Genomic DNA, 72,089 nt, shown 5'->3' with positions numbered 1-72,089 from the left:
TTTGTATAACAATCGTCAACTTTATAAAATTTTAAAAAAAAATCAAAAAATAGCCAGTGAATCGGTCCGGGCCGATCCGAGCCGGTCCGGACTAAAACTGTTCTGAGCCGGTCCGGAACTGACAGCTCTACCTACAATAGGTTACTACTAATATTTAGTGCAAATCTCTATCTTCAATTGCGTGTTCATTGTGTATGTCTTACAAAGACCGTGGATAAAACTTAATAAAACTTTTAAAAAAAATATTCTTCATTTCATGCGTTTTAAAGAAAATATAATAACAAAACTAAAAAGTAAATTGTAGTCTGACTCTGTTCGGTGCCTTCATAGACTAAACTTGTAGTCATAACTCCATGTAATCACAAAGTGTAATCTACTTTTATGATAGGATATTTATGCATTTACTATTTGAGAAATAAGTTAAGCAAGCACTAACTGTAGAAAAGCTAGTCGGATTTCACATTAGACACTTTACCATTTTAGGTAAAGAAACTGACAACTATCATTTACTTTTAAGCTATCCTTGAGGAAAACATAATTAAATTGAAAGCTCCACAATTAAGAAGTAGGAATTATTTAATGCAACAGCAATTAATTGGCATTCGAATACATTTCTATCATTAGATAACTATTATAACTAAAAGTATATGTTGTTTTCGACATGCAATCGACCCCAATATGACGGCTTTCAGTATATTAAATTAAATAATTTAACTTTTTCTACAAATAATATAAAAATTATAGATTCAAGTTAATTAAACTCGCAGAAAGAAAAACACTAAAATCCTTTTTAAGAAAATATAAAAAGAAATAAATCATAAAAACTACTTTTTAGTAATGATTTTAAAACCACTTTAGCGGAGATTTTCCTTTTTCCTTTTCTGGAGACGCAGTTTAAATATATTATTAATTGCGAATTCACTGCATCTTTCTAATTCTCCTATATATACGTGTCCTCCGCGTTCCTCTTAGTCACACCAAAATCATGATCAGTCTTTTCTTTCTCGAGCCATCTCTTTCACTCTCAGTGTTCGTATTATCAACATTTTTATGCTTCATTCTCTATGACGCATAGTTATTCAACCTCATGATCTCCTGTTGATCTCTTACTTTTTCAGTTTTATTCTCTAATATATCGTTTAATAAGTTTATTTTTAATTTTCTTCTCAAGAAAAAACGAAAAGAAGTTCATTATTTCAAACGTTCAAAACTTCAAAGTGAAAGTATGTCTCCATTTGGAAATGAGGTAACTCTAATAGCTTGTCGATTTTGTGACCAAATCTACCCAAATGCTACAACCCTTATGCGTCATTTTCTTGACAATGAATGCATAAATATGCCTCAATTTGGAAATGAACCCCAAAATCCAAATGAGGTAAGTTTTACAGTTTGTCAATTTTGTGACCAAATCTGCTCAGATGCTACCGGCCTTATGCGTCATTTTATTTACGATAAATGTGAAATGATGACTGTGTCGAGTGATGGCAGATCTCTAATTCCTAGATTTGAGGCTTATCAAAATGTGATCAATTCCGTTCACCTCACTGTTTCTTTCATAAATAAAACACAACTTTTTTTCATAAACCCTTGTCCTAGATTTCATGGGTTGCCTCCACAGAATGTACCTCAAAACAGGTATGGCTTTGGTCAATTCTTTGGTCTACATTCATCTAATAATCCGTTACTATTTTAGAGGGGTAAATTTTATTAAAGTTTATCCGTCATTTATCCAAAATGTGCATAAATTAATTTATATAATTTAATTAAACATTTGGAATTGTGTTCTTGCTATGTGCAGGGACATTAATCAGATTTACCGGACAAGACCATTTATTAAGCAACTGGAGAAGCCAACTCCTGAAATAATTGTTATTCAAGACGATGATGAAGATGAGGAAATGAAGTTGGATTTGACCTTGAAGTTCTAGAGATTCTCAAAATAGATTTAGATTATTACCTTATGTTGTAATAGTGCTAGTTGATGCTTTTCCTAATTATCTTGGTATTTGCTCAGTTTAATTTATGTGACCTTTAAATTTTGTTGGTTTTAAAAGATATAGTATGTTTTTTCCTTGAAACTTAGTGTGCTTCTTCTTCTTCTTTAATTAATTATTTTGTGCTGTTGTATGTGTTCAAATGACTTAGAATGCAGATCTACAAAATAATTACCAAATACTCCCTCCATTCACTTTTACTTGTTCATTGTTATACTAAAAATACATTTTTATTTTTACTTGTCCATTGTACTAAATCAAGAGAAAGATAATCTTTTTTTCGTGTTTTAACCTTATCATTAACTACCCATTCTTCAAATCATTTTTCAAGACTTTTAAAAATGCTATTATTATTATGAGTAAAATTGTAAAATATATAATACTTTATTTTTATTTTTTTAAAGGGAGTAAGTCAAAAGTAGACAATTAAAAGTGAACGAAGGGAGTAATTATCAAGTAAAAGTTGACCAATTATCATGACGTTTGTTAGGCTCTAATAGACCCTTTTTTTTTTGGAATTTAGTAAATGTATACTCCATATCGGTTCTTTTCAGGAAAATTGTGGTTCAAATATGATTTTAGGTATTGACAACTAAAAGGCCTTTGGGTAGCAGGAAATGAATTAAAGATTTTCCATAGAACTGGATTTAAGAAATATCAATTTTATCATATTGAAGGGGCATTTTCATATATACCCACTTTTGGTGTCACCGTTTACTCGTAAAATGATACAGTTAAATTTATACGTAGTTTATAGACAAGTAAATCGATTTGATCCCAAAAATAATAAATAAATTAAACAAAAATGTAACTAGGGGTGGGCATAATACCAGGCGAACCGAAAAAACTGGCCGAACCGAGAATTTCGATTTTTCGGTTTCGATTTAATCAGTTTTTCAGTCGGTACACAATTTTTAAATTACTAATTTTCGGTTTTTCGGTGTGGTTTACGGTTTTGATGTTTCGGTTTAACCGAAAAACCGAAATTTTGGGTATTAATTATTACCCATTTTAGGCTGAAGCCCAATACCTATTTGAACTTTGAAACCCAATTTAGTTTATCCAAACCCATCGGTTACACTGACTAAATCACTAATACACTATTACACTTAGTCACTTCCCAATTCTCATTTCCCAAACCTAAATAAAGAATTAGATTTAAGGTTCTTCGGTTCGTCGCCGACTTCTGCGACTGCGACTGCGACTGCTGCGACTTCTTCTGAGTTCCTGTGAGTTTTGCGCCTTAAATACTGTGGTTCTGTGAATAGTATACATCATTCATTCAACAATTCCTTCATGACTATTCAAAAAGTTTTTTAAAGTTTGAAAAATCCCAACATTTCGTTGCTTTTAAACATCTGCATACATTAATTTTGACAAACTTCCTAATAGATAATGTTTCAATGGTATTGAAACTTGGGACAATATTAACACCTTGACTTGAAGGGGATTGGTCAGTTAATCTATTTGGAGCTGAGGAAAAGATTGCAAGGTGTGGACGTTCGAACCGTACTTTGCTGGGGAGATAAAGAGTCTGAAGGATTTTGGCTTAAGCAGGTAAACCTTCAATAATGCTTGTATGGGGTTGAACTATAACCAATCATGACTGGTTTTAGAATATAATACATTACTAAATATGTATAAAAGATTCCCAAAGCATTCTATTTAAGGTAAGTTCCATATTTTTGATGAACTTTATCAAGTCGAAAATAAAATATATCAAAATGCATTTTGGTATTTACCTTCGATAATCCCTTTACATCAAATAGGTGCATAGATACCGGCTATGCGTATGCTTTCTTTGTTGCTCCTACACTTTATGATAATAAGCAATATGTGTAGGGGTTTTCAATTATTGGTCAAGTTGACACAAAAGGCAGAGCTCGCAGGCTCCCCGTTAAGGCTGATATTCGAAAAGCATTGTGTTTTCCTGGTGGTTCAAATCTCATGATTTCTCATTTCAACAAGGACAGCTTACATGATTCTGCAGTGTATCTAAATTTGAAATTCCCCTTAAAACCTTCAGGAGAGGATTGCCAATCTCTAGTTCTTCAAGAACAAAGAGAAACTGTGTCTCAGGGAAATGACCATTCCTAGGACAGAAATGAGGCAATTAAAAGCATCGGCTCTAACTACTATGGTAAGTGAAGCTACTACCACTTCTGCTAATTCACAGAACCATATTAAGTGATGTTCCTACAAACCGTAAATACTTGTTGTTCCTATAACTGTTTAAAACCAAAAAATTAAATCGAAAATAACCGAACCGAACTTTGAAAAAATCGCACCGAACTGTAAATACTTTGATTTGATTTGGTTATTAATATTACAAAACTGAAAACCGATAAACCGAACCGTACTTTCATAATAACCGATCGAACCGACCGACCGACGCCCACCCCTAAATGTAACAATTAGCATTGAAATCAAGATAAGACAACTGAAATCATGTTTCAGTGAGCAGAGCTTCCGGAGGCAGCAGTAACAATATTAATAAGCAAGAAGATAAAATATTATTGGGCTTTGAACAGTGTATAAGATAAGTTTGTCAGAAAATGTGTGTCTTTACAATGACTGTTGAGCTCACTATTTATAGTTGTACCTAGGGAACAAGGTCCTAGGATCAAGTCCCTCTTAAATGACAATTATGAGGGTCATTGAAGAATGTGTAATGGTAGGCAATGAATGCCATATTCTCTATAACATATTACGTACTTAATGTTATAGAATATTCTCTATTAAATGCTACCGTGTGACAGATATTTATTTCGCCTTTATGAACATTATTCCTTTAGGGAACAAGCGGGATCGTTGCCTTTGGATTTGATTGTCTCCTGCCTTCGGCTCCACGTGTCGCTTTATTATGCGAACATTTAATATGAACATATTTTACCCTATACAGATAGTCCCACTACTTTTCAATGGCATATCCTTGTGCTACCGGGAAGTTGGTAAAGATACATTTCTTGGCGGGAAACTCTCTTACCCCCTCTTAAAAGTATCTGACGGTTGATTAGACGCACGTCTATCCACATTTAATGCCCCGAACACGCATCATCCCATGATTCAACAACACTTTTGCCCGTTATCGAGGTAATTATGGCCACGATTTTAGCCGCCTATTCTTTTACTTATACGCATCAACCTTCTCCTTTTACACGTCATAATTTTCCAAACTCTCTCAAACTCTATTTACTCAACTCACACTTGTTTTCCACTTCCTCTAATCTTCTTATTCATAGAAAAAATCCTTTCTCTTCTGATAACAATGGCCTCTTCTTCCAGAAATTCCAATGCTTCGAAGAACAAAGAAAGTATTGATGATGTTGCTCCTCCCACGGTGAGCACCATCATTCCCAAAAAGCTTATTACAACTAAGGACTTCGAAGAGAAGTACCCTTCTGCTAAACCCCAAACACGGGTTATTGGCGTGTATCCTTCTTCCATCCATCCTTCTAGCATCCCTGCTGTGAAGGAAGATTGTAGTTGTTAAGATTTAAACATCATCGCTCCTGACAGGCGGAGCGGGTAGGCTTCCACAAGAAGGTTTTTACGTATGTTTTTACGTTTCCCTTTACTTTGGGCCCATTCCCATTGAGCGGGGGGCTTGACTCTGTTATCTTGGAGTTTGTCTTCGATACCAAGTCTGTTTGGCACATGTGAAACCTTTTGTGTGGCGGACTATTGCTTGTCTTTGGCATCTATACCAGGAGATGGGGGAAAAGCTATCACTGGCTCGACTGATGAACCTTTATCCCCCCAAGATTTTCCGCGGGGGAATGATAAATTTCAGCAAATGTAGTCACCATGATTTGCTAACTTTCCTGGATGATGACAACAACAGTGGATTGATGGAGCGATTCATTGCAGTTGCCACCAAAGACATCCTTCTGGCCACGACTCTATATCCTTTCCTCAATTATGGAACTGTACTTGTAAGATCATTGTTTATCTTTTCTTCTAGTTAAAGATTGTCCCATGATGTTATTGATCCTTCTTCTTTCACTATTTCAGCAACTCGTCGGACACCACCTAGGGTTGAAGGCTTGGACCAGTGGGTCCATAAGATTCTGGATGTCGATACGCCTGAGACCCACAAGTGGAAAGAACGGGTCCTTAAATATGGGTGAAAGGCCAAAAATCATGGTATGTTGAAATTATCTTGTTTTTACTTCTCGTATAGGAAAATTAGTTAACCTTTCTTTCCTGTTGAATTCATGTCTTCTGTAGGGCTCTATTACCGTCCTTGAGAAGGACGTTTTAGCTGATTGGGTTGATGCATCAAGGTTGCTGCATGAAGCTTTTACCTTGCAGCAAGGTTGCTGCAGGAGGCTTTTACCCGAACAGGTGTCACCGAGCCTGCTTCTGGTGCAAGTGCTTTTTCTCGGAGTCCCCGGCTAGAGAATAAGTTACAAAAAAGGCGACGGTCCTGCACGGCCGAGGGCAGAAATAAAAAGGCAATGAGCGTCGCGCTCGAGCCAGCCATAGACATTGTGGTGATTGATGATAATAGAGGAGCCAGTGATGAGGGGGCTTCTCTACATAGAAGACGGCGACCTTAATCAGCTCAACAGAATGCTCAATCTGTTGAGCTAGTTACGCCAACCGAGAAAGACGTCCCGGTGCTCTGGGGAATATGATTTGGTGAAAGATGCCAACTCTCGCTTTTGGGTCCCAGTCGCTATTCTCGGTACTATGAGGCTGGGTACCGGGTCTCTCCCGTCTTTGGTTGATGAGCAACCAACAACTAGCTCTGCTTTTGCCGCAACTACTTCTCAACCTACAACACCATCAGCTTCATCTCCTTCTTCACCAACTTTGCCTTCGCCACCAGCAACTGCTACATCATCTCCGCCAGCGGCAGTCATTTGAGAGGAGGATGTCCCTATTCCCCAATCCCTAGTTCATGGGACTTTTGGACATAATTATTCTTCCCCTTCCAAAGATCCTCAGAGAAGGAGGAGTGTTTCCCTCTCAGTTTCTACTGGATGCCATCTGTTGTCCCGGTCGGTGGAACTTGCTAATTATTTTAAGCCTCTAGCTTCAGAAAATGATAATAATAAAATACAATCTCTCTCGGGAGAGTGTTTGTTGAACAATGCCATGCACAACGCAACGACAGTACAATCTTTGTTTCCTTTATTGTTTCTTTTATCCTTATTATGGCAGCGTTTTTAGTTAGTACTTCTGTTTTGCAGGCTAACATCCCTGCTTCTGAGGGCCTTCAGAGGTTGATCCTTGACAAGGAGAAACTCACCTCCCAGCGGGATCAATTGTTGGTCGAGCGGGATCAAATTGTTGCTCGCCTCCTGGTACTGGAAACACAAGCTCCTGAGGCCGCTGAGTTGGAGGCTCGGTTGAAATAAAGCAAGCAAGAGGTAGTCACCCTCGATCAAGAGGCCGCCGCTTAAGGGTAAAATTTGAATAAGCTAAGGCAAAATGGGTCGAGGTCCAGAATGTCGTTCTTGTTGCATCCAATCGTAAGGTTGTCTCTATTGAAAGATTGAATAATTTGGATGTAGCCTTGAACTCCAAAGCCGAAGAAGTTATTATGGCCAAAGAGATGTATTCCCGGTTAGAAGAGAGGCATAAGAGGGTTGTAGAGCATAATAGAGTTTTTCACTACACTATCCGTGACTCGATGTTAGCCTTCAAGCCATTAGGTCAGAGAGAAATAATCTTTCGACCGAGGTTGACCAGTTTAAGGAAGAGCTTCAGCGCCGAGCAGCTTCCCTCATTGTTGAAAAACATACTTTATGTATAGTATAAGGAGAAAAACTTTGAAAAAGGCCAAAGCGGGTGTCATTGATTTTGATGCCGAGATCGCCAAGGCCTATGAGCTGGAGTCAACTGCCTGAAGGGGTCTTCCGGTCCAACCTGATGCTACTGACTCTTTTGGTTCGGGTTTTGGGTTCTCGGGAATTGAAGAAGAACCGAAAGGGATGATATTGAAGACCGGGATCTTGAGCTGGCAGCAGATCCGCCTACTTCTCATGGGGTGCAGAACTTATCTTCCTCTGGATTCCAGGGGTGAAGTAGTTTAACTTTTTGATTTATTTTCTTTTCCATACTTTTGTACTCGTGCTGCTTGGCATGCTTGCTGTAAATAGAAGTATTTTTTCGTTTAAGTATTGCGCTAATTTTTCTCTTTGCGTACTTTTTGTTTAAGTATTGCACAAGTTTTAATTTTTTCATCGAGTTATGTGAGGCTTCGGGTGTATTTTTCCCCGATAGCATTTGGACTCCGGGCATAAGTTCTTCCGAAATCAACCATTTTCCGTGAGGGTTTCATAAGAGAAAGCCCTTTTATGTTTACGGTGCTCTTGAGGAGGACGTCTCTTATTCATTACAATACTAGCATTTGAAGTACTTGTTTAACTTTCAAATAATAAAATTAATTCATCGATAGTACAAGAAACAAGATAAAAATAAAAGAACTTTACTTTATTCCTTCCATTTTCAAAAGTACATAAGCATTCGTTTTGCTAAAGAGAAATTGTCATTACGTGTGGCTAACTTGTACAACTTGTTTCTACGGGGCTGGCCACACAGTCCCCGGTCCCAATGATATAACTTTATTTGCAGATTTCGTAGTCCCGGTCGATATGGCAGTCATTGTTGCCATATTCTCATATCATCCCCCCCCCCTAGTGTTCGAATGTGAAGGGTGCAAATTTGAACACTGGAAGTTTTGCACCTTTGAATATTCTACTAGTGAACGGTTAGATAATCTTTAGTTCGATAGCAAGCTTCACTTCCCCTTAGGAACTTTTGCTATTGAGCAAAATATTATCTAACAATCCCCCAATTGCTTGCACTAGCGAACGGTCGGGTAACCTTTGACCTAATAGCAAACTTTACTTTATGATAGGAACTTTGTTATCAAGCAAAAGATTATCTGACCGCTCTATAGTGGCTCGTTGCTTGCATGCCTTATCATTTAAAGCTCTTATTTCTGTTGAATAAACTTCCTTCATAGTATGCTTTCCTTGCTGCCTCGTTAAAAACTTTGCCAGAAAAGACAAAAATTGGGCAAAGGGAAAAAGAGTGCAGTACATACTTTCGGTATAGGTTGTGCTCATCAGCAATAGTATCTTTTGAGGTGTTCCACATTCCAGTTGCTCGGCAATATTACTCCGCCTTGATTTTCCAATTCGTATGACCCTTTCCCGGTGACATCTGAAACCCAGTAGGGTCCTTCGCACGTTGGACCCAGTTTTCATGCGTTTGGCTCCCGGGTATTCTGAGTTACTTTCCTTTAAATCAAGTCTCCTACTTTGAAATAACGAAGATTGGCTATTCGATTGTAATATCTTTCTATTCTCTATTTTTGGGATGCCATCTTTATATGTGCCAAGTCCCTGCGTTTGTCGAGCAGCTCCAATTTGACCATCAATGCTTCGTTGTTTGTTTCTTCATCCTCCGAGAAATATCTCAGGGTAGATTCTCCTACTTTCACCAGGATCAAAGCTTCTGCACCGTACACAAGAGAGAAAGGAGTCTCCCAGCGCTTGATTTGACCTTTGTTCGAAACACCCACAATGCTTCCAATCTATTTTTGAGATTTTGGATAATCACCTTGTTTGTTAATTCTGCTTGACCGTTTGCACTCGGGTGATAAGGTGACGATGTGATCCTTTTGATTTTCAGGTCTTCAAGGAATTTTATGACCTTTGCACCTATAAATTGTGGACCATTATCGCAGGCTATCTCTTTTGGTATCCTGAATCTGCAAATTATATTTTCCCATAAGAAATCTACCACTCCGTGCTTGCCGATTTTTTGGTAAGAAAATGCTTCAACCCACTTAGAAAAATAGTCAGTTAAAATAAAAAATATCTTACCTTACCGGGGGATGGCGGCAGCGGACCGACTATATCCATTCCCTACTTCATGAATGGTCAGGGCGACAAAATCGAGTGTAGTAGCTTTGCCGGTTGTTATACCAACGGTGCATGGCATTGACACTTATCGCATTTATGTACATAAGCCTTAGCATCTTGTTCCATCCAGGGCCAATAGTATCATGATCTAATTAGATTTAACACTAAGGAATTCGCGCCTTAGTGATTTTTGTTGATCCATTCGTGGACTTCTCTCATACCATAGTTAACTTCAGCAACTCCCAAACATTGGGCCAACGGGCCTGGGAAGGATCTTCTATACAATTGACCTCTCTTGAAGTTGTATCGAGTTACTTTAGTGTGCAACGCCCGATATGCCTTGGGATCTTCGGGCAGTTTTTCATGATCGAGATATTCAATGATCTCATTTCTCTAGTCCCAGACCAAATTAGTCGTGTTTACTTCGTAATAGCTATTTGCGTCCAATATCGAATGCATAAGCTGCACGACCGTACCAGAATCCAATCCCTTCATTTCCGTGGACGATCCCAAATTGGCTAATGCATCTGGCTCCACATTTTCTTCTCTTGGGATGTGAGTAATTGACCATTCCCTGAACCGTATGAGCAGAGCCTAGACTTTCACTACATATTATTGCATGCGTTCCTCTTTGGCTTCGAAGATCACGTAGACCTAATTTACTACCAATTGGGAGACGCATTTGATTTTTATGACATCGGAGTCCAGTTCCCAGGCCAGCTCGAGTCCTGCAATCAAAGCTTCCTACTATGCTTCATTGTTAGTCAGAGGAACAGTTCTTATGGCTTGCCTTAGAGTTTCTCCCGAGGGCGTGATTAACATTACGCCGAGATGAGACCCTTTCACATTGGAAGCTCCGTCCGTGAACAAAGTTCGAACTCCTGATGTCGATTCTGACACCATCACTGCTTCTTTGGTAGCCAAAGTTAATAATCCCTGACTGAAATCGGCCACAAAGTTGGCCAAAATGTGTGACTTAATTGTAGTCCTAGGTTTATACTTTATATCAAATTCACTCATTTCGAAGGCCCACTTGGCCAACCTACCTCAAAGTTTAGGTTTATGAAGAACATTCCACAGGGGAAAAGTGGTCACTGCGTCTATCAAACGACATTGGAAATAAGGCTTAAGCTTTCGAGCAGCGACTACGAGAGCTAAGGCCAATTTTTCCAAATGTGGGTAGAAAGTTTCTGCTCCCATTAAAATTTTACTAACATAATAGACAGGAGATTTCATACCTTCGTCCTCACAGACTAAAATGGCATTTACCTCTACCTCCGAGACTGCTAAGTAGAACAACAATTGTTCGTCTTCCTCCGGTTTTGACATTAATGGAGGACTCGACAAATAACTTTTCAAATCCTTCAAAACCTGTTGACATTCCGAAGTCCATTCTAAGTTGTTCTTCTTTTTGAGTAGTGAAAAGAAATGATTGTATTTTTTTGAAGATCGGAAAATGAATCTGCTTAAAGCGGACAGTCTTCTTGTCAACCATTTGAACCTCTTTCACATTTTATAGATGGTCTGGGATGTCTTCGATGGATTTGATTTTATCGAGGTTGACTTTTATCCCCCTTTGCAATACCAAAAATCCCAAGAACTCACTAGAGTTGACTTTAAATGCACATTTCTCGGGGTTAAGCTTCATGTTGTGCTTTCTTAGGGTGTAAAAGGTTTCTTGCAAGTGTTTAAGATGATCACATACGTTCAAAGACATTACAGCATATCATCTATGTAAAATTCTATAGATTTCCCTATTTGTTTCTCAAACATTTTGTTTGCGAGCCGCTGATAAGTGGCTCCAGCAATTTTTAGCCCAAAAGGCATCACATTATAATAATATATGTCGAAGTTCGTATTGAACGAAGTTTTTTCCTGATCCTCTGAGTTTATCTTGATCTGGTTGTACCCGGAGTAAGCATCGAGAAAACTCATTAACTTGTGTCCGGTTGTCGCATCAATCATTTGATGAATGTTCGGCAATGGGAACGAGTCTTTGGGGCATGCCTTATTTAGATCCTTATAGCCTACACATGCGAAATTTATTATTTTTCTTTGGAACTACTACTACGTTAGCTAGCCAGTCAGGATACTTTACCTCTCGGATTGAACCGGTATCAAGCAAACGAGTTACCTCTTCTTTGACGAATTTGTTTCTGACCTCGGCAATAGGATATTTTTTTGTCTTACCGGAGGGATGTTGGGATTCAGGCTTAGTTTGTGCTTGGCCATGTCATGCCACGACTTCGGGGAGCACAATCGGTGCTCAACCGAGATAACCCGATCAAGCAAGCCTTCTAGATGCTTTCTACTCGAACTTACCCATGAATAAAGTGAAGGTGCATTCCCATTAATTAGACAATAAGATGATCACGTGAACAACACAATCTCATTACCAATAGTTACTTCATTTATAATTTTCAAAAAATACATTACACATTCATAGTTTGAAGTAGAACATGTGATACAATTACATCAATTCTAGTTTGACTTTCCCAACACCAATGTATAACCCACACTATGTCTACAGAGTCTCTAACGGATACAAAAGAGTACTATGAAAGTGCCGACAATAAGGCCCCGACTATACCTCAAAACATAATATACAATTAACAAAAGATACACGATCCTGAAATGTTGTGGGGCTCACCAAGTCAACTGGGAAAAGGGTGTACCTCTATCACTGATCAATGATGCATGTTGTGGAACCACCTGCATCCATTAAAGATGCAGCGCCCCCGGCAAAAGGGACGTTAGTACCTATGGAATAGTACTAGTATATAAGACCAAATACCCTCTCAATAGAATGAGTAAAAATACAAGGAGAAACAATCATAAGAGCAATGGAAGCCCCAAACAATACCAAAGCATCAAATTAGGAGCAAGATAAGTTTTCGAGTAAATTTCAATATTCTAGGTTGCGAGATCTGTAGTACCAATATACCACCGTGTTTTTAGCACGGAGTTTAATCACGGCCCGATCGGCTAGGTTGTCTCACCCAAAGACATCCAACCACAATCATAATCACCACCATGTGTGCGGCATGGGATCTGATCTCGACCCGATCGGCTATGCTGTCTCACCACAATGTCGTGTGGATCGACATCACATTCCGCTAGCAATCCTCTCATCCCAATTAAGGGGAAATAGTCTCAACACATCAATATCATCCCATTTAAGTGGAATATTCTCAACATATAAGTTCAGGGATTTACCCCTCAATCTCTCCTACACCGACACGTGTAGTTTTGGGGTTAGGTTATTTCAACCTACCCTTACTCGGTGACTAACGATACTCCCAAAATGTTTATTACATAAAGGATTTTTAGCTCATTTCATAATCTTTTACACATCTTTTCATTTCATTGGCACTAGTGGCCACAAATGTAATATCATTCTTGGCACGTCGGTCGTATGTCATATTTCATACTCACCCCTTTCACTTTCCAGTATCATCATGGATTATCAACAATAAGTCATTTCTAATCAAGACTTTAAGTACACATATAAGAAATTAAGAGTCTTAAGTACATTGAATTTTCTTCCACAATTTGGCATAATAACTATCATTTGAAATACAACTTGAAGTCATAACATTTTAATACACAACCCATACTTTGAACACATTCTCGAAGGATAACCTCATATGATAAAAGCATTCGGAAAACATTTTGAACGTTTATCTTTCAACACAAAGCTAATTCGGAATAGTCAAATTTATAATGAATATCTCGGAATATGAGATATAAGAACTTGGCTCATCATACTTCAGACTTACGAGAACATCATGAGATTCAATTATAAGAGAGAAGTTCATCCAACATACCTCGCTTTGAGCTTTCCTTAAATTACTACAATGTTTCGAAAATCCTAGCAACTTCGATCTATTTAGAGACATAATAAAATTGAACCATAATTAGAAAGATATTCGTGGTTTCAGCTCATTTAAGCATTTTATCAAGCACTAGGTACTCATTATGATTTCAAGATTCTTCTATGGCGGATTCTTTCATCCCACGGCCCAATGTTTACCCATTGGAGCTCAACAACCTTCCCACAAACCTTGTTGGTGCATGCATGCATAAATAACACTCTCATACCCAAGAATCACACTCCTCGTTACCCATCTTCTACCCCAAATTCGAAATTGAAGACTAGGGTATGGAACCTTACTTCTTGGATGAAGACCTTGTGAGTTTTCCTTGTGAATTCTCCAAGACTTGAGCAAGGATTGATGAAAAACATGCTTAGGGATTCCTCTTCTCTCTCTCTAGAGAACTTTCCTCTCTCTAAAATAGCTGGTGGAACCCTCTAAAATACCCCCACATTAGCCTACCTCGGCACCACGAAACCCCGGGTTCTAGTAAAATTTTACGGGGCCTTACAGGCTACTTCTGGAAGGATACCTGTCATATCCGCATGCGACCATGCAAAACAGTCAATATTAAATTTAAGAAATTTGATAAATCTAGACCTGAGCTCGGGGTTTAGTCTTGTCTCCAAATGGAACTTCATCTCCAAGAACTTTTTGAACAACGTGACTTGCTCAAGTTCTTCCGCTGTGGATTTTGTTGCGTCCGTTTCTTCTGGTCCCTGGAAATATCTTGGTACCTGATAAGATTCTGATGACTCCTCCCCCTGGTTGACTTCGTTCAGCTTGGGACAAGCGTCGATTCATGTAATTGCTATGTTGCATGTTCCTTCCCTTTGCTACTGAAAACCGAGATTGCATTCATATCCCTTGCTGCCGGTTGGTCTCCTCTTATTTGTTTAAATCCCTCAGGAGTTGGGAACTTTAGTAATTGATGATATGTTAATGGCATGACCTTCATCTCGTGCAACCATGGTCTCCCCAAGATAATATTATAGCCTATATCGCAGCCTACTACCTCGAAATGGGTCATTTTCATCACCCATTCGGCATTCGTGGGCAACAAGATCTCTCATTGGGTTGTCACGCTTGCTAGATTGAAACCAACGAGGAGTTTTGTTGTCGGAATGATACTTTCGGTTAGCTTGGCTTGCTCCGGTACTCTCCACTAGGTAATATTGGCCGAACTTCCTGGATCTACCAAAACACATTTAATTTTAAAATCCAAGACATTTAAAGAGATTACCAAAGCATTATTGTAAGGCAACAGTAGTCCATTTGCGTCTTCCTTCGTGAAAGTAATGTTGTCCTCAGTGACTTCCGGAAGTCTCTTACTGTGGGTTACTGATACCTTCGTCTTTTTTGCCGCCAAAAATGTCACACCATAAATTGTATTCCCCCCGAAAATCATATTGATCATCAAATGTGGAGGGTCTTCTCCTACTTTTGAAGGTTCCGCATTAACACAATTGTAGCTGTAATTGTTTTTAGGCTAATCACTTAAGAATTCAGTGAGATGGCCATTTTTCAGCAATGTCATCACCTCATCGCGCAAATGCTGACAGTCTTCAGTCAGGTGACCATTAGTCACATAGTATTCGCACCATAAATTAGGATCCCTTTGACTGGGATCATATCTCATTGGTTTCGAGAACTGTGCTTCCTTAATGTTTCTCATAGCTGACACAACCTCTACTACATTAACATTAAAGTTGTATTTGGAAAGCCTGAGGTAGGAGGAATCTCGGGAACCTGATATCTCCTAGTCTTGCTGTAATGACCCGGCCGGTTATTTTGAGAATTTAAGTCTTGTTCGGCGGCATAAGATCTTGATCAGCTTAGTATTATGTGTATTGACTTGTGTACGTGGTTGAATTCAGTTACCGAACGATTCGGAGTCAAATTGGAAGGAGGATTCAAGTTTTGGAAGGTTAAGCGGTAAGAGTTTACCGAAATTTGACTTTTGTATAAACTACTCCGGAATGGGTTTACTAATTTCGAGATTGGGAACAGTATGAAAGATATTTGAAATCCTTGATAGTCTGGAAAGGGAGCGCGAATCTAGCCACCACTTTCTTTATTTAAAGAAAAAGAAAGAGGGTGCGGGTCAAATCCGCATCTTTGCGCCATAATATAGAGTTCATGTCTCAAGCTTACCTCAGAAATAGAAGCTCTGAAATTGATGTAGAGGTAGAGGATGATACATCAATTACTGATACAACTTGAATTCGGGACCGCTATTCAAAAACTTAGTGAAACACTGGATTTCTTATCTCATGTCTGCTTTTTGTGAAACAATACCAATTGGAGTGGAGGGTTTCTTCAAACAACAAGGGACTGGGTCAACTATTCAATCAAATGATATTGAGTCATTTAGTCAGTTCATAACTATCTCTGTAAAGCAAGGGGTAAAGCTTCTACGAAAGCTTCCCCCTCATGTAGTCATCGGCCTTCCCCAGCCACCCTCGTCGCTTCTGGCGAAGCTGCGAGTTCATGAACAAGTGAATGAAGGAGCCATGTACCTAAAAGAAAATGACCCTCTTTGTTTTGTTTTCTTTCATTATCCCTTCAAAGCCCTTGTATAGGTTGGGCGCTAGTGCTTTACAAATATAATAAAAAGTCAGGCTCTTCTGCTGAGCGAAGTTGCGAGCCTACTTAAATATAGCTTACGCTTACCAAGACTAATCTACAAAAATAGGGCTACAGCAAGCAAAGTAAGCTTTCCCCCTTCATTTGTTGTGGTCGCGCCTCACCGCAGGCACTTAATGAATGAAATGAGTGGAGATCCTCCTTCCCCCTTGCTAATTACCAAGAACTTCATTGCCACTAGTAAATTAGATCATCCGATGAGGAGAATACCACTCTATCAATAACAAGAAAAAGGTAGCAATTCTGTTTCAAATGGTTTGAGCTTGGAAGCAACCTGATATCTATCGATAGGCGAGAACGAATTGCTATTGACTGCTTCCAACATCTTAGAATGGTAATTTTGGACTTAGGCGTGCATTCAAATTTGGATTTGGAGGTCCGTAGGGTAATTTAGAGCATTTCGGCGAAAGTTGGAAAAAGTTGAAGTTTTGAAGGTTGAGAGATTTTGACCAAGAGTTGACTTTGGTGATATCAGGGTTAGAATGTGATTCTGAGAGTTAGAACAACTCTGTTATGTCATTTGGGACTTGCCTGCAAAATTTGACGTCATTCTGGGTTGATTTGATAGGTTTCGGCACGAGTTTTTGAAGTTGGGAGATTTGAAAGTTCATAATTTCGATTCATGGCGCAATTTGTAGTTTCAGCATTGTTTGATGTGATTTGAGACTCGGAGCGAGTCCGTGTTAGGTTATAGAACTTGTTTGTGTGTTTAGACGGGGTCCCGAGGGCCTCGGGTGTGTTTCGGATGGGCTACGGGTCAATTTCTTCTATTTTTGGACTGTTGGTTTCTGCCATATGGTTTCCTTAATCGCGTTCGCATCACTTCTTCCGTGTTCGCATAGTGCAATTTGTGGAGAATGAGTTATTGTTCTTCGCGTTCGTGTGACTCCATTCGGGATGGCGAAGGTTTGCTTTTCCCTTCTTCGCGTTCGCACTCGTCTCTTTGCGTTCGCGTAGATCAGTTCCTGGGCCATCAATTTCCTTATTCGCGATCGCATATGTGTGTTCGTGATCGCGTAGCACTAATTTCGGGCAGTAATTATTTCTTCTTCGCGTTCGCGAGCTTGTCTTCGCGCTCACGAAGCACTTCTTGGCAGCCTCATTTTTCTTCTTTGTGATCACATTATTTCTTCCGCGATCGCGATGTACAAATACCTAGGTAGAATATAAAGTTCTCTATTCTGAGGGTTAACTATTTTAACATTTTTGGAGTTCTAGAGCTCAGTTTTTGAGCAATTCTTTGTGGGTTTTTCAACCAAATCGTTTGGATAAGTGTTCTTCACCTAGAATTTATTATATTCCATGATATTATCCTTATTTTTATCATTTACTTTGTGTTTTGAGTTGAGGAAATGGGAATTTTTGAAGAAAACTTTTAAAATGAAAAATCATGATTTGAGGGACGAATTAATATCGGAATTTGATAATTTTAGTATGGTTGAACTCGTATCGGAATGGGTGTTCGGGTTTTGTGAAATTTTTCGGGTTTTGAGGTGCGGGCCCGGGGGTCGATTTTTAGATTTTGATAAAGATGGAGGCTTTATGATCCGGAATACTTTCTTATGAGTTTTATTTGTGCTTTGAAGTTATTTTGGTTAGATTTGAGCCGTCCGGAGGCTATTTCACCCGAGAAGTTTATTTTTGAGTATCGGTCTGTCTTCTTTGAGGTAAGTATCTTGCCTAATTTTGTGTGGGTGAACTACCCCTTAGGATTTGAGTTTTCTATGCTAATTGTAGTCCGTGTACGTGTGGTGACGAGTACGTGCTCAGACTTATTTGTGAAAAAATGGCCTTTTAGGGTTCTTAGGCCATTGTATTCACTGAATATGCAGTTGTTCTTGTTATGACTACGCTTCTTAATCACTAGTTTTACCTCTACCTATTTAATTAGATTTAATTACTTCATGATTCACTCTTATTGCTTATTTGATTCATATGTGTCTTAACTGGAATTGTTACCTTTCTATTGCCATGTTATCATTTCCCTAACTGCTTATCTTTATTTGAAATTATTACTATCTCTTTTGTAATTGTTTATCCTTAATTGAGGTTATGGTTATCTTTTCACTACTTCTTCTTAGCTGAATTTGTTGTATCTCTTTCCTAATTGCACAACCATAAAAGAAGTTAGATATCCTATATTTTAGTTGACTTGTACTTATTTGGAATTATTCGACTTGTGTTAGCTCCCTCATTGTCGAAATGTATATTGCGGACCGTTCTTACATAGTATTTCCTTTCTTGTTGAGCTATTCTTATTATGACTAATATTCCCGATTGTGGATACTCCTTGTGAATTAGTTCTTCCGTTTCTTTGAGTTCTGGAATCTCTGAGTTGACTTATTCGTCGTACCCTTGTATTATTGTCATTGTTGTTGTTGTACTTGTTGTTATGGTGCATGAGGCATCTGTCTTGTGGTTGTTGTTATTGTGATGCACGAGGTTTCTCCCATGCGAGTGTTATTGGGTTGCGCGAGGTTTCTGTTGTGCTATTGTTAATATTGATATTTGCACATGCGGCGTGATAAGGCGGGCTATATATATGTGGGTTGCGTATGTGGCGAGACAGGGTGGGAACATTATTATGCACGTGTGGCGAGACAAGGCGGGCATTCACTTTACTATTACACACGTGGCGAGACAAGGTGGGTTGTGTTAGGGATTGATTTGTGATGGGTTGTGATAGCCTGGGGGAGTTCTTGTTGTTGATATTTGTGTAGTGGTGCACTTACCTGTGTAAGTTCTATCTTGTGGAAAATTGTGAGAAAATATTCTACGTGTTGTCCATTTCTTTTTCTATACTTACTAGCTGGCATAAACTATGTTAGAACACTTGCACAAGCATACACATAGTTAAGCACTCTTATCGGTTAAAGAGGATTCTTGATATTGTTGAGTATAGATGTATATACTTGTTTAATTGCCTTCTATGTGAGAATGGCTCTATTTGGCACGTGAGTCGTCACTGCGGTTATAAAATTATAATGAGAGCACAAGATGCTAAGTGTTAGGGTTCAGGAATTGGGACCCATGAGTTGTGAATATTCTGAGGTTCGGTACCTCGTGGAGGTTATTGGCTAAAACCCGGTGTGAAAGCGGTCGTTTTGTTGAGTTGTTATTTGACTTTCATTTATTTGTGATCACCGAATTTAGACTGTGTTTCCGTACATCTACTGTGTCCTTATTATGGTATTCCACTAATAGTTGTTTTCCTTTCTTACTGAAATTACCGTATTAATTGCCATTTCGCATAGTCATTATGTAGATATCATACTCTGTTGTTCCTATAATTATAATTGTTCAGGTTATTTAGTCAAGTAGGTGTCTTGACTGTACCTCGTCACTACTCCACTGAGGTTAGTCTTGATACTTGTTGGGTACCGCCGTGGTGTACTCATACTGCACTTCTGCACATTTTTGTGCAGATCTAGGTATTTCGAAGTCAGTTGATCATTAGCTAGCTGTGCGGATTATTGCTGTGGAGACTCAAGGTAAACTTGTTGCTGCGTTCGCGGGCTTCGGAGTAACTTTCTGATTTGTATTCACACTGTTTACTTTATTTCAAATAGTCGTATTTAAAAAAATTTAGCAAACTCTGTAGAGCTTATGACTTGTACTATCGATTTTGGGAATTGTAAATTTTGTAGAGATTTCTATTTCAAAAATTGTTAGATATTATTTAATTATTGTTGTTATTCAGTAAATATTAGGCCTACCTAGTCCCTAAGACTAGGTGTCATCACGATATCTAACGGAGGGAAAATTGGATCGTGACACCTGCAATGACCTGTTATTCCGGCTACGATTAACTCTCATATCGGTAACGAACCTATCCGCTGACCGAAAACCTATGCCGCGTCCTTCGGCCCTTTCATAAGGAAAAAATTGACCTCTTGAAGACCGACGATCTGTGTCAAAATCATCCTTTGATTTCTCCTTGTTCTTCTGTCTCGACCCTTGGTTGATGACGGGAAACCGAGCTGATCATCCTCAATTTTTATTTTTGACTCATACCGGTTATAAACATTTGTCCATGTTGTTGCCTGAAACTCGAGAAGATTTTTTTTCAATTTTCGGGAAGCATCGGCACTTCTCGGATTTAGTCTTTTAGTGAATGCTTCAGCTACCCATTCGTTTGGTATAACCGGTAGCATATCCTTTCTTTCTGGAACCTGGTCACGAACTCCCGCAGCAATTCGGACACTCCTTGTGCAATCCTGAATATGTCGGTCTTCCGTGCATGTACCTTTCTGGCCCCGGTATGGGACTTGATAAAAGAATTCGAGGGCATATCGAAGGGATCTATTGAGTGTTCGAGCAAGAGCGAATACCATGTCAGGACCCCCTTTGTAAGGGTCTCCCCGAATTTCTTCAGTAAGATTGACTCAATCTCATATGGAGCTATATCGTTCCCATTCACTAACGTTGTATATGTGGTGATATGTTCCTGAGGATCTGAAGTCCCATCATACTTCGACACACCTCGCATTTTGAACCATTTCGGGATAAACTCCAGTGCCACGCTTGGTTTGAACGCCAATTAGGTGTATTTCTTTGAGACCGGACCTTTAATTACTGGTGGTGCGCCCGAAATCTGATCTATTCGGGAGTTTATTTCCCTCATAAATCGCATGAGTTTGGTTTCAAATGGATCATTTTCATTGTTGTTACCAGATCCGTTACCGTTCCCCCCGGCCCTGTTGAAGCCAACTTCGCCCCTCGGGGTGTTATTGTCAACCCTCTACATTGTTTGGTCCATGGGAGCACCAGGAGGAACTGGACCCCGTCTATTCGCGTTGTTGGAAGCACCCAATAATGCCTACCTCAATTCCGTCATGACTTGATCATGTCATGAGAGGTGGCCCATAATAGTCTTTTGTTGCTCCCTCAGGATCCTTACTGTTTCAGCGACGTGCTCATCTTCAGCATCGTCAAGAGTTACCTCTCGAACGTGTCATGGATATTGCCCGCCATGAACCGGCGTGGCCTCATCCCCCCTCGTTGCGGGTATCACCGATCGAATCTTCGTGCTTGTGAGCACCTAATTTTTGCCCTATATAGGAAATTATTTCTAAAAATAATCCAAAAATAATTTTAATTATTTTTATGAATTTTAGAAGTTTTTCTTTATTTGTATTGCATTTATTTGCATTGTTAGAATGTTAGGAATATTGTAAATCAATAAAATAAAATAAAAACGTTCAAATCTTAATCTCATAGCATTTTAGATTTTTAATTGCATTTTAGAATTTAATTACATTGTTAAATGCATCATTTAAATAACAAAAAAAAATACATTCTTAGGTTAGTTAATTAATTAGGTCATTATTCAATCATTAGATAAAATAGATAAATAATTTGGCTATACAAATTAGATTGAAATAAAATTAGAGTTTAAAATGATTAACTTTGCAAAATCTAAGAAAATGAGTTGTTAGGCTTTACATTGAAACTGGGCCAAGCAAATTAGACGGCCCAATTTCCTTATTTCCGCCCCAACCCAATTCCCATGATCCGCCTGGCCCTATCCCCTTTCCCCTCATTAAAAACCCAACTTTCACTCCTCTAAGAAAAAAGCAGATATCGGCGGACCCCCCCTCCTTCATTCCCATTTTTTTTTTTTAGAACGGAGCCTCACTCTCAAAAAACAAAGAACACACACAAGCACACGGAAATGGTTGAGAATTCAATTTTGAAAAATTTAAATTGAGATTTGAGGTACAAAATTTAAAGAAAAAAAAATGGAATCACACAGCGGATGGAAAGGCTCTTCTTCTGCATTTATATTTATGGGTTTTCAAAATGGATCTAGCTCAAGTTTGATGCTGTCTTGCTGTTTGTTTATTAGTAGCTGAGCTCCATCTACAGTTTTCTGATCTTTATTTGGTCCAAATGTCAGTTCTCTTTCCTTAGTATTTTACCTACTGTCTTCTTTGTAATGTCGAAACATTTTAAGTATAATAACATGACATGTTTGTATTGAAATTGGATGTGTCCTGGTGTATTTCGTTATCATTACTTGATGAATTTTGAAAGTGGAAACCAAATTTCAATTCCTGTTTGCTTTGGTAGATTTATTTGGATTGTTTAATGACTTGAAGTTGGTTGGAATCACCTGAATGTAATATGTATGAGTTTAGATTATATATTAGTTTCGGTTGTTGTGTTACTAATTTGGCATTTGGAGCTTCGTCCGTAGGAATAGTTTCGCACATTACTCTTGTAAATATTCTGTCAAGTTCAAAGTCATCCATGAGTTTTTCTCCAGTCCAGCACGTTAATGATGCAACAAAAGTGCCATTCTAACACCAACAACACAACCCCCATAGTTGCTGCAAAATTAGTGCCAAAGCAGATGCGTTACTGTTGAAAATCAACCACAAAAGCTCCATTTTCAGTCATGAAAGTCAGTTCTTAAAGCTCTCTTAAACCGCTCCAAAATCCAGCCATAACAAGCAGCAGAAACGTAGTCACTAGATGCGAGCAAATAGTCCAAAACGCTGCCCCTTTTTCCACATGAGAACGCCCCAAAACCAGCACCCAAAAGCCATGAAATGCAGCTCCAAATCAGCCTTAAACACCCACAAAACTGCAGCAGTTCTCCTCATGTACTAGCCTCCATTAACGTCGCTAAAAAACCGAGGTTCAGTCAAGTCAAGTTCATGAGAGTCTTCTTTTTGTACATTTGATGACATGTAAATTTGTTTGTGAGGTTCTCAGGTCCATTTCTACTTTAGTTAGTACTTCCTTCCATGCTTTAGTTATTCTCTGTTAATGGTGTATTTAGTAATTAGTTGGTCTATGTCGTTCAAAATTGGTTTGATGAATACTGATATTTGAGGTGTTTGTTTGTCTGGTTCTTATGGTATTGTCGAGGTGAGGTCGTCTACTCACGAGAATGACCTGATAGTTAAACAAAGATATAAACTAATAACTTGAAAAAGGGTCAAGAGGATCAAAAGGCCATTGTTTGGTTGTTTCTTTAGTTAGCATTTTGTCTTGTTTCACGTTAGAGGATTCTGTGAATTCATTTATGGCTTTAACTTGTTTGTTTGGTTAAATTGAAGTAACCGATGTTATTAATTGGTTTCATTGATTTCTTTTGTTAAAGTTTAAAAATAATAATTAGAGAGGAAGACTACAATTTGTTTTAGTAACCCATCGCAAATAAAGCTACGATCTAGGCCACTTCTTCCACAACGAATTTCCATTACTCATGACCCTAACATTTGAATCTTAAATTAACTTAGGAAAATATTCACTCATGAACATCGTAGTTTGTTTTAGGCGCGATTAATAAATCATCGTGACTATGGGTACGATTCCCGTAGCACAGTCATGATACGTAATTCCCCAATTTGGACGCGCATTTCATGTGACTCGATCATAACTTCAAATAATAATGAAAATAAGCATGTTGTAAATCACGGGTGTGTTTCACGTGACGTGATTCACAATATGTACAAAAACAAACGAGTGTGCGACATCGCGACTTGTTCAAATAAAATTCTGTAAATATTAAAAGTGGTCAGAAAGTAAAAATGCACAATAGGTTTTAAACATATAATAAATCAGATAATTAGGCCAATTATTAATAGTTGAGCGACCATGCTAAAACCACGAAACTCGGGAGTTCCTCACACCTTCTTCCGGGTTAACATAATTCCTTACCCGGTCTTCTGTGTTCGCGGACCATAAATAAGAGTTAATTTTCTCGATTTGGGATTTAAAATAAACCGGTGACTTGGGACACCATAAATTATTCCAAGTGGCGACTCTAATTAAATAAATAATCTCATTTCGATTAATGTCACTTTAATTGAAAAAACTCTCATATCTCCTATCCCCTCGAAAAAGGGAGGTGTGATAGTGCAGAGGCTTATTTCCTTTGGTCTCAACGTGGTGTGCGATGTTGACATCGTTATTCGTCATTTTCTATGATTTTTGCTAAGAACAAAGAATCAAACAGGTTAGCAATAGATGCAATGATCAACTCAATTACACAATTGTCTAAGCCCTACGGTGGGCGCCAAATTGTTTGCTCATAAAACGGTACAGTTAAATTTATACGTGATGTATAGACAAGTGAATCGATTTGATCCCAAAAATAATAAATTAATTAAACAAGAATGTAAGACTTAGCATTTAAATCAAGATAAGACATCTGAAATCCTGTTTTCGGGAGCAGAGCTTCCGGAGGCAGCAGTAACAATATTAATAAGCAAGAAGATAAAATATTATTGTGTTTTGAACAGTGTATAGCATAAGTTTGTCAGAAAATTTATGTCCTTACAATGGTTGTTGAGCTCACTATTTTTAGTTGCACCTAGGGAACAAGGTTCTGGGATCAAGCCCATCTTAAATGACAATTATAAGGGCAATTGAAGAATGTGTAACGGTAGCTAGTGAATGCCATATTCTCGGTAACGAACTACGTATTTAATGCTATAGAATATTCGCCATTAAATGCTACCAGGTGGTAGGCATTTATTTCGTCTTTATGAACATTATTCCCTTCGGGAACAAGGGGGATCGTTGTCTTCGGACCTGATTGCCTTCTGCATTCGGCTCCATGTGTCGCTTTATTATGCGAGCATTTAATATGAACATATTTTACCCTATACAGTCACCATTGAAATTATACCCGCATTGCATAAAATTTGCAAAGTGTACCCACTCATTTTGCAATAACAACAAATTTAACAAACTCATTTTGCAACTAAGAAGAAGAAGAAACTCTAAGCACAAAGAAGAAGAAACAACAGTAAAGAAGAAGAGAAGCGTACATGTATATGAAGTTATCCAAAAATTGGATATTAGTTAAACTATTTTTAAAAAGTGGATATAAATTTAATCGGTGACGCAAAACTGGGTGCCACATAAAATTTGTACAAATTGAAGGGTAGCTGATGGACAGTGGTCTAGGATCTTTTTCGTGAGCTCGGGCTTTTTGCCGCTGTTTTTGGGTTGGGCTTACGGGTCGTGTAGCTTTGGGCTTTTCTTTCATTTCTAATGTCCTTTTCCGATTTGGTTTATTTTGTTCTTTAGATACTAGAACACCAATATAATATACTCCATAGTCCATAGTCCATAAAACTACAAAAGCAAACTTATATAAAAAAATAATAAACCAATTACTAGAAATAAGATGATATTAAGGGAGAAACTTTTTTTTTTATTAAAGTAAAGACATCTATATATGCTAAACTAACTAGTCAAATAGTTGACGAATCTAAGGAAGAGACTTTTTTAGTAAAAAATATATATTTATGCTGTCCTATATTTGTTATAATATTTAGTACGATTTACACTGAATTAAAGAAGAAAAAATTATACCCAATTTGCGACTGATTATTATATTTTCTGCAGAAAAATAAATTAGCAACTACGTAATAAAGTGAAGCGACACAATTAGGTGGAAAATAAAATGATCAAAATTATGTGTTCTAGGTTTTTAGTAATCCCAGCATTATTCTTTTAGCCGTAATTTCTATTTATTAACAAAAAGGTGGACATTTCGAGTATGCTTATCGAGTTATCGTTAAAACCTGAATGGTTAGTGAATTTGGATTAGATTAGAAAATCATTTTCAGTTTGCTCCACAAAGTAGAGTTAGAAACTTAGAATTGATACGCAGAAATGTAATATTTAGAAGTTATTGGAGTTAAGTGTAGCAAAGTAAAATAAGGGTGGTTAAAACGTACACTTCTTTTCCAATTAGGGTTTCCACCCAGCCGTCTTATATAGCTCAGTAGCATGCATTAGAGAGAAAATATATGAGTCGGATGAAAGGGAAAAGGGGATGAGTGTTTAAGGGAGCTTTTGGAGTGGGTGGAGTGGTAAGATATCATATTTATGTTGAATCATAATAATTGAAATCTTGCCAATGCCATCCATTCCTATGGCTTCCAATCATTTCTCCCTTTCCTTTTTCTCCATTTGCTGAATCAGTTGCATATTGGGTTTCTTTGTATGATTTCTTAGCTCTTTTATCTTGTTGAAATTCTCTTTATGTGTTGTAATTGATATTTTAATTTTGATGAGTGGTGATTGTTTGATAAGAGTCTTTTAAGGTTCTATGTTTCCGACTTAAATAATGTGTAACTAAACTTTGGAAGTATATTTGATAGTTAATTTAGGTCTGTGAATATTTGCTGAAAGGAGATGCTGATGCTGATGCTGTATGATTAGCTGAGATTTGAGTTGTAGATCTGGTTTTATTTGAGAATTTTGCACGACTGACCGAAAATGTCCATATAAACAATGTTCATAATTTATTTGAGCATAATATTAGCTGTGATTACCAAAAGAGAGAGATTTGTGCATTAGTTAAGGGACTGAAACTTGTATTATAAGCTCACGTCCTGTTTTTCAAATAAATCCCAATAAAGCACGACGTACAACCAGTTTATGCAACAAAACTTTTATCTGTTGTAGAGATTTGAAGAAAATCAAATGTTAAAAGAGCAAAGAATCAATCGTTGTCCTTGAATTATGCGAAATCGTACTTATATACCTTTGGTTATTAGTTGGAATCAAATAGCATTAGTGTTGAGCTTCTGCCCTTTGAAAATAAGATCAAGATTAGCAGGGGCAAATTTATACCATTTTGCATAATTAAATTTCACCCTTGCCTAATGTTAAATAAAGGCATCTATATTGGATTACGATTAGAATTAGATATGAACCAGAATTCAATTTTCTGAAGAATTCAAAGGAATAGATAAGAATACAAAAGAAAAGAAAAAGAAGAATCATGTGCATACGTTACGAACTACAAAAGAGTAACAGAGAACTCACATTTAAAGATACATTATTTCCTCGCTTAGAGCTCTTCTCAACAAAGAAGACATTAGTTCAAACATTCAAATGAAAAAAGATAAGGATAAAAGGTCTATTTAACTGAACTTAATATTAACTACATTTGAAATGATAGCCAAACATTAAAAAACGATCAAAAAGTGTCCAGCATGCGCCATAATTTTTGGGTGTGTGTATTTTGTGGATTTTAGCTTTGGACTGTTTTTTCTTTCATTTCTTTGTGTTCTCCCATTTGGTTCTCTGTTCTTTTACGAAGTATATAGAAGAACACCAACACAAAATAAAACAACAAAAGCAAAACTGTTAAATATAATAAACTAATTACTAGAAATAAAAAAAATATGTTGACGAATCTAAGCACGATTTCTATTTTGAGTATCAAATTTCTTTTTTCTAAATAACTAGCTAAGTACTGAAAGTATATACCAAATTCACTACTTATTATTTAAATATCATGTAAGAAATCAAATTAGCAAGGACCGATCCTTTTAGGCCAATAGCGTTGCGATGCTAGTACTTGGCGGCTAACGAACAACATATAGACTATGGTTGAATACTAAATTGTAAAATGAAGCAAAAATAATTAGGTGGAAATGGAATGATCGAAATTAAGCGTCTACAACTACTGTTAATTTTATTTGGTATGAGTAAGGGTGGCAAGTGGGTCGGTCCCGGGTCTAAACGGGTTAAGTGGTCCGGTCCAAACGATCTCGGTCCCGGTCCCAAATTAAACGGGCTAAACGGTCTTTTTGTAGGGACCGGTCTAGGACCAGGACCGTTTGGTCCCGAGCTAAACGGTCCCGGCCCGCGAGTTAAATGGGCTAAATGGGCTAAGTGGTTTTTAAAAAATAATTAAATAGAAATTAGAGACAAAAGGATGCTAAAAATAATATCTAAGTCTAAAGACAAAAATATTGTAAAAAGATATGCCTTGTAATTTTATTATAGCATTAAAAATATGGCAATATCTTTCTTAGTCTTCATCCCCCTATGGAATGAGCACAACAAGGTGTTAATACCTCCATTGAGAAGAAAAAGAAACTAATCAAGATGTGCCAAAATATATAAGTTACATAATACATACTAATTTTTGTTCATACAAGTTACATGGTATCTCTTACAAACTTTATAAATCTATCAAGGTCCGGAGTAATTTTCATTGGTGGTTGCGAAAAAGTAGCTTGGTCATCGCCACTTCCGGGCGAAGCAACATCCTCCGCAAGTTCAGCTAGCATTTCTTCGTAAGCTTTGTCTTCATCTGGTTGTGATTCAGCAAGTCCAAAATTTCTTCTTTCCGACCGGATCCAATTTCTGAAAAGTACTGATTTTTCCAAACTCTCCCTCATAGACGCTCTATAATCACCGAGTTGAAGTCTTGCTTGACTGAAAGCGCTCTCTGATGCCACTGTTGAAGCTTGAATAGTTAAAATATCTCGGGTCATCCTTGAAAGAATCGGAAAGTATTTTTTTTGTCATTCCACCATTCCAAAAGATTAAAGGAGCCGTCGGGATTCACTTCCTCAATTGCCTGCGACAAATAAACTTCAAGCTCATTTAGTTGTGAAAAATCACTACTACTAGAACCTTGAGAACCCCTAAACCCCGCCCAAGCACTAAGTGCTCTTACTCCCGCAGTTCTTTTAGATGATTGAGAATTAGAAGAAGAAGGAATTGGAACATTTGGTCTAGCATGACTTAATGCAACTTGATAAGTATTAAAAATAGTTTGAGCATTTATTCTAATTGAGGCTATTGCTTCCGGAAGTTGAGACAATTCCTCATCTTCAAGTGCTAAACCATTATAAACAGTTGCATACCAAAAATGAGGACCTCCTAATTTCATACAAGGATTTAATAAAGCAGAATCACCATAAATAGGGGGAATAGGAAAAAAATATTTTTTAAACTTTTTTCTCATAGAATCAATAGCAAGTTTATAAATTCCCACACCCTCTGAAAAATGAGCAAATAAATTTGCAAGTTCTGCAATATAAACTAAACAGTTAGAAATAGTAGGATAATATTGCCCAGAAAATTCATTTGTAGCAATATAAAATTTTTCTAAAAAATCTACAAGTATTTTAACATTAGCCCAATCCCCATTTGTAAGGTGTTCATCATCATCACTTACATGTGCATTAAATGTTGAGTTTATGGGATTTCTATATTCATATGCAACAGCCAAACTTTCATACATGTAATTCCATTTAGTTGGACAAGGTTTAGGAACCTTTCTTTCTCTTAGGCCAAATTCATCGCATCTTTTAAAATATTCTCTAAGTCTACTTCTACGGTTTGAATAAAAAGCCAGTTAAGAGCCATTTTAACCTTTTCAATTTCAATATTTAAAATTCCCATACCATCACCCACAATTAAATGGTAAATATGACAAATACATCTAACATGAAAAATATCACTAAATGCAGGATTTAGCGTAGTGATAAGCAAAGCTATAACATTTGTGTTACTAGTAGCATTATCCATTAAAATTGACATTATTTTATTACTAATGCAAAAATATCTACAAATATCTGTAACTGTGCTAGCAATAAACCGCCCTGTGTGACGTGAATTAATTATTCTATAAGAAATAATGCGCTTTTACATTATCCAATCCTCATCAATCCAATGACTGGTAACAGTAAGGTAATCACAGTCGTTATCACTTCTACCAATATCACTTGTAATAGCAGCACGGCAATTTATATGAGTAAATAAATAGAGCAAATATTATTCATATTCATGTTTATATTTATAAATATCGCTTTTTACGGTTGTGCGAGAAAAACCTTTATAGTAGGATTAAAAAATTTTCTAATATAATGCACAAAGTTAGGGTCAGAAGGAAAACTATAGGGTAAACACATAACAGTTACCATTTTTGCCAATTCTTCCCGATCTTTTTTTGGATCATAATATAAAATACCACCGGTAACAGTGTTAATTCCCGGTTGAAATTGATTTGAATCGGTACTAGGGTCAACCTGACTAGGAGTAGGTAGACTTTTTCCCTCGGTCAAAGCTTTCAGACGAAGATATCTCACTCTATCTTGAGAGCGCCCCTCCCCCCTTCCCGCGATCCAAAATATTTAAAAACTAACTCTGTGCCACAAGTTTTACACTTAGCCTTTTTTTTGGAATTAGTTGAGTAAAAAAGGGCCAAACGGGAGATGTTTTCGTCCGTTTGCTAGGTTGTCTAGAAAAAGTAGGGGTAGTAACAGGAGTATCAGATGGAGCATCATTTGGATTAGCAGGGTTATCACTAGTTAGGTTAACATCAGGAGCAGGACTAGTTGGTGTATCATCATCCGGTTGAGTTTCATCAAAATCTATTTCCTCGTCATCATTTTCATCAATAGTTGGATTAGAATAAAGAGCATTCATTAATTCATGGTCTAATTGTTCACCAGCTCTAATATTATGGCAAAATTGACTTTCAGTAAATTGTAATAAACTATTATCGCTATCAAAAATAGCAGGTGTAGGACGGATATGGAGTTTGGTTCGGGGAGCCCGGGGCAGTGGAGGAGGAACAGATTGAGCACTAGATTCGTCACTCTTGGATTTTTCATTATTTTTACCAATTTTTTTTTAAGGAAGCCATCTTAATTAATAAAGTAATAGAAAATAAATAAAACAAACAAAATTATAATATTAAAACTTAAGAGTTGGAACGAGTTTACCGAATTGACGAACAACTTGTTGAAAATTGATTATCGTTGAAGACTTCAATTCACCAACTTCACAATTGTTTCAAAAATTGTAACAATAAAGTAAGCAATAGTAGCAATTATAGAAGAAAATTAGAGAGAGATTGTGATAGATTGATGATTTTGTAAGAAAAAATGAAAGAATGATGGGGTATTTATAGTTGAAAATAGGAAAAAAGTGTAATTATAAAAATTTTGGGATTAAAACAAAGTTGGGAGGGGTTAAATGACTATTTTATAAATAGCCAACGGCTATTTTTGACAGCCCAACGGCTATATTTTAAAAAAAAATTAAAAAATAGCTGTTGGGACCGTTTGGCCCGCTAAGGGACCGGTCCGGTCCCGGTCCCTAGTGGGCTAAATGATCCCGAGTCTGGCGGGCCCAAATCATAGGACCGGCCCACGAGACCGGCCCAGGCCCACTAAAACCGGACCAAACGGTCCTAGCCCGTTTAGCCCGCGGTCCCGGGCCGGTCCCGAGCCTGGACCGGCCCACTTGCTACCCTTAGGTGCGAGACTCAATTATTGTCAGTTGTATGAGGTCTTTACTGTCTGACAAGTGTAGTGAGGTCCATGACTTTTTGTTAATTTCTCTTTTGCTCTTTCTTCTCTCCTCTTCATAACCACGTAAGCATCTTGCTTCCTTCTTCCTTATTTTCATTTCTCAAAGACTTCTTTCTTGTAATGACCCAACATGTCATTTTAACTTTTAGAACCCCCTTCCCTAAAATAAAATTTTTCGTATGTGCTTTTAATGATTTATGATTTACGGGGATGGTTGGTTCGGGATTTGGAAGTGTTTGGGTTGAAACCGGAACACTTGGTTCCTTAAGTTGGCCTTAAAATGCAAAGTTTGACTTCGGTCAACATTTTGATAAAACGACCCCGGAATAAAATTTTGACGATTCAAACAGCTCCGTATGGTGATTTTGGACTTAGGAGCGTGTTCAAAATTTTATTTAAAAGTCCGTAGTTAAATTAGGCTTCAAATGGCTAAAATAGGAATTTAAGTTTGGTAGTTTGACCGGAGAGTTGACTTTTTGATATCGGAGTCGAAATCCAGTTCTGAAAATTTTCATAGCTTCGTTATGTCATTTATGACTTGTGTGCAAAATTTGAGGTCAATCGGACTTGATTTGATAGGTTTCGGTACCGAATGAAAAAGTTAGAAATTTTAAGTTTCATTAAGCTTGAATTGGAGGATGCTTCGTGGTTTTAGCATTGTTTGATGTGATTTGAGGTTTCGATTAAGTTCGTATGATATTTTAGGACTTGTTGGTATAATTGGTTGAGCTCCCGAGGGGCTCGGGTGAGTTTCGGACGGCTAACGTATCATTTTTTTGCTTTTGAAACATTGCTGATAGCTGCTGGAAATTTTCTTCTGATTTCCTTATACGCGATCGCGTGGATTAGGTTGGGATCGCGTAGGCTTAATCTGGAAGCTAAGAATTTGTTCTATGCAATCACGTGGGCAAGTCTACGATCGCGTAGGTTAGATTCAGTTGTGCTATGCGAACGCGTGGCTAAGGCTGCGTTCGCGAAAAGAAAACGAAGCAGAAACTAACCACGCGCTTGATGCTTCGCGCGTGTAGGCTTGTAGAGACTGTGCTTCACGATCGCGTGGGATTTTCTGTGATCGTGTAGGGTTAATGTTTGGGCAGTAAAATTTGTGCTACGCGATCGCGTGAGGAAGTTCGCGATCGCGTAGAAGAAATCACTGGGTAGAGAGTTTAAGTTCTGAAAATGGGACTTCCATTTTTAACGATTTGGAGCTCGGATTTAGGCGAATTTTGGGAGATTTTCAGAGAAAACAACAGGGTAAGTGTTCTTAACTCAATATTGGTTAAATTACCCGAATCCATCACTATTTTTATCATTTAATTAGTGAATTGAGTTGGAAAAGTTTAAAAACCCTCTTGGATAGATTTAAGGATTTGAGGGCCAAAATTGTTATCGGAATTTTGTGATTTTGGTATGTGTAGACTCGTAGTTGAGTGGGTGTTCATATTTCATAATTTTTGCCGGATTCCGAGATGTGGGTCCCACGGACGAATTTTTAATTAATTTCAGAATTTTTATTGAAAATGTAGTATTTTCTTATAGAATTGATTCCTATAATTTTTAGTGATTGTATCGAATTATTTTGGATAGATTCGAGCCAGACAGAGTTGGATAATCGTGGAAAAGGCCTTCTAGTGGATTAAATTGGAGCAAGACGAGGTAAGTCTCTTGTCTAATCTTGTGAGGGGAAAATTACCTCATAGGTGATTAAATTAAATAATTGTTGTTAATTGCGGGAGCTACGTATGCACCAGGTGACGAGAGTCCGTGCGTAGCTACTATTAATACTAAGGTCCGAGTAGTTTAGGACTCAAAGCATGAATTATTTGTGTAAATTGTATTCTTTGTTTAATTAATATTATATATATATATATATATATATTGTGAATTATTAGATAACGATATTAAAGGATGAAAATTTCATATGCTTGATTTTCTGTTTAAATTAATTAATTGTTAAAAGAAATTATTCTTCCTCCCGAATTTATCCTATAATAAATATATTGTCCTTACGGAGGTACATAAGAAAATGTCCTCCTTTCTTGTGGAGCGGGTCGAACGCCTCGGCAGGATAGATGCATCTATGGATTACACCGCACGTCCCTCGGTAGTGTACACGACACTCTGGATCGGGTCGTACTTCCTCGGCAGAAATCATGCTTAATAATAATAATAATTACACGATACTTTAATAGTTTATTTCAGCTTGCGAAGCTAATTGATAAATTGAAAAATCCTTGGAATTTAATGAATTATTATTCTTGCTTGTTAAAGAATTAATTGTTATTCTATAAATGATATTTATTTAATTGATAAATTAAAAATTATTTGAATTGAAGGAATTTAATTAATATATTGAGAATTGTTGCATTTGAAGGAATTTGATTATTTTCGCTGATTAAATAAATTATTTTAAATTCGGTAAATCATACTGATTTAAATATACTAGTCGTATTTCAATTATTATTATTGACCCATAGTGAGTGTCAAAGTCAGCCATCTCGTCTCTACCACTTCGAGATTAGGCTTGATACTTACTGGGTACACGTTGTTTATGTACTCATACTACACTTGCTGCACTTTTTGTGAAGGACCTGAGGCAAGTACTAGTGGGAAACCTATCGTCTTACACCCACGTTATCCAGGGGCATAGTACTGAGTTGCCTTTCTGATCCGTTCCGCAGCTACTAGTGTCTCTCCTTGTATTTTTTATTCTGTCTATTTTTATTTCAGACAGTGTTTGAGGTTTTGTATAATCTAGTAGATGCTCATACACTTGTGATACCAGGTCTTGGTACACACTTTGGTAGAATTTGGCGTCTTATTATTTTTTTTGGTTTTAAATTTTGTCAATATATACTTATTTTATTAAGTTGGCTTGCCTAGCTGTAGTGTTGGGCGCCATCACGACCTATATGTGAAATTGGGTCGTGACATTTCTCCTCTTAAGTTTCCTCATCATCAATCTTCCTCTTAGGCCCTTGTAATTTATTTTCTGATGATAGTTTAAATTTTCATCTTTAACATTGCGAAGTACCAAAAAATATACATAAATAGATTACTTAAACTCCCAATTAAATTGATTTTGGCTTTATTTTCTTGGAGAGATTTGGACAGCTCCAAAGAACATATTCAATGCTTCCAAAATGTGATTAAGATTCACCTCAGGTCACCAATTTTCAACCATAAAAAGAGGACTCTAAATGCAATACTTGATCAACACAGTCGAACAACTCAAACATTTTGTGTTAATGCATTGCTGAAACAAATCTAAGAGTAAAATTAGAAATTGAGAACCTTTTAATTTTTTTCGTTAAATAATATGGAGACCGATAGAGAAGAAGATTAGAAAAGAAAGAACCCAAAAATGAACAGTAAAGAAGAAATAATTAAGATAGAAACTCAGAGACAGAGAGTAAGAGGAAGAAAAATAACAAACAATCAATAAAAAAATATGATGGAAAGAACGAGGAAGAAGATGGTCCGGAAAAGGAGAGAGAGATTTGACAAGTGGGACCCATTGTAAAATACTTGTCAAGCACATAATATGTCCTCACACAACATTTGTTGATTGAGCCTCACACTAAATAAAATTTCTCAATTTATAATAATGCCAACATTATTCTTTTAACGGAAAAGGTCCAGATAGGCCAATAAACTATACGAAATTGTACATATTTGCCATCATTAAAAAGGTGGACTCAATCATGCTCTTGTCGTGTATAAGTTGGATCACATATGCCTTTTTCTTTAACAAACCTCACTAATAATATATTTAGCACCAGATTTTGACACGTGTCGTAATCTGGTGCATTCCATCTATACCCTGATTTAAATAATAAACCAACTTGACCCATCACTCTTATATTATTAAATCGACCATAGCTGCTCCATTAGGGTTTCCCCCCAAATCGTTGACCCATTTTCAGAATTACTTAGGGTTTAGTCGTTGAGTTCCAACAACCTTGGTCCTTTATTTTTTTCTTCGTTCATGAAATATCACAAACATCGAGCTCTTCTAACCGACGTATAAGGAATTATCAATGTGGAAATGTTGCGCTCCATCTCACTTCGTTGACTTCTGAAAATCCCGGGAGACGTTTCTTTAGGTGTTATAAATTTGATGTAAGTTATTGTTTTCTTTTAAATTTTTAGATTTGTGTTTATAGGGTTTTTGATTTTTGAATTATAATCAGATTTAGATGTTATGTTGCAGCCAATATCATGCGGCTATTAGAAATGGGATGATGACGAATTTCATCCAAGAGCCACTATTGTCATCAACAATTTGAAAAGGGAAAAAGATACTCTTGTTGGTGAAAATGATTACTTGAAGAAAAAAGATAATTTTTTTAATAGATAAACCATGTATTTGTGGAAAAAGTTGTTGTTGTTCAGCTTGAAACTAAATCATTAAGGGATATAGTTGCTGATTTGGAGGCATCTTCTGTTATTGATAATCTCCCTTCCTTTACTGAAAATGATGGGAGATATGCAAAGAAGAGAGAGAATGTATTTGTTATGTTATTGTACTTCCTTGTTGGGTTTATTGTTGGTTATGTATTATATAGTTAAGTTATGTAGCTTTTGAATATTGAATGTAATGTAATCATATTTTATGACTATATGAATGAATCAAATGTAATGACTTTATGTAATTTTTACTTGTGTAATGGTTTGATCTTAATATAATGAGTTTGCAATAACCTAGATAAAATATTTAACCCAAAATGATGGTTTGAGCTAATAATGTACAGCTTAGAACGAGTTTCAGCAAAATTGGTTCACTTATTAACAGTGTGTAAATGCAATCTGATCAAATATGCCCTTTAACTAAACGATTTTGATCAAATATGCCTTCCGCACATATAAGTTCTTTCGAAACCTATACAATAAAACCACAAACATACACATGCTTGCTTAAGGAAACCATTTTAAGTCAAATAGAATCCAACAGCTACAAACCAACAACCAGAATAACAACCAGAACAATATTCATTTGCATAAAACCATTTCAAGTCAAATAGAAGAGGTTTGAATTCACCAAAAACCATCAACCACAATTTCATCCATAATGTAAGTTTTTAACAAAAAGTCATCTGCCCCAAAAAGGTTCCTAAAGCCGCTAAACTTCACAATTTGATATCATCCTCAATTTCTTCTTTTTTCTTGCTTCATCTTGGATCTGCTTGTGTGTGACAGTTGGTTTCCCCTTCCAAATTGCCTTAGTTAGTGAGTAAGAAAAATTTGATGGCACTGCTACTCCATCTGCATCTTCAAAAAATTAAATTCTTCTTGTTCCTGTTGGTGGCCTTACATGCAACTTTCTAACTGCAAGACTTGTTTTTGATTCGGCAATAACCATTGGCCTCATAGATGGATCTTCATCAGTACCAATAACAAGAATATAGCCTTGTGATAAATCAGTTGTGGCATAAGAGGATTCTTGTTTATGTTGTGTTACAAGTTCATTGTCAAAGTCCATTCTTTCATCTTCAAAAGCAGCAGATACAAGTGAAAATTTTGGAGCTGAGGTCTGACTTGAACCACCTTTCTGGTGTTTCTTTTTGCTTGATTTTGAAGCGTCTGCATTAGTTTTCTCCTAGCACCCAAAAAATATATTAAAAGCTGTGACAAATTATAGAAGCCAAATTAGAATTCTTTACCTAGAAACAACCCCTAACATTGTGGTTTTCCCTACCACAATTGATGTATGTCATCACAATTCCCTTTCTTAAGTAACTCCACTCCTCAACCCTCTTCCTTGCTTCATCTGGTTCCCTGGTTCTCTTCACTCTAGGTCTGCCCATATTCTTGAAAACATCAGGAGATAATTGCCATACTCTGCATGTGTATTTTTTCTTTTTAAGGTCCACAATATGTCTATCATCACCTTCACTGATTTCATATTCAAAGTCACCATTGCAATAATATGTTATTGCCCTATAGTCATTATACAACTTCAAAGCAGTTGGACTGAAGTCACCATTCCATTTACTAATGTTATCTCTATTTGTAGCCAACAAATTCATAACCTTTATCCTTATCTCCTCTAACATCTTGATGATTGGCATATGTCTTGCTGTCAGAATCCATACATTGAATGATTCAGTAAAATTATTATCAACCATCATATTTTTACACTGAGTATCAAAATATGCTCTGCACCAAGCTTGGGGTGGATAATGCAATAGGTCTTTAACAGCAGCACCATCATCAGATATCTCACCCAGCTTGGTAAGTTGATCTTTAAAATCTTCTTCATAAGTGCTCCAAGCACTGCACCAAAAGTTTCTTCATCTGTCCACTTCTCCATTTTTTCTGCCAATTAGCTTTAATATGTCTCACACAAAATATGTGGTGAGCATTAGGAAGTACATTCCTCACAGCATCAAGTAAACCATGTTGACAAAAGAAACATAAATGTGAGAAAGAAAATTGGACAGAATAGAAAAAGAAAACAAATAAAAGATAAAAGTAATACCTTTTGCATATGTGAGATGAAAGTAACTCCATGACCATCATTTAGATCCAAAGAAAGCTTCAGAAGCTCAATAAACCATCCCCAAGTTCTAGCATTTTCCTTGTCTACCGCAACCCATGCAAGTGGGTAAAAATGATTCATGCTTTCTTGACCAATAGCCACTAGCAACTGGCCCTTATATCTTCCCTAAAGAAAAGTACCATCCATCCCAATAAGTGGTCTCAAGCCATCTTTCTAACCCATATTCAATGCATTGAAGCATATATACATCCTTAAGAACTTTTTTTTCCCTTCTTCAAGAGCATCTTTAGAAATATTAATTACAACATCAATGCTAGGATTAGATTGTCTAAGTTCTTGCCCATAGGCCTCAAGTTTCTTGTAGTCATCAACAAAACTGCCATGTAACTTCTTAAGTGCCAAATTCTTGGCCCTTTTAAGCTTATACATTGACACATTTAATTCAAACTCAGTCTCTAAATCATCTTTTATTTTCTTCAGGCTATACTGGGGATTATATTGCATTTTTCTCTTAAATATGTATGCTAAAATATTTTAATCAGCCCTAGGATTTTTGAAGCAAGGATCACATGTATGGATATCTTTCCATGTCTTCATTTGATAGCTATCACTATTGCCATCCTGTGAGATATAACATCTAAATGGACAACCAGTAGCACACTTGTAGCTAGCCCTTGTTGAATCAGTTTTGATCACCTACAATCCTCTTCTATTAGCCATTGCATAAAAGTTCACTGTCCTTCTAACTTCTTCAATATCCTTAAATGTCATACCTAACTCCAGCTCCTTAAAATGTTCTAACCTATCAGTTACAACCCTTTTTTTTCTAGACTAATAGCTTCAAGTTCTGAATAATCATATTTAGAACCTTCTGAATCATCAAAAATACCACCACCCTAACTACTTTTACATTCAGAAGCTGCATCAATATCTACAGAATATTTCTCTTTATGATGAATAATATTTTGAGCAAACACCCTAGCTTCAAACTCACCCACAACAAAAAAAGTTAATCATATTGAACTCTTTAGAGAATAAGTACTGAAGAGTCCTCACACCATCATCGTCAGTTACCAGGTAGTACGTCCCCGAAGGTCAAGTCACTAAAAGTTGCTCGACTGAGCTAAATCCTAAATTTTTGGTAAATTCTTCACAAAGACTTTTATAGTTGATAAGGCAAGAATCACAACCACAGAGAGTGTACACATGCTTCTGATCACACACTATTTCAAGTAAAAATACCTAATTATCCCCATAGTGAAATACCAGGTCCACTTTAGCAATCATCTTCAGTTTGTATCACATGCAAAGGCATAAAAAGAGGGACAAGTGAGGGTCCATAACAGTAGGTAGAAATTCATAAGCAAACACAAGTTCGAGTATTAAAAAAAACTAAAAACAAACGACTTCAATGCAGGACCACAACCAGATAACAAAATCATCAATTACAAAATAATATTCACTTTATTTTATTCTTTAGTATGATAAAGTACAAAAAAAATATCAATAAACAACAACCCCATCATAAGACAAGAAACCCTAACCCCACATATAAAATACAAACAAACAAGCTCTAACCCACAAATAGAAAAAAGAAAACAAGATAGAAAGGTAACATACCTTGAAAAAACATCCTAACCTTTGAATTGTCTCTGAAAAGGAAACCCTAGACGTCCAGCTTTGTGATGTGGTCTGAGGAGAAATTGGGAGAAGAAAGCGAGGTGCGAGAGTGAGTTAATAAAATAAGATTGAGGTTTATTAAAAAAGAATATCGGGTCTCTGCGCTTTAATAAAATAAGAGTGATGGGTCGGATTGGTTTATTATTTAAAATCAATTATAGATGGAATGCACCAGATTGTAACACATATCAAAATCTGGTGCTAAAATTTTTATTAGTGAGGTCCGTTAAAAAAGGCATATGTGACCCACCATATATACGACAAGGGCAGGACTGAGTCCACCTTTTAACGACAGACAAATATATACAATTTCGTAGAGTGTAATGGCATATCTAGACCTTTTCCGTTCTTTTAAACATAATTTCTATTTGCTAATAACAAAAGGTGGGATATTTCGAGTAGGATACAAGGATTATATAGGTAAAACCTGCATGATTATTGAATTTGAATTAGAAAACTATTTTCAGTTTGCTTCATAAAGTTAAGTTATTGGAGTACTCTTTGGAGTTAAGTTTTCAAAGTGAAACATAGGAGGTTAAAACGTACACTTTTTTTCGCATTCTATAAACCACACGCAATTAGGGTTTCCAGTTTCCACGCTGCCGCTTCTTCACCATCTTTTTTCAGTTTAAGTCTATATATAGCTCAGTAGCAGTTTATTTATTAATTAGAGAGAATATGAGTAGTGATGAAGGGAAAAGCTTGTGAAATTTTGTAGGAAGTGGAAAGGGGATGGATGTTTAGGGGAGCTTTAGGAGTAGGTGGGTTGGAAAGATATCATATATTAATGTTTTAATAATATAAATTGAATTCTTTCCTATGCCACCCATTCCTGTGGCTTCCCATCATTTCTCTCTTTCCTTTTTCTGCAGTTGCTAAATCACTTGCATTATTTGTTTTGTGGTATGACATCTGAGCTCTCAATCTTGTTGAAATTTTATTTGTCTGCTGTTATGGAGATTTTAATTGAAATTATTGGTGGTTGATAAGTGTTCTACATTCCCAACTTAAATAATGACTAAAATTGTTTGGAAGTAAAATTCGATAGTCAATTTATGGCTGTGAATAATTGGTGAAAAGAGACGGTAGAGCTGTATGCTCAGCTGAGATTGAGTTGTGATCTGGTTTTATTTGAGAATTTGGTGATATTTTTGCGGTTTTAACTTCTGTGTTCATTGATAAAGTATTATCTCTTGGATTGTCTCATTATCAAGTTTTTCATAGTAGTATATTTGTTGTAGCACTTTGGCCGATCTATATGGTTTTCATTTTCGGAGTCTTGGTATAGCATTAGGCTGTTTGACAATTGTGGAAATCGGAAATTTTCTCACTAAACACTTTAATTACCAGAATATTGAGCTTATATATTTTATCGGTAGTGATATGCTATCCAATTGCAGTTGCTTGGGGAGGACCTAACTGCTGGAAGTTTATATGCCCCATATAATTGCCTCATCAGTACCTGATATTCTTGAACTTAATCTTGTTTGATTCATTTCTGATAAGATGTAAATCTACTTTGAAGCTTAAATGCATACTGCGTCTGATGCTTCAATCATGGCAGTTTTACTCTTCTCAATTCTCATGCTAATTCTAGTGATTGATCTAATCTTCTCTTTTTAACGGATGCACTTCATCTAAATCAAATGTTGCTCTTATATGGCTGAAGCTTTTAATGTTGTGCAGTTGTAGTTAAGAGAGTAAGGAGTTGATTTGTGCACTCCGATGATGTAGTTCTGCGTTAATTTCACCAGGCTAACGATTTCATGAAACACCCATTTTTTACTTATGAATATGTTGAATCGTCCCTTCCCTCCGAATTAGATTTTTTTTCTTAATCAGGAATTCACAAGAGCAGGAGAATCACCAGTTGATTACATTATCAACCCTACCTTAACTTCCTAACCTATATTTATCCGAATATAGTTCAATCAGGCACATCAATAGAGTAGAAACACTTTGATAAGCTGACATTTATCCATAAAATTAGGTTATTAAGCATGTCGATAACTCTTCTTTTTCTTGATTGTCTTTGAATGAGTAAAATTGATTACTTAATCAAGAATCTCTCACTACAGTTTAACTTCCTTTTCGTCTGTCGTGAAGGTAAGTCATGTTCTCTTTGAATGTTTCCTTCCCGGTGTGGACGAGCTTATTTGAAATGTCATAGTGCAACTGAGAAATGCAGAGGCAAGATGGTCTAAGCTCTTATTAGATTTTTCTGTCCTCAGAAAAGATGGAATAACACCAATTTCCTTAATGTGGTAATCTCCAGTGGTCTATCTTTTTTCTTCTGGCATCTGATTACAAAGCTCTATGAGCGAACACTCTTTTTTCTCATGTAACCCAAAGAAAAGACTGTTCTATATCTTGTTGAATGAATGAAACTCATGGACCAAGAAGTTTTTCTCATGTAAAAGGGACTACTAGTAAACATTGGGCTGGGTGATGGCAATAGACAGGGGCGTATCTAGAGTACAGCATATGGGTTCGCGGGAATCTAGTAACTTTTGCGTACATGTATTTTTATTAAAAAATTTACTAAATATTTAACTGGAAACTCAGTTAGTATTGTATATTAATGTGAGATTGCAATAGAAACTCAAAAATTTTAAATCATGGATTCGCTTCTAGCAATATACCACATTAACTCAAAAGGGGAGGTCTTCCCAAGGGAGATATGAAGCTGTCTAATCTAACCAAGAAGCACAATTAACCTGGATTTATCTTAGGCATACTCAAAATGTTCCACGTGACTGCATGTTCTTAAACTTTAGACTACATGTTTATCGAGCACACTCTGGACCGATTAATAAGCCCAACCCAACACTCATCCCTTATTAGTCTTGTACCGGGCTGGTTCAATCCACTCTCTTATCGGGCTGGTATTGATCCACTTGTCATGTATACTCAAAGGGGCTGGCGTTTGGGTTTGGGTTCGTTTTCTCTTCGGTCAGATTCACTACTGTTCAATTTCCAAGCCGGCATGAATAAATTATACTCCATTGATTATAAAGGGTTATACACATACTATATAATATATTATATTTCAGCAATTGAGTGATCGACTATTTATGTTAATTCTTTCTTTTTTCATTTTTAAATAAAAACTTAGGCCACCTAATTGACTCGAGTTATAAACTAGAGTTAACGTCAAAGTAAAATACTAGTATTAAAATAGCATAGTGAAGCTTAATACCAAACATTTAAGGGGTCAATTCATTATTTGGTCCTTTATAAAGTATCATTTTGCTGTGAGAATATTTCAAATTGTCATTTTGGTTTATGATCCTCGTGGGACCTACAGGCCATTCAAGTCATCATTTATGATTGTGTTAGAAAATTGGTGCAAATTGAAGGGCCTCATTGCAATTAAAATATTATCAAACCATATGCATAGGAAAAAGAAGCCATCGAATTTCCTTCATCAATGATCAGTCCAAGCTTCCAAATACTTCTATTGCGTGAAAAAAATAGATGCATTGAGTTCATAGATGTCTAAGTAAGTAATACATTACTTCAACTTCTGTTTTTTTTTTTTTTTATGAAATGTTTTGACAAGGAGGACTCAAGGAAGAAGATGAACTAGAAAAGAGATTTGATTGCTGAACCAGGAGATTTGTATATTAACACTTAGGAGATAATAGTACAGAATGGAAGAGATTTGTGTTTTGAAGTAAAAGATGAACCATAACAGAGATTTGATAGTATAAGCAGGATATTTATATAGTAAAACGTAGGAGATCTTAGTACAAAATGCAGGAGATACTTATATAGTAAAACGTATGAGATCTTAATACAAAATGCATGAGATTCTTTTGCTGAAAATTAAAATGCAGGAGATATTAGTAGAAACCATAGGAGATGTTTATGTTATCATATGAGATTTAAAATATAAAGCATAAGAGATCTGCATATTAAACGTAGGAGGTTGCTATTATAAAATGCAAGAGATTGATATTAAATGACTTTTATTTTTGTTTACAAGTGATCAATATATGTAGATATCAATGGGTGATTTGACTATTTACATTGAGTTTGAGTCTAAGGAGAAGAAAATTGATAGGGTGATTCATTATCGCCAAGGAGTACGTTATAATGATTTGGTAAAAATAATATGTCAGCGATGCAAGATATCATATAATCCGAAAAATATTATTATGAGTTACAAGCCAATGGTTTTGGATAAAACTTGGCAAGAAACTTTGTATGCTCCAATAGGGGATGATTTTGATTTAAAGTCCTATTTGACAATTGTTGATGAATGGGGTGTTCGGCCAACATTGAAAGTTTGTTTACTTGAGGATGCATATGAAATTGAAAAGGAAAGTGTAGTAAACAAGTTATATTTAGCAAAATTATATTTAATGGTCACCATTTTATTATGTTTATTATTTTTTAATTAAAACGTAATTTATCTTAATGAAACGTCTAAATTTAGTTGATAGTAAGTGCGATCATGCTTGTTAAGTAATTATTCATAATAACTTCAAGTTACAACGAAAGAAAGATAATGCGTATATTATGGTCTTAATCTCTTATGAACAAATAATGATCTCTTACGACCATGATACAGATCTCTTGCGACCATGAGTAGATCTCTCAAGTTATATTTAGTGGTCACACTTTCTTATGTTTATTATTTTTAATAAAACGCAACTTATCTTAATGAAACGTCTAAATTTAATTGATAGTAAGTGTGATCATGCCTGTTAAGTAATTATTCATAACAACTCCAAGTTACAACGAAAGAAAGATAATGCGTATATTATGGTGTTAATCTTTTATGAACAACTAATGATCTCTTATGACCATGATACAGATCTCTTGCGACCATGAGTTGATCTCTCAAGTTATATTTAGTGGTCACACTATATTATGTTTATTATTTTTAATAAAACGCAACTTATCTTAATGAAACGTCTAAATTTAGTTGATAGTAAGTGCGATCATGCTTGTTAAGTAATTATTCATAATAACTCCAAGTTACAACGAAAGAAAGATAATGCGTATATTATGGTGTTAATCTCTTATGAACAACTAATGATCTCTTATGACCATGATACAGATCTCTTGCGACCATGAGTAGATCTCTCAAGTTATATTTAGTGGTTACCCTTTATTATGTTTATTATTTTTTAATAAAATACAACTTATCTTAGTGAAACGTCTAAATTTTGTTGAAAGATAATGCGTATATTAGGGGTTTCAATGGATATTCGAAAAGAACACATGTTATTGCATTCTACTTCTACTAGTGAATTTTATATGATATTTTAAAAAAATACTGAAAATTAACCGAACTGTACCGATACCGAAGAGAAACCGACATGATTATGATGGTTTCGAAAAGTCTAATTTTGGTTATACATAATAGAATAAGCGAAAATTGATATGATATAAATTTTATAAAATAACCGGCCGAACTAAACCATCGACACCCCTAGCATATATTATGGTCTTAATCTCTTATGAACAACTAATGATCTCTTACGACTATGATATAGATCTCTTGCGACTATGAATAGATCTCTCAAGTTATATTTATTTGTCACCCTTTATTATGTTTATTATTTTTTAATTAAAACACAATTTAACGTTTTGACACTTCCAAATTCAGTTGGTAGTAAGTGCGATCATGCTTGTTAAGTAATTATTCATAATAATCCCAAATTACAACGAAAGAAAGACAATGCGTATATTATGGTCTAAATCTCTTATGAAAAAAATAATGATCTCTTACGACCATGATACAGATCTCTTGCGACCATGAATAGATCTCTCAAGTTATATTCAGTGGTCATCCTTTATTATATTTACTATTTTTTTAACTACAACACAATTTATCTTTTTGAAACTTCCAAATTTAGTTAGTAGTAAGTGCGATCATGCTTGTCAAGTAATTATCCATACTAACTCCAACTTACAATGAAAGAAAGATAATGTGTATATTATGGTCTTAATCTCTTATGAATAACTAATGATCTCTTACGACCTTGATATAGATCTCTTGCGACCATGGCGATTTGAAGCAGGAGATTTGTGTAGTAAACTGTAGAAGATATTAATATAAAATGCAGGAGATTCTTCTGCTGCTATATAGGAGATATTTCTGTTCACACAAGAGATTGATATATAAAGTATAAGAGATCTCTTACGACTAAATATTAGATCTCTTACACATGAGATTATAAATTGCAAGATACTAATGAACTTAACAAAAGAAATTTTAGAATAAAGCATATGAGAAAATATATGTATAACATGGGAGATAATTAGATTCTAAACATTTAAACATTTGACAGCAATTGGATGGTTCAAAACATCTGCAGAGTAAGTTTTACTTCCATTAATATTATCCAACGATTTTTCACCTTTTTTGAATGTGTCTTTAAATACTCCTCAGCCTTGCCTAACCGCTCCTCAAACACATCTATTGCTTCATAATCCCATACCTATCAAGGGAAATATATGTATATTGCTATTCAATTATAGAATAATTAACCCAAATAGCCGTCCACCCAACCGCTTAAACTAAAAATAGCCGGTGGAGGTATAATGTATATATAATTTATATATTATATGTGTATAATTGTGTATAATGAATGTATAATCTATGCATATGGCTAAAAAGAGTAAACAATGAATATGACCGGCTATTTATGTAAAGATCCCTAAATTATAAGATGTTATAAGAAAATAATAACGATTAATTAACAATGAAACATATAACATAACTTAAACACAACATATATTAGAATAAACATAAGAGATCATATATATATATATATATATATATATATATATATATATATATATATATATATGTTAAACTAGTTATATAAGAGATTTTACAAAACTTTTAACTAGTACATTAGCAAAAACTTTAAACTAGTTATATAAGAAATCTTACAGCAAAACATAAGAGATCTAAACTAGTTATACAAGAGATCTTACAACAAAACATAAGAGATAATTAACTTTAAACATAAGAGATATTAAAATAAACATAAGAGATCATATATAAACTTTAAACTAGTTATATAAAAGATCTTACAACAAAACATAAGTGATCATTAACTTTAAACACAAGAGATATTAGAACAAACATAAGATATATATATATATATATATATATATATATATATATATATATATATATATATATATATATATATATATATATATAGGTCCAAGCCAGGAAGGCGAACATATTCAGGGTGAGTCTAAATTGCTGCGAGAATTCATGATCATGTTAGCAATTTAAGACTTTTAAACATTTGAGAAATATTATTAACTTCAAACGTAAAATACAAATGGAGAAGAAAAACATCAATCACAATCGATACAAAGTCCTCAAGCTATATTTGTATTTCGAGCAGCAAATTCGACATCAATTGATATCCCTAGTCTTGTTGAATTGTGGAAGTCAAATCATTTCACGGGCCTGGTGAAATGAAAAACTACGAAGAGGAATTCACATGGATTTAGGAAGGGCCTGGATGAAAACAAGAGAAACAAGAATTTATGTTTCATTTTTCCCAGCTTTGACAAATTCGAGTGGAACAAAAAAAAAATTGAGTTGCCTCATTTTTTTCGAGCTTGGACAAGAAATAATGGGGATCTTAGAACATAAAGGACTAGAAAACACAAAAAATGGAGAATCTAGAGAAGTTTTCCTATTGTAAAGGAAAAGTGTTTGATTTTGGTTTACAAATATGTCCTTTGACATTTGGAGTTTGCAAAGGTAGGCTTGTATATTGCCACATAAGAAAATATATAAGAAAAATAATTGAAAAAGAAAATATTAAAAGAGGTAGGGACATTTACTTAAATTTAATTTGTAAATGGCCATATCATTCTAAAAGCTCACATTTAAGTGCTTACACTAACCTATATTTGGTCAATTGGTTTTTTGGCATTTTACAAACTTGTTTTTAGTTTTATGACACTACCTCTTCTTTTACACATGAGAGATTTACTTTTACACATAAGAAATCTTTCATTTACACATAAGAGATATTAAAAAAATATTTTTTTAAATTCAACATTGTAAAAGGCCAAAAAACCTAAAACCTCGTAAATTGTAAATTGTAATGCCCATTACAAAATAAAGTGCTTCTTACCAATATTTTTTCCATTTATGTCTTGTGGTAGTTGTAAGAGTTAATAAACGAGGATACTGTTCTTTTCATTTTGTAATGACGGGGAATTTAGGAGGATATGATGGTAAACTTCGAATTAGGGTTTTTATCCAGCCGCTCTTCACCATATTTTTTTTTGTTCTATATAAAGGGGCATCGGCGATGTAAATATCTACACACAGAAAATCGTTTCCATCATGTATTATGTGAAAGTCGTAGGATTAGGGTTTTTGGGAAGCTTTTGGTGTGAGCGGAGTAGCAAGATGTCATATATATATATATATATATATATATATATATATATATATATATATATGTTTCACAAAAATTGAAATCTTGCCTATACCCGTGGCTTCCAACAATTTCTCCCTTTCCTATAGTTTCTTGCTACAATTTTTCGTTTATATTTTAAGAGCTGTGATGAGATCTGGAGATAGTCATGCACCACTCTTACAAAATTTATTTTTTGAGTGATGATAAATTTCTCATACCCATTTTTGTTTCTGAGCTCTTATACATTCTTTTCGATTTACCAATAAATGAATTTTTTATTCATAGGGGGGAGCCGCGTGATTTGATCTCTCTTGTAGAAAGATCAAACTATGATGCGGACAGTACCATAGCCTAAAGCTTCTGGGGATGAACTTTGATTTCTGATGGCTCCTTTTACAGTTCATATCATTTTTCTCAAATTTACTTGATTTTATTTTATTATTTACATTTGGTTTTTGAACATCTTATTTCAAATTCCTGAGCCCCTGAGTAGCTTGAAGGAGAAAAAACTAATGGAAATTATGTAGGAAGTGGAAAGGGAGGAGGTATTTGGGAAGCTTCTGGTGTAGGTGAGGCGGAAAGATATCATATATATATTTTTCCGAACGGAATTATAGGACTTGGTATCTTTCCGATTCCACCCATGCCAGTGGCTTCCAATCTGTGCTCCCTTTCCTGATAATCCTCCAATTGAAAGATCATGTCTTGGTGACGTGAATTCTTGTTTGTGGTGAATCGGATGATTAGTATTAAGGGTAGTTTGGTTGGAAATAAGTTATGCCAGGATTAATTATTTCGATAATACTTTAATTGAAAGATCATGTCTTGGTATGACGTGAATTCTTGTTTGTGGTGAATCGGGTGATTAGTATTAAGGCTAGTTTGGTCGGAAATAAGTTATGTCAGCATTAATTATTAATCCTCCAATTAAAAGATCATGTCTTTGGTATGACGGTAATTCTTGTTTGTGGTGAATTGGGTGATTAGTATCGAGGGTAGTTTGGTTGTAAATAAGTTATGCCAATAGTTAATTATTTTGAAATTAGTTATTTCGGAATTATAATATTATTTTTACTATTTATGGTAGAGTGAGATAATAATTTAAGAATAAATAATCTTGAGATAATTAATCTTATAATTACTTGTTTATCAACTAAACAATCCCTAAGAGTCTATGCTCGGTTGAGATGGTGCTGTGATTTGGTTTTATTTGAGAATGTAATTACCTTTAACAAAGAGTGATACTCATAAAACCGCATGTTCTTTTAACAATCAGTGATGACTTGTGATTTGTGAAGTAGTAGAAGGAAGAATAGCTAGTATAATAGCCATCATTGAGCAAAGCTTTTTCCTCTAATTGTATGAAAATAAAAGGAATAATGCTACTAAGAATTGATTGATAGAAGCTCAAAGTTTATTTTACTAGAAATTATCCCTATTTTTGAGGATAAAGGTCATCTCAAATCCTCGCCTCATTTATGGAGTAAAGTTAGTCCAATTATTAATCTACTTTTTACACGAGAAAAAGAATATTTTATTTTATATATATATATATATATATATTTAATATTACAATCTTTTAGCTGAAATATATAAATGATCCTTTTAAATTGTCAACAATGATCAAACAACTACCTTAACTAACCCTATTATCATTTAGATACTTCAAGTGTCTATTAAGTAGATCAAGTAAATATTTGAATGCAGTACATCGTTTGTGTGAGTTACACTGCCAATGACGTGTTAAATGAGCCAATTAATAAATGACACTAGGGGTGTTCAAAATCGAACCGAAATCGAAATTCGAATCGAAACCGAAGCTTAATAGCTTATTGGTATCATGTTAACGATTTAACGGACGGAGAACGAATTGTATTTTTTTTACTAACGGCTTATTGGTTTGGGGGCGGATTATTTAATTTTTTTAACGGATAATTCGTTAACCCGTTAAGAATATATATATATATATATATATATATTAAATAATCAAAAACTCTTCTTCTTTCAGTACTCTATCTCTATTCTTTATTACTAATTTAATATTAGACATTTAGAAACCCTAACACCTAAATTTCATCCAACAGCCACCAACACTCTATCTCGTCGACTTTCATTACTCTATCTAACGCCAAAAATATATATAATCGTTTATCCACACAAATTGGTTTTAATTAAAATTTGAATCCAAAGTGACTCTATCTCTATTCTTTATTACTATTAGAATAGAGATATATATACTCTATCTCTATTCTTTATTACTAATTTACTATTAAACATTTAGAAATCCTAACACCTAAATTTCAACCAACAGCCACCAACACTCTATCTCGTCGACTTTCATTACTCTATCTAACGCCAAAAATATATATAATCGTTTATCCACACAAATTGGTTTTAATTAAAATTTGAATCCAAAGTGACTAATTTTGCAATTGTTTCAAGTCTATCCCTTTAGAAGCCCAATTTCCATGACCCGCCTGGCCCAACCGGATCTCCCATCTCTTTAAAATATCCATTTTTCCAAACCCTAAGAAAAAGACAGACAGATCCCCCTTTGAAAATCCTAGCCGCCTGGTCTCTTTCCTCACTCGCCCATTCCCTTTCACGCAAAAAGAAGCCGAGAATTCGCCATCATGCACACACATCTCACCTATGAAAAAAGTTAAAACAAAATCCCTGAATTCCCATTTTTCTACATCCGGATCTGAAGAAGAAAAACGAAAAAAAAAGATTAAAAAGGTTTTCTGATTTTTGTTGTGTTACTTGGAGAATTTATGGGTTTCTCATTTGTTTTTGGATTGAAGTTGAGGTCGACATTGTTGTTCTTCTGCGGTTTGCTTTCAAAATCGTAGCTGAACTTCCTTTATCTCCATTTCTGCCCTTTATCAACTGTTTCAAGCTCTATTTGTCAAGTATTTTAGGTACACATTTCTGAATCTGTACTATTTCTCCATAAAAATAGCTGAAATCATGAATGAATTTGTTTCTGATGTTCCATCTCCATTTATGTGACTGTTTTTCTTAATAAATTGCTCATTATACTTATATATGATTTTGTTAACGAACCAAAGGGACGGCTGCCCGTTTCAATTAAGTTTAGACCATTGGAGTCTTGTTAAATATTAGTTAATTGAGATTAATTTTTTTTTATTTTTTGAAATTGTTAATGGGCTTTAGGTGTATGCATACTAGTTAACAGTAATATTTATCACAGTATCTACTTCGTTGCCTAATGCTAAAATTTGGTGTATGTATATTTTTTACAGGGATCTACTCACTTATGGATTAAGCTGTTGTTTGAATTTTGAAGCTGCAAAAATTCAAGCATTGTTAGGCGTTAGCTGCATGACAAACATTTCTGTGTAGTCTGCTCACTTATGGATTAATCATTTTGAAGTATGTATTCTGGACTCACTTTGAATATAGACTAGAATTTTATCATTTCAGAATTAATGAGGGAGCATTGACTTTTTCTTTGCAGTTGTGGGCGGAGGAAAGACATATGTATTCTGGACTCATCTGTAATGTAGTTTGCTTTGGGATGTAATGGACTCATCTATTGTATTCTATAGACTGGAATGTAGTCTGATGAGCATAGGAATTTTAGTTTGAGTCACAATGGTCAGCAAACAATTAATGCACGGAATATAGATTGAATTAGGCCGATAAACTGCCCGATAAGAGATAAACCAATACCAATCCGCCCGATATCTTATCGGGTGGCTAGCGGATTAATACATTTAAAAACCGATAACCGATAAGCCAAACCGTTAAGAGTAAATAACTGCCCAATCCGCCCGATAAGCAGCCCTAAATGACATGTGTAATTTGTCATAGAAATTTGATACATATAAATAACAAAAGAAAAAAAAATACATTTAAAGAAAAAAAACCCATTCCTTACTTTTCTTTCCAACAAATTAAACACAAAATACAAATAAGAAACAACAAAGAACTCCTCTCATGTGACCTCTCGTAGGAAAATTAATCTCCAATCAAAACTGAAAGAAAGGATTCTATTGGAATCTTCAACCTTCTCTCTTCACTATTTTCTTGATTATAAATTCGGGCTTATATCTACTGATTCAACTAATAGGTTGTTGTTTATGTGTTTCTATTGGAAGGAAGGTGTTTTCGAAGTTGTGTTTGTTGCATTTTTTTTGCTTCTTTCAGTTGGGCTCGGGACTGGTATTGGGTCGATGAAACTAGACTGAGCTTCGGAGGTTTTGGACAGTGGATTGTTATGGTGAAAGATGATAGTTCAGGAGCGGATCCATGTGGAGGGGTATGAGGCACGTGAACCCATGCACCCCTCCCTAAGTTATGCATTGCATTGGTATTTTTCAAGAGAATACTTGTAGTTGCATGTGGGAATCCCATAGTGCCCCTTTGGCCCTCAAGTCTAGGGATATACCATATCTTTTAATTTAAAGCCAGTTTTCTATTTCTTCTTTCTTTTCTATGCCCGATCTTTCTTTTTTGTTTCAATTGAAATTCACACTCTTCTTTCTTTTCTGTTTTTTCCTCTTCCTTCTTTTTCTATTTTGGTTCACTCTTTTACCTATCTTTGGATTAAATTCTTATTTTTCTATTTTCTTTGTTGGCTTCCTTTGCCTTTTTCTTCTTTTTTATTTTCTACATTTTTTTGTTTCAGGGTTTCAAAACTCTAAAAAAGTGAAATTCTAAGTTAGTTTGAATTTTTTCAATATCAAATTCCCTCTTTCTTCATTTACCACTCTCTTTTTGAATAGTTGTTAAGTTTTATTATATAGAGCTAAGTATTTGTAACCATATTTGCTATGATATAATTCTCCAAGGTAGGAAAACTATTATTGATATTTGTCGAAATGATGCGCTTTTGTAATAATAATATTGATTATAGTTTACTTATTAAGCTATTGTCATGGCAAAATTTTAGAGAATCAAATCAACTAATAGTGCACCCATTCTCATAAAATCTTGGATACGCCTTTGCGACAGTTTCTGGTGATTTACGGTGATTTAGTTGGAGCTTTAGTGGCTGATTTTCATGGCCTCTATGGTGGTTTCATGGTGAATTGCAGGTGAGATGGTTTAGTCACGAAGAAGAGAGACTAAGCTGTTGTTTCTTGTTTTTTTCAAAGAAAAAAAAATTAGGCCGAAAAAATTCTATTCACGAGCTCAAAATTTTGTTAGCAAACACGAATATGCCATATCAGCAATATGTGTTTACTTGATCTACTTAATAAACACTTGAAGTGTCTAAATGATAAAGGGGTCAGTTGAAGTGTTTGTCTGATCGCTGTGGACAACTTAAAGTGGTCATTTATGTATTTTGCCTATCTTTTATTTAAATTTTATTTTATTTTTTCTATTAAAGAAATTCTATATTTTTTTTCTTTTTTATATATTCATCACATATAATTTATATTTCTTTCATATATAACCATTTAGTATAAAATTATTTGATGTATAATGTTTTTAATAATATAATTTATAGGCAAATATTAGAGATTATATATATTAACGGATAATTCAAATAAAAGTAAAATTATTGAGATACAAGATAATTAAATATATATTATATTATGGTAAAATTCAGATTAAATACTACATAAATATTTAATTTTCACCTCTAGTATGCTCCCATAAATGATCTAAATATTTTATATTTGCACCACTCATTTTTTGAGATGATTATATATTTTTTGTACAATTATAACTTATAATAAAATTAACTTACAATTTTACATAAAAATAATAAATGCACGAAAAATTAATTTATCAAAATTATACGCCAAAGTTAAGATGTAAAATGAATATTATAAAGGTATTATATAAACATAATTAGGTATATATACAACAACAACAACAACAATAACCCAGTATAATCCCACTAATGGGGTTTGGGGAGGGTAATGTGTACGCAGACCTTACCCCTACCATGAGGTAGAGAGGCTGTTTTCAATAGACCCTCGGCATCCTTCCCTCCAAGAACTCCCCACCTTGCTCTTGGGGTGACTCGAACTCACAACCTCTTGGTTGGAAGTGGAGGTTGCTTACCATCAGAGCAACCCCTCTTGTCTATATAAAGATATAAATTAAAAGAGTTAAATAATAAAAATAATAATAAAGTAATATGGAATAGTAATGGAGGAGATGAATAGTGTCACTCCAAATTTGGAGTGACACTATTCACCCCTCATTTTGCAGCCAAAAATGCAGCAACGTTGGAGACTAATTACTCCAAAAACTACCTGCATTATAGCAAATGTAGTTGGCGTTGGAGATGCCTTGAGATGAATAGTGTCACTCTAAATTTGGAGTGACATTATTCATCACCCATTTTGCAGCTAAAAATGCAGCAACGTTGAAGACCAATTACTCCAAAAACCACATGTATTATAACAAATGCAGTTGGCGTTGGAGATAACTAGTGTCATTCCAAATTTGGTGTGACACTATTCATCTCCTCCATTACTATTCCCTATTCCATTATTATTATTATTTTTTATTATTTAACTCTTTTAATTTATCTCTTTATATATATCTAATTATATTTATGTAATATCTTTATAATATTAATTTACATCTTAACTTTAGCGTATAATTTTGATAAATTAATTTTCGTGCATTTATTATTTTTATGTAAAATAAAAATAGTATAAGTCATAATAGTATAAGTCATAATTTTATTAAGGTAATTTTATTATAAGTCATAATAGTACAAAAAATACATAACCATCTCAAAAAATGAATGGTGCAAATACAAAATATTAGATGTTGCTAAAATTGAAAGGTGCGAATATAACATATTAGATGTTGCTAAAAATAAAAAGTAAAAATTGAAAATATATTAAATTAAAATACACAAAAATTGAAACTACGGTAAATAGCATAATAACTGATGTTTCAATGGTTAATTTGCGAACTTCTTCTCGTTTTTTCTCTCGGTGCACGTTAACGTGGCTTTGCTAACGTACGCAACTGGACACCATCGGAGGAAGAGGAAGACCTAAACAGAATTCTACAAAAAGTCCGTCCACTGATCCGAGATCCACTAATGCAAGGAAAGCAGTAATGGAACTTTTTGTCTTACCCAAAGGTGTGAGAATTAAGGAGCCAGCTGAGAACGTCATTCCGAGGAACACGACGAGTGAGCAGAATAGTATAACCTCAGGTCAAGCAATCAACAATGGTAAGCAGAAAGCATTGATGACAACACCTGAAAGTAGTGGTGCATGTCACAGATCTGGGAGCGGAATGGCAGAGATGAACTCAAAAACACCAAATACTAATGTAACAGTGCCATGAAAATCTGGTAAGGCTGAAAATCCTAAAGACACTAACCAAATGGTGTAGGCAAGTGGCATTCAATCATGGGTTAATGTAGTAGTAGGGAGCAAGCTTGCATTGAGAGGAATGAATCTTCAATATATCGCACTAATGATACATGATGGGGAGAAAATTGTGCAATTAGACCTAGAAGATGTTGAGCAGGAAAATGAAAAATGGAGTACAACTATTGTTCATTATGTCATTGGGAATTCACCATCCATAGGAGCAATGAAACGATTCCGTGCTTCAGTAGGTAAGTACTCCATGAAATCCCAGATCTACTATCATAATGAAGACTACTTTGTAATTCAATTTGCAAATCTGGAGAAAAAAAAACCAAATCTTGTACACTGGGCCTCATACCATCAACAATCATCCTATTGTAATGAAGTCATGGACACTAGAGCTCAATTTGTATGAAGAAGTTCTTAGGACCATTCCACTATGGGTGAAGTTTCTAAATCTTCCCCTAAATTGCTGGAGCATAAAAATACTAAGAAAAATTGGTAGTGTACTGGGTAATTCATTATATGCTGATGATTGTACAACCAGTACAATTAGAATATCTTATGCTAGAATGCTGATTGAGATGGACATTACCAAACCACTACCTAGAAGGGTGAAGCTGCAGGACCCAATGTGAAAAATAATTAAACAAGAGGTAACCTATGACTGGGAACCCACATACTACACCACATATCTACAGATAGGACACAGTTGCAATGAGAACATAGTGCAACAAACACAAAGGCATGCATTGATCTCGTCCAATTTCACACCTCAATTAAAGTTTATGAAACGATCGATGCAATAATAGTACCCAACAAGAGTCGGGGTCGAATTCCGCAGGGAGCTATATATGGGAGTTAGGGGTATATATTGTAGCGTGTGAGTTTGATTATCTCAATTTACACTTTCACAAATTGGGATTATTTTAAAGTCTAATTTAAATCTAAGATTGAAAAATTGAGAAATAAATCTAAGAGATTGTTTTTTTTCAAGTTTGTAAAAAGCCTAGGGCTATGACCATCACCTAGGTGTTTGCCTAATGAGATATAAACCTTAATGCTTGTTTTATTGATCGGGGTGTATTATAGCAATCAACACTCAATTATCCACTCAATACCTCTCGGTGAGAGAGTGATTTTGCTCAATTTGGCTTTCTCAAGTCCAAATGGGTATTGAATAAAACGGTTGATAAAAGATCAAGTCGGGTTATTACTATCTCTAGGTTGAGCCATTTAATTGGGATTATCAATCTCTCGATTGACCCAATTTCTTATTAGCCAATTTTTTCTAGACTAAGTCTCTCTTTCACAAGTAAAGACTAAGTCAAATAGGCATGAACTAATATTTGCAACCATTAATTTCACAAATTAAAGCAAGAGCAAGGCTAAATAATAAACACCCAATCATAAACAAGTATTAAATTAAATACCCATAAGGTTTACATACTAGGGTTGGGTCACAACTCTAGTAAAAATCTAGCTATTCATGATTGAAATTGAAGAAATAGAAGAAGAAATGATAATTAAACTCATATTACAAGATTAAAATGATAAAATCTATGTTAAAGTAGCTCAAAATATGAAAAACTACTAAAAGAAGTAAAAGGAAACGGCTACGATAGCAGCTGATGTTAAAAAGTGACCTAAAATTGTGAAACTCGTCTATCTATACATGGCTGGAAATTTCGGACAAAAATGCTCTTCGGAAGGTTTTGCAGCCGCACAATTCTATGTGATGTCCGCACTTTTTCTTTAACTTGTCAGGACTGGAAGTCTACGGCCGCATAATTTTGATCTGCGGCTGCATGGCACTCTTTTTGCGGTCCGCACTTTTACATATGAGGCCGCACTTGATCTTCTGCGGTCTGCGCTTTTAACATCCGCGGCTGCATAGCACTTCTTCTGCGGCCGCACAATTCTTGTGCGGTCCGCACTTTTAATGGACTTGGAATGCACATTCTCTAAACTTTGCTCCTGGCCCAGCTTTTGCGACCACACAATTCATGTGCGGACCACACTTTGCACCAAACTCTGCTGACTTTTCCTTCATAATCTGCGGCCGCAGATGATGTTCTGCGGTCCATACTTTTGAGCTTTTGTGCCTTTTATGTCCTTGAGTTCAGATTACTCCTTTTTGAGTTGGATTTCATCTTGGGAGTTCATCTTTCAATATTCCTGTAATTAAGCACATTTCATTATTTGGGAACACAATTAAATATTTTTGGACTAAAACGAAAGCTAAAAGGCGCTAATAAGTAGTCAAAATCCCCACTTATCAATTTTTCCAAACTTAAGTTTTTGCTTGTGCTCAAGCAAATATATTAGCTCCCACCTCCACAAGTTAAAAGCCATTCCAGCTAATTAAAAGTGAGTCATTTATATATCAATTGGGACCAACAATTACTCACACTACCTATGAGTTATCAATAAGGCAACAAGTTAAACTTTTATGCACAAATAGTTCTAATGTGATGCTTGATCATCAAGAGTTGACTTAACTCATCAAGAAAGCTCGCTCTTTTATGTAGGTCAGTGTGGATCCCAAACTCCTCCTCCTCTACTCTCCGTTTGCCTATCTCTCTTAAGAATTTAGCACTCATTCCAAAAATTTACGAAAGGTTCACTCATCTCTCTCAAAAGAATGTCGCAAGTACGGCTTTAAGTACCATAGGCTTGCCCCTCATGTAGATCACCACTAATGAAAGCTCACTCGGCTTGAAATCACGTAGGGTTTTTTCGGAATGCAATGAAGGTTTTTGGACTAAGGTTGGATATGCTATGATAGAATGGGTTCATCTTTCCATAAACACTCCATTTTCTGTTCTTGGCTCATGCTTTACCAATTCTTTGAGGTATTTTCTTTTTCTTGGGGGAACTAGAGAGACTTAACATCACTCTTTCTTGATCATTACATTCATTTTCTCCCTCTTTGATTTCTCCATGCTTTGCATCATTACTTTTCTTTGAATCCCTTCAACTCTTCAACTTATTCACTTTCTTTTTTCATTTTTCTTTTTGTTCTTTCCTTTTCTTGCCTTCCCTTCTCTTCATTTCTTTTTTTTCCTTTTTGTGCCTTGATACCTCTTTCAAATTCCCCGTCTCTCCCCCAAACTTACGTTTTTAGCCAATTATTTCACAAGAGTATTAAGAAAAACTCGGGTGCCAAGAGAGAGTCATAACAAAACGAGTAAAGGCTTATAACATGATTATCAAATGAGAAAGGTTCGAGGCTCAAATGGGTTAACTAGGGATAACAACATTGGTGGGCAATGAAAAATTTCAAGTGGGTCAAGGAGAGCCTTCAATCACTTCTCAAGCCAAGCAAAACTTAAAATTGCACCTAGAAACACATTCGGGGCAAGTTCTAGACCATTCGCATAGGTACTTGGACTTGCAAAAAGAATATCTCATCTTTCACGCAGCTGGATTGTTAAAGAGGATAGAGTCGAGGGCCCACAACGACCATATTCAAGATTGAAAATCACTATGGTTCGATTAAACCACTCGATGATTGCCTAAGTCAACACAAGAGTCACAAGGTCACTAACTAGAGCTATTTCTTTCCAAAAACCTTGTTTTTAACCATAAGCACGTAGTTAAGTGTGTTGGTACCAAGTGAATCATGTTTGACTCGTCGAGCATGACTCAATTAGGTCTTTTTATTCATTGCTACTACTATTATTACCTAGACAACAAAAACGGACTCAATCCTTAAGAAGGTTGTCACACCATCCATCATGGGAAGAGTTACCCAGTTCACACAAAAATCACCTTTTGAAAGAACCGTGTCATTAAGAAAACCAAAGGCTTATTATCTACTAAAACATAAAAAGAAGCTACTAATTCAAAAAGAAAACAAACATAAAGATAAAGAATCTATAAAGCAAAACACTATTGAAAGCGTAACGAATATACATAATGAGAGATAAGAGAGAATATACACATAATGAGAAAGAAGAAGAAAACAGTATTAAGTTAATTACATTCCAAATGTCTCAAAGTCCTCAAAATACAGAATCATCAAAATATGTCAAAGAAACTCCACCCCGCGAATAAAAATAAGCATTATTCCCAATGCTTAACAAAATAAGATTGAAGGAAGGGTAAAAGTGAATAAAACTCCCTATGGCTCTGTGGCCATCTCTGTGTCCTCAGCAGTAGCACCGACCTCAGCCTCATCCAATTGGATCTCATCATCCTCAAGTCAGGGAGTGGTTGGATTGGTGAACATCTAATGTACTGCCTCGGCAGTGTCAGCAGCAATGTCCGGCTCCTCAGACTGGCCAGCTGGTGCTGTAGGTGTTGTAGGATCTGGGCCTGGGTTGTGCGGGTCTATCAGCATGTCAAATGGAGTGTCTCCGGTTGCTGCAAGCTTGGTAACCTGTCACCGGAGCTTATCCACTAACTTCTTGGAGGCCTGGGACTTCCGCATCTTATTTACTTCCTTTCCTAGCTCCTCTATGACCGACCCATGCTGTACCAGAGTGGCCATAATTGTGTTATGATTTTCCAAGAGCTTCTTCAGGGTTTCTTCAACTGTGGGGGGAATCTGGAGTGCCGGAATAGATGACTGTGCTGCAACATGACTGGATATGTCAGACAGCTTTGCAGTAGCTGTCTGCATCCAGTTGTTGAGGCTCGCCAGTGTCTGGGAGACTCGCAGCACAGAAAGTGGAGCAGTGGGCATATGCACTGGCTTCAAAGCCGAGATAGAAAGCACTGAGGCTGAAGGTGTAGGCATGGCAGCTGCACTGGTTGAAGGCTCTACTGAAGTGGATGACATGTCGACTATCTTTGCAGCTACCACCGATGGCTCATCAGACTGGCTGTAACGACCCGGCCAGTCGTTTTGAGTATTATAACCTTGTTTCCCCCATTTACTGCTCAATATATGCCTTACAATTGATTTATGACTTATCAGGTTAGTTGGTTTAGGTTCGGAAGGAATTCGGAGTGAAATAAGACACTTAGTCTCATAATTACAAAATTTAAGTTAGAAAAGTGGACCGGATATGGACCTATGTGTAAACGACCTCGGATTTGAATTTTTATGATTCCAATAGCTCTGTATGGTGATTTTGGACTTAGGATCGTGTCCAGAATATTATTTGGAGGTCCGTAGAGGAATTAGGCTTGAAATGCCGAAAGTTTAATTTTTGAGAAGTTTGACCGGGGGGTTGACTTTTTGATATCGGGGTCAGAATTCGATTCTGAAAATTGGAATACCTCTGTTATGTCATTTATGACTTGTGTGCAAAATTTGAGGTCAATCAGACATGATTTGATAGGTTCCGGAGTCGTTTGTAGAAATTAAAAATTTCAAAGTTCATTAGGCTTGAATTGGGGTGTAATTCATGGTTTTAGCGTTGTTTTAGGTGATTTGAGGGTTCGACTAAGTTCGTATAATATTTTTGGACTTATTGGGGATATTTGGTTGAGGTCCCAGGGGCCTCGGGTAAGTTTCGGATGGTTAATGGGTTGGATTTTTAGACTTGGAACTCTGTTGGAATTTTTCTGATGCACCATCTGATTTCCTTCATCGCGTTCACGAGTGGAGCCTCGCGTTCGTGAAGAGGAACTGAGAGGCTGGCAATATTTGCTCTTCACGTTCGCGAAGAGAAGAATGCGTTCGTGAAGGGTGGACTGGGTGTGCATCGCGAACGTGAGAGGTATTACGTGTTCGCGAAGAAGAGAGGAAGCAGCTGAGGACCCCAGGCAATTAGTCTACGTGTTCGCGTAGGGGGTGTCGCGTTCACGTAGTGAGGGGTAACAAAGCATCACGTTCGCAATTGGTTGAACGCGTTCGCGTAAAAGACATTGAGGCAGAGGCACTTTGTGCTTCGCAAACGCGAAGGTGATGTTGAGTTCGCGAACGAGGAATTTGGACGGGAACTATTTTGTGCTTCAGGAACGCGAGGCATTGACCGCGTTCGCGAAGAAGAAAAGCCTGGGCAGTGAATTTAAGTTCTGAAAATGGGACTTAGTCCCATTTTTCATTTTTGACGGAATGAAGCTCGGGAAGATGTGAGTTTTGGGAGATTTTCAAGGAAAACAACAGGGTAAGTGTTCTTAACTCAATATTGGTTAAATTACCCGAATCCATAGTTGTTTTTATCATTTAATTGGTGAATTGAGTTGGGAAAATTGGAAAACCCTCTTGGTTTAAATTGAATATTTGAGGGTCGAGTTGGGGTCGAATTTTGGAAAAATTGTTATGGTTAGACTCGTGGTTGAATGGACTTCCGGATTTTGTAACTTTTGTCGAGTTCCGAGACGTGGACGATTTTTGAGCTAATTTTCAGATTTTTATGGAAAATTATTATTTTCTTATGGAATTAATTCCAATGAATTTTATTGACTGAAACGAATTATTTATGGCCAGATTTGAGGCGTTTGGAGACCAATTCACGAGGAAAGGACATTGCAGAATAAGAATTTCACGGCTTGAAGTAAGTAACAATGTTAAATCTAGTCTTGAGGGTATAAAACCCCGGATTTTGGTATCATGTGATTATTTTGGAGGTGACACACATGCTAGGTGACGGGCGTGTGGGCGTGCACCGAAGGGATTGTAACTTGGTCCGTCCCGGAAAACTGTAAAGTTGAGTTATTTGTTGTTAGCTATATGCTCTCTATGTGTTGATAAAATTTGACTGTAAATCATGTTAGAAATCATGCGTAGGCTATATGATAGTACTGTTGGGACCCATAGAGGTCGTGTACTTGTTGAATTGCCTGCTAAATGCTATATGTACTCAGTCTCAGTTTTTACTTGCACATTTTATCTCAGTTTCTGTTATTATTATTGATACATCATATCATTGTTGTTTGGGCTGATTTCATAATTATTGAGAGCCCGAGAGACTGGATAGATTTATGACTGAGTGAGGCCGAGGGCCCGATTGTGAGATATTGATACCATAGCACGTGAGTTGTTCGCGAAACACGTGAGTTGGCTGTGCAGATCCTTATATTATACTATATCATGTGAGTTGGCCATGCGGATCCATATATTCTACTATAGCACGTGAGTTGGCCGTGCAGATCCAGATATTTATATTATGGCACGTGAGTTGTCCGTGCAGATTATAGCGCTTGGGCTATAGGAGCCCCTCCGGAGTCTGTACACCACCAGTGAGCGCGGGTACCCATTGAGTGTGAGTGATGAGGGCTGGGAGCCCAGTGAGTGATTGTTGTCCTGAGAGGCTGTACTTGTTTTCCATTGTTGTTGTACTAAGTTGCTATCTGTTATTGTTGTAAAATTTCTGCAAGATTTTATATCCGAATTACATGAAATTTAATTGTATAAAATTGATTTGACTTAACCTGCCGGATTTGAAAGCATGTCTATTCTTTGCTGAAATTACTGGAAATGAACCATAACCGTGTAGCTCGTTACTATCTTCAGTTCCTTATTTATTATTGTTACATGCTGAGTTGGTTGTACTCATACTACATCCTGCACTTCGTGTGCAGATCCAGGTATTTCCGGACATAGCGGGTGTTTATTCTTTCACACAGTTTATTTTCTGGAGATTCTGAGGTAGCTGCCATATTTCGCAGACCTTGCCTCTCCTTCCCTATCTCCTTATTTACTATATTTGGTCTCAGACTGTTACAGACCATATTTTTCAGACTTGTATTCATAATTAGATGCTCATGTACTCAGTGACACTAGGTTTTGAGAGTGGTTGTATCGATAATTGTAAGATTTGTGGATGTTATTTAAATATTATATTTTCAGATTTGAAAGAAGTTGTGGTTCATTGAGATATCGGCTTGCCTAGTATTGAGATAGGCGCCATCACGACGGGTTAGAATTTTGGGACGTGATAAGTTGGTATCAAAGTCTAGGTTACATAGGTCTCACGAGTCATGTGCAAGTTTAGTAAAGTCTTGCAGATCGGTACAGAGACATCTGTACTTATCTTCGAGAGGGTGCAGAACCCTTAGGAAAATTTCACTTTCTTGTATTCTGTCAAATTTGTTGATTCTGGAAACTAAATTTTTGTTAACTTATTCTCTCACAGATGATAAGGACACGTACTACCAGATTAGACGGTCAACTACCAGTGCCACCAGTTAGGGCCACGAGAGGCCGGGGCCATGGTAGAGGCTGGGGCCTAGGTAGAGGTCGAGGTGTAGCTCGTACCACAGTTGGAACAACACCTGTAGTACCACAAGTTGTTCCAGCTCAGGAGCAGATTCTAGATATAGTTGAGCCGACAAGATCAGCTCAGGTACCAGCTGTGCCCATTGCAAGCATTCAGGAGACTTTGGCCTAGATATTGGCAGCCTGCACCGGTCTTGCTCAGGTGGTTTCGGCTCAGGCCACACCTGCCACTTCTCAGGCTGGGGGAGGTACTCATACCCCCGTTTCCCGTACTCCAGACCAGGTAGTACAGGGACTTCAGATACCGAGAGCACTATCAGCTTAGCCGGTTGCAGCTGCTCAGGCCCGATAGTTCCTGTTATGGTAGATGATGAGCAGAGGAGACTTGAGAAATTTAAGAGGCTTCGACCTCCACCATTTAGCGGTACTGAGTCAGAGTATGCTCAAGGTTTTCTGGATAGGTGCCAACGGATGCTTCGGACATCAGGTATTCTGGAGACCAGTGGGGTCTCATTCACTACTTTTCAACTTTCTAGGGCTGCAATCAGATGGTGGGAGACTTACGAGAGGCGTAGGCCTATTGGCGCAACACCCCTTACTTGGCAGCAGTTCTCCGTGGTCTTTGTGGAGAAGTTCGTGCCTCAGTCATGCAGAGAGGAGCTGCGCAGGCAGTCTGATCATCTTCGCTAGGGTGATATGTCAATGACGCAATATGAGATGAGATTTTTTGAGTTGGCTTGTCACGCAGTCTGGTTGGTTCCCACTGATAGGGAGAGGATTAGGAGGTTCATTGATGGCCTCACATATTAGTTGCGTCGACTTATGACTAAGGAGAGAGTATCTGGTGCTACTTTTGATGAGGTAGCGGACATTTCTCGGCAGATAGAGATGGTTCGTAGCTAGGAACGTGAAGAGAGGGAGGCTAAAAGGCCGCATGGTCCGGGTGATTATAGCGGTGCTCCTTCAGGGGGTCAGTTTCACCGTGGTAGGGGTCGTTCTTACAAACACGCTCAGACGGGTCGTCCAGCTCATCATGGTGCATCAACTAGCCACGGTTCTTACAGTGCTCACTCAGGCCAGTCTTCATTCAGTGCACTACCAGCGTAGAGTTCTCATCATGCCTCGTCCGCACAGGCTTCTGCAGGTTATTCCTCGGGTTATCAGGAGCGGCAGTTCCGTCAGAGGAGGGGTTGTTTCGAGTGCGGAGAATTTGGTCATTTCAAGAGAGAGTGTCCTAGGCTGTTGAGTGAGGCTCCACAGCAGAGTTCTCGACCAACGGCACCAGCACCATCAGTTACACTAGCCGCCCAGCCAGCTCGGGGTAGGGGTCATGCAGCTAGGGGTCGCCCAAGAGAGGGAGGATGATCAGGTGGTGGGTTGGCTCGATTCTATGCTTTTCCTGCCTGGCCAGATGCTCTTGCCTCAGACGCAGTGATCACATGTATTGTTTCAGTGTGCCACATGGAGGCTTCTATATTATTTGACCCTGGTTCCACTTATTCATATGTATCATCGTATTTTGCTCATTATCTGGATATGCCCTGTGAGTCCTTAGTTTCACCTATTTGTGTATCTACACCGGTGGGTGATATTATTACTGTAGATCGTGTGTATCGGTCGTGTGTAGTAACTATTGGGGAACTGGAGACTAGAGTTGATCTCTTATTACTCGGTATGGTTGATTTCGATGTAATCTTGGGTATGGATTGGTTATCTCCATGTCATGCTATTCTGGACTGTCACGCAAAAACAAAAATTGTGACGTTGACAATGCCGGGGTTGCCAAAGGTTGAATGGAAGGGTTCTCTAGATCTTGTTCCTATCATGGTAATTTCTTATTTGAAGGCCCAACGTATGGTTGGAAAGGGATGCTTGTCATATTTGGCCTTTGTGAGAGATGTTGATGCAGATACTCCTATTATTGATTCAGTACCGGTCGTGCGAGACTTTTCGGATGTATTTCCTGCATACCTGCCGGGTATGCCACCCGACAGGGATATTGATTTCGGTATTGACTTGGTGCAGGGCACTCAGCCTATTTCTATTCCTCCGTATCGTATGGCACCAACTGAGTTAAAAGAATTGAAAGAGCAACTTTAGGAACTCCTTGAAAAGGGGTTTATTAGGCCTAGTGTCACCTTGGGGAGCACCGGTTCTGTTTGTGAAAAAGAAAGACGGTACTATACGGATGTGCATTAATTATAGGCAGTTGAACAAAGTTACAATCAAGAGTAAATATCCATTGCCGCGTATTGATGATTAATTTGACCAGCTTCAGGGAACGAGGGTGTTCTCTAAAATTGATTTGAGGTCGGGGTATCACCAATTAAAAATTCGGGATTCGGATATTCTAAAGACGACATTCAGGACTCGTTATGGCCATTATGAATTTCTGGTGATGTCTTTTGGTCTAACCAATGCCCCAGTAACATTTATGCATTTGATGAATAGTGTATTTCAGCCATATCTTGATTTATTTGTCGTGGTATTCATTGATGATATTCTGGTGTACTCACGTAGCCAGGAGGAGCATGCACAACACTTGGGTATTGTATTACAGAGGCTAAGAGAGAAGAGACTTTATGCTAAATTCTCTAAGTGTGAGTTCTGGCTTAGTTCGGTGGCATTCTTGGGACATATAGTGTCCAGTGAAGGAATTAAGGTGGATCTAAAGAAAATAGAGGCATTTCAGAATTGGCCCAGACCCTTCTCAGTTACTGAAATTCGGAGTTTTCTTGGTTTGGCCGGTTATTATCGTCGTTTTGTGGAGGGATTCTCGTCTATGGCATCGCCTATGACTAAATTGACCTAGAAAGGTGCTCCGTTCAGGTGGTTGGATGAGTGTGAAGAGAGCTTTCAGAAGCTCAAGACAGCTTTGACTACAGCTCTAGTATTGGTGTTGCCTACAGGTTCAGAGTCTTATACTATGTATTGTGACGCGTCGCGTATTGGTCTCGGCGCAGTGCTGATGCAAGATGGTAGGGTGATTGCCTATGCATCCAGACTGTTAAAGGTACATCAGAAGAATTATCCAGTCCACGATCTTGAGTTAGCAGCTATTGTTCATGCCTTGAAAATTTGGCGGCATTACTTGTACGGTGTCCAGTGTGAGGTATATACCGATCATCAGAGTCTACAACATTTGTTTAAACAGAAGGATCTTAACTTGCAGCAGCGAAGGTGGTGGGAGTTGCTTAAGGATTATGATATCACCATTCTCTATCATCCCGGAAAGACCAATGTGGTGGCCGATGCCTTGAGTCATAAGGCAGAGAGTTTGGGCAGCTTAGCATACTTACCGGTAGCAGAGAGGCCTTTAGCCTTGGATGTTCAGGCCTTGGCTAATCAGTTTGTTAGATTGGATATTTTTGAGCCGAATCGAGTTTTGGCCTGTGTGGTTTCTCGGTCTTCTTTATATGATCACATCAGAGAGTGCCAGTATGATGATCTACATCTGCTTGTCCTTAAGGACACGGTTCAGCACGGTGATGCCAAGGAAGTCACTATTGGAGATGATGGTGTATTACGGATGCAGGTCATGCTATGTGTGCCTAATGTAGATGGTTTGCATGAGCTGATTCTCCAGGAAGCTCACAGTTCGCGGTACTCCGTTCATCCAGGTGTCGCGAAGATGTATCAGGATTTGAGGCAACACTATTGGTGGAGGCGGATGAAGAAAGATATAGTTGGGTTTGTATCTGAGTGTTTAAATTTTCAACAGGTAAAGTACGAGCATCAGAGACTGGGCAGATTGCTACAGAGACTTGAAATTCCGGAGTGGAAGTGGAAGCGTATTACCATGGACTTCGTAGTTGGGCTCCGACGGACCTTGAGAAAGTTTGATGCTATTTGGGTAATTGTAGATCGGCTGACCAAGTCCGCATATTTTATCCCAGTTGGTACTAATTATTCTTCGGAGAGGTTGGCTGGGATTTATATTCGCGAGATTGTTCACCTACATGGTGTGCCGTTGTCCATTATTTCAGATCGGGGCACGCAGTTTACCTCACAGTTTTGTAGGGGAGTGCAACAAGATTTGGGCACACAGGTTCAATTGAGTACAACATTTCACCCTCAGATGGACGGACAATCCGAGCGCACTATTCAACTATTGGAGGATATGCTACGTGCATGTGTCATTAATTTTGGAGGATCTTGGGATACATTTCTGCCACTTGCGGAGTTTGCTTACAATAACAGCTACTAGTCGAGTATATAGATGGCTCCATATGAGGCATTATATGGGAGACGGTGTCGATCTCCGATTGGTTAGTTTGAGCCGGGTGAGGCTAGGCTATTGGGTACTGACTTGGTTCAGGATGCTTTGGAGAAGGTTAAAGTGATTCAGGAGCGGCTTCGCACGGTGCAGTCTAGACAGAAGAGTTATGCTGACAAGAAGGTCTGTGATGTTGCTTACATGGTTGGGGAGAAGGTTCTGCTCAAAGTTTCACCAATGAATGGTGTGTTGAGGTTCGGGAAGAAGGGCAAGTTGAGCCCTTGGTATATTGGGCCTTTTGAGATACTTAAGAAAATTGGAGATGTGGCTTATGAACTTGCTTTGCCACCTAGTCTATTAGGTGTTCATCTAGTGTTTCATGTATCCATGCTCCAAAAGTATGTCGGGGATCCGTCTCATATTCTGGATTTCAGTACAGTACAACTGGACGGTAATTTAACTTATGACGTGGAACCGGTGGCTATTTTAGACCGATAGATTAAAAGCTGAGGTCAAGGAGCATAACATCAGTGAAAGTGCAGTGGAGAGGCCAGCCAACCGGAGAAGCTACTTGGAAGATTGAGCAAGAGATGTAGAGCAAATATCCACACTTATTTGAGAATCCAGGTATTGTTCTAAACTTGTTCGAGGACGAACGTTTGTTTAAGAGGGGGAGAATGTAACGACCCGGCCGATCGTTTTGAGTATTATAACCCTGTTTCTCCCATTTACTGCTCAATATATGCCTTACAATTTATTTATGACTTATCGGGTTAGTTGGTTCGGGTCCGGAAGGAATTCGTGGTGAAATAAGACACTTAGTCTCATAATTGAAAATTTTAAGTTAGAAAAGTGGACCGGATATGGACCTATGTGTAAACGACCTCAGATTTGAATTTTTATGATTCCAATAGCTCCGTATGGTGATTTTGGACTTAGGAGCGTGTCCGAAATATTATTTGGAGGCCCGTAGAGGAATTAGGCTTGAAATGCTGAAAGTTTAATTTTTCAGAAGTTTAACCGGGGGGTTGACTTTTTGATATCAGGGTCGAAATCCGATTCTGAAAATTGGAATACCTCTGTTATGTCATTTATGTCTTATGTGCAAAATTTGAGGTCAATCGGATGTGATTTGATAGGTTCCGGAGTTATTTGTCGAAATTAGAAATTTCAAAGTTCATTAGGCTTGAATTGGGGTGTAATTCATGGTTTTAGCGTTGTTTTAGGTGATTTGAGGGTTCGACTAAGTTCGTATGATATTTTAGACTTGTTGGGGTATTTGGTTGAGGTCCTGGGGGCCTCGGGTAAGTTTCAGACAGTTAACGGGTTGGATTTTTGGACTTGGAACTCTGCTGGAATTTTTCTGATGCACCATCTGGTTTCCTTCATCGTGTTTGCGAATGGAGCCTCGCGGTCGCAAAGAGGAACTGAGAGGCTGGCCATAATTTCTCTTCGCGTTCGCGAAGGGTGGACTGGGTGTGCATCGCGAACGCGAGAGGTGTTACGCATTCGCGAAGAAGAGAGGAAGCAGCTGAGGACCCCAGGCAATTGGTCTACGTGTTCGCGTAGGCGGTATCATGTTCGCGTAGTGAGGGGGAACGAAGCATCGCATTCGCGATTGGTGGAACGCGTTCACGTAGAAGGCATTGAGGCATAGGCACTTTGTGCTTTGCGAACGCGAGGGTGATGTCGCGTTCGCGAAGGAGGAATTTGGATGGGAACTATTTTGTGCTTCACGAATGCGAAGCACTGACCGCGTTCGCGAAGAAGAAAAGCCTGGGCAGTGAGTTTAAGTTCTGAAAATGGGACTTCGTCCCATTTTCCATTTTTGACGGATTGGAGCTCGGGAAGAGGCGATTTTTGGGAGATTTTCGAGGAAAATAACGGGGTAAGTGTTCTTAACTTAATATTGGTTAAATTACCCGAATCCATGGTTATTTTTATCATTTAATTGGTGAATTGAGTTGGGAAAGTTTGAAAACCCTCTTGGTTTAAATTGAAGATTTGAGGCTCGAGTAGGGGTCGGATTTTGGTAAAATTGGTATGGTTAGACTCGTGGTTGAATGGGCTTCCGAATTTTGTAACTTTTGTCGAGTTCCGAGACGTGGGCCCTACGGGCGATGTTTGAGCTAATTTTTGAATTTTTATGGAAAATTATTATTTTTTTATGGAATTAATTCCAATGAATTTTATTGACTGAAACGAATTATTTATGGCCAGATTTGAGGCGTTTGGAGACCAATTCACGAGGAAAGGACATTGCAGAATAAGAATTTCACGGCTTGAAATAAGTAACAGTTTTAAATCTTGTCCTGAGGGTATGAAACCTCGGATTTTGGTATCATGTGATTATTTTGGAGGTGACACACATGCTAGGTGACGGGCGTGTGGGCGTGCACCGAATGGATTGTGACTTGATCCGTCCCGGGAAACTGTAAAGTTGAGTAATTTGTTGTTAGCTATATGCTCTCTATGTGTTGATAAAATTTGACTGTAAATCATGTTAGAAATCATGCGTAGGCTATATGATAGTACTGTTGCGACCCACAGAGGTCATGTACTTGTTGAATTTCCTGCTAAATGCTATATGTACTCAGTCTCAGTTTTTACTTGCACATTTTATCTCAGTCTCTTTTATTATTATTGATACATCATATCATTGTTGTCTGAGCTGATTTCATGATTATTGAGAGCCCGAAAGACTGGATAGATTTATGACCGAGTGAGGCCGAGGGTCTGATTGTGAGATATTGATACCATAGCACGTGAGTTATCCGTGCAGCACGTGAGTTGGCCATGCAGATCCTTATATTATACTATAGCATGTGAGTTGGCCGTGCAGCACGTGAGTTGGCCGTGCGGATCCATATATTCTACTATAGCACGTGAGTTGGCCGTGCAGATCCAGATATTTATATATGGCATGTGAGTTGTCCGTGCAACACGTGAGTTGTCCGTGCAAATTATAGCGCTTGGGCTGTAGGAGCCCCTCCGGAGTCTGTACACCCCCAGTGAGCGCGAGTACCCATTGAGTGTGAGTGATGAGGGCTGGGAGCCCAGTGAGTGATTGTTGTCCTGAGAGGCTATACTTGTTTTTCATTGTGTTGTACTTAGTTGCTATCTAACATTGTTGTGAAATCTCTGAAAGATTTTATATCCGGATTACATGAACTTGAATTGTATAAAATTGATTTGACTTAAACTGCCGAATTTGAAAGCATGTCTATTCTTTGCTGGAATTAGTGGAAATGAACCATAACTGTGTAGCTCGTTACTATCTTCAGTTCCTTATTTATTATTGTTACATGCTGAGTTGGTTGTACTCATATTACACCCTGCACTTCATGTGCAGCTCCAGGTATTCCCGGACATAGCGGGTATTGATTCTTTCACACAGTTGATTTTCCGGAGACTCTGAGGTAGCTGCCGTGTTTCGCAGACCTTGCCTCTCCTTCCCTATCTCCTTATTTACTATATTTGGTCTCATACTGTTACAGACCATATTTTTCAGACTTGTATTCATAATTAGATGTTCATGTACTCAGTGACACCACGTTTTGGGAGTGGTTGTATTGGCAATTGTAAGATTTATGGATGTTATTTAAATATTATATTTTCAGATTTGAAAGAAGTTGTGGTTCATTGAGATTTCGGCTTGCCTAGTATTGAGATAGGTGCCATCACGATGGGTTAGAATTTTGGGTCGTGACATTGGCCTACGGTAGTAGTCGGCTGACCCTTTCTCTCCGGGTTGTGTGCATCCATCAGAGAATACTATGAGAAGGGCTTCTTAGATCGAACCTTTGTATCAAAATCTTTCGGCTCCACCCGTGCATATGTAAGGTACTCAGTGATGGTGTTGGGATATGGGTAGGAGGTATCAGCTTTCCTGGCGACCATAGACATGTTGGCCAACATCACGACACCCACATTGATCGGGTACCCAGCCATGATGGAGGCGACTAGAACTGCCCGCAGAATAGGTAGGTTTGTTTCATAATGGCACGAGTCTAGTCTGCTGTATACGAAGGTCTGCCATCCTTTCACCTAGAAGTTTAGGGAGTTCCGCTGAATAGGAACCCCTGCTATGATCCATGGCGTTGGTGGCCCCGGGGTTGCAAGAAACTCAGCTAGCCATGGGTGAGCCGCATCACCAATAGCCAGCTTCTCCAAGTACTGTGCAGGCTCAACATCCTCAAACCTTGAGTAGGAGTTCAGTGTGTGCTAGTCAAACCACACCTTCATATTCCTCACTTTTGTCACTTTGGTCTCTTTCTTTATGTGCGCCACATTGGTGTAGAACTCCTGGACCAGATACTCCTTGGCATCCACTATACTATGGG

The 72,089-nt window shown here is 37.0% G+C and overlaps 1 long non-coding RNA gene and 1 other non-coding gene across 2 annotated transcripts; both read left to right on the top strand.

Moving 5' to 3' along the window:
- Positions 1–40,254: 40,254 nt before the first annotated feature.
- Positions 40,255–42,294, top strand: LOC138894987 (uncharacterized). The gene is made up of 2 exons (XR_011409174.1): positions 40,255–40,578; positions 41,782–42,294. It is a non-coding gene; the product is annotated as an uncharacterized lncRNA (long non-coding RNA).
- Positions 42,295–48,231: 5,937 nt separating this feature from the next.
- Positions 48,232–48,330, top strand: LOC117274064 (small nucleolar RNA Z221/R21b). The gene has a single exon (XR_004504135.1). It is a non-coding gene; the product is annotated as a small nucleolar RNA Z221/R21b (small nucleolar RNA).
- The last annotated feature ends 23,759 nt before the right edge of the window (positions 48,331–72,089 follow it).

Source organism: Nicotiana tomentosiformis, chromosome 6 (assembly GCF_000390325.3).
Source record: "Nicotiana tomentosiformis chromosome 6, ASM39032v3, whole genome shotgun sequence".
Lineage (NCBI taxonomy): Eukaryota > Viridiplantae > Streptophyta > Magnoliopsida > Solanales > Solanaceae > Nicotiana > Nicotiana tomentosiformis.
Note: the sequence above shows the minus strand (reverse complement) of the source record. Positions and strands in the feature narration are given on the sequence as shown.